This window comes from Pezoporus flaviventris, unplaced genomic scaffold (assembly GCF_033815535.1).
Source record: "Pezoporus flaviventris isolate CSIRO_AGI_PZ_B2104156 unplaced genomic scaffold, CSIRO_AGI_Pfla_v1 ptg000213l, whole genome shotgun sequence".
Classification (NCBI taxonomy): domain Eukaryota; kingdom Metazoa; phylum Chordata; class Aves; order Psittaciformes; family Psittacidae; genus Pezoporus; species Pezoporus flaviventris.
Genome location: NW_026892761.1, coordinates 5,229,834 through 5,299,487, shown reverse-complemented (window position 1 = coordinate 5,299,487; position 69,654 = coordinate 5,229,834). Strand labels below are relative to the sequence as shown.

General features: G+C 48.5%; 4 protein-coding genes across 7 annotated transcripts in view; 2 read left to right on the top strand and 2 right to left on the bottom strand.

Moving 5' to 3' along the window:
* TTPAL (alpha tocopherol transfer protein like) overlaps positions 1–3,919 on the top strand; it is an 8,744-nt gene extending 4,825 nt beyond the window's left edge. The window contains exon 5 of the mRNA XM_061441739.1: positions 129–3,919. Coding sequence (XP_061297723.1) covers positions 129–404 — 276 coding nt within the window. The 3' untranslated portion in view covers positions 405–3,919. The remainder of the gene's footprint in view (positions 1–128) is intronic.
* A 392-nt stretch (positions 3,920–4,311) lies between these two features.
* On the bottom strand, positions 4,312–12,355 carry SERINC3 (serine incorporator 3). Its single transcript, XM_061441738.1, has 10 exons — positions 12,198–12,355; positions 11,533–11,694; positions 10,956–11,149; positions 10,057–10,136; positions 9,215–9,352; positions 8,195–8,364; positions 7,369–7,459; positions 6,801–6,978; positions 6,189–6,416; positions 4,312–5,229 (listed from the first exon to the last, which is right to left on the bottom strand). Exons 1-10 carry the CDS (start codon positions 12,234–12,236, stop codon positions 5,091–5,093), a joined length of 1,419 nt encoding a protein of 472 aa, XP_061297722.1. The 5' UTR covers positions 12,237–12,355; the 3' UTR covers positions 4,312–5,090.
* A 14,170-nt stretch (positions 12,356–26,525) lies between these two features.
* Positions 26,526–43,899, top strand: PKIG (cAMP-dependent protein kinase inhibitor gamma). 4 transcript variants are annotated; one of them, XM_061442123.1, is made up of 4 exons: positions 26,526–26,544; positions 32,080–32,146; positions 41,717–41,874; positions 42,985–43,899. In XM_061442123.1, the coding sequence occupies exons 3-4, from the start codon at positions 41,724–41,726 to the stop codon at positions 43,062–43,064; spliced, it is 231 nt and encodes a 76-aa protein (XP_061298107.1). In that variant the 5' UTR covers positions 26,526–26,544; positions 32,080–32,146; positions 41,717–41,723; the 3' UTR covers positions 43,065–43,899. The 4 variants fall into 4 exon arrangements, with proteins under 4 accessions (XP_061298107.1, XP_061298106.1, XP_061298102.1 ...); XM_061442122.1 differs by lacking the exon at positions 26,526–26,544 and adding an exon at positions 26,638–26,841; XM_061442118.1 differs by lacking the exons at positions 26,526–26,544; positions 32,080–32,146 and adding an exon at positions 37,908–38,168.
* Positions 43,900–45,662: 1,763 nt separating this feature from the next.
* Positions 45,663–65,371, bottom strand: ADA (adenosine deaminase). Its single transcript, XM_061442117.1, has 11 exons — positions 65,294–65,371; positions 57,841–57,902; positions 54,704–54,826; positions 54,406–54,549; positions 53,500–53,615; positions 51,926–52,050; positions 50,180–50,251; positions 49,804–49,905; positions 49,049–49,116; positions 48,462–48,591; positions 45,663–47,443 (listed from the first exon to the last, which is right to left on the bottom strand). Exons 1-11 carry the CDS (start codon positions 65,327–65,329, stop codon positions 47,342–47,344), a joined length of 1,080 nt encoding a protein of 359 aa, XP_061298101.1. The 5' UTR covers positions 65,330–65,371; the 3' UTR covers positions 45,663–47,341.
* Between the last annotated feature and the right edge of the window lie 4,283 nt (positions 65,372–69,654).

Genomic DNA, 69,654 nt, shown 5'->3' with positions numbered 1-69,654 from the left:
TGCTTATGAGGACATCACTTCTAAAACTTGCTCTTTTAACTCAAAATAAGCTTGTTAGTTGTCTGTTTCAGTAATTTGCTGGAAAAAGTTTCATACGCACTATTACAGCTATCTTCTGCTTTCTTCAGTTTTTTCTTCATGGCTGTGATCTGAATTCCCTTCATCAAAATATTCCACCAGTGATCCTTCCTGAAGAGTATGGTGGTACTTCAGGGAAGCTGGACACCTCTGCATGGAATGAGCTGCTGCTGGCCTCTGAAGAGGACTTTCAGCACGATTTCTCAGAGCTGGTTCTCCCGTGTGACAGCTCTCCCCATGACATGCTAGGGAGTGGGGATGCTGATGAAAAGCAATGTGATGATTCTCTGCGAGGCATGAAGCCTCAGCTCTATTACTGTTACTAAAAAACCAGTAAGGGAAGGTTTCCAGCACAGTTAAGATCTGTTCTGATAGGTGATGCTGTGAACTCTGCCTTACCCCTAAACCTGCAGTTTAGTGACAGATCACAAAGGCACTTTACACTGTAGAACCAAAGGAAGCTGAAGAGTGCACAGTGGGGGCAGGGCAAAGTTCAGGGAGGACAAAGGCAAAGAGCACCAGTTCCGTAGAATATTAAGGCTCATCAACCTCCATGTGAATGATGCAAACTGGCCTATTCTTTCTATTGATAAAGGAAAAAAAAAACTAATATTACAGGATGGTAAGCTTGACAGCTTCTTGTCCCCTCCCCACACAGGTGAAAAGTGGCAATGATTTACTAGCTGTGACCATCTGTTCCCTTCCCCTTTCGCAAACACCAGTAATCCAAGACAAAAAAACTGCTTTTGAACCCTGCAAAATGTAGTTCTGTCAGTGAAGATTGCTTAAAACCATAAAAGTCTAATTTGACCTGTCCTTTATCACTTGGTTCAGACTGTGAGCTGGTATTTCTGAAATATCTCAATGGATATTTATCTTAAATTAATACAGAGCAAAACTTTCCTACCCAGGAATATCAGCCTGGAGATCATCTCTGAAACTCCCTCACAGTAGGAAAAACTATACCTGGAGGATCAAATAGTACAACATCTATACCAAAGCCTGTTATAAACAGAAGCAGTCTTCATTTTCAGAAAACGGGAAGCTTTTCAGATCAAGTACTATGGCTTTTGATTAGGTAACAGCTTCAAATAATGAGGTTCAATACCAGATAAGAAACAGCTATGTCACCCACCTTCCCACACTGTCAGTTGTTCTTTTCTTCAGCTGGTTGTGATGAGTTGGGTAAGTAACTCGTACATGGAATTTTAAGGATGCTTTGTAGCAGTTGGTATATGATGTATAGAAGGCAATACTTTATGTATGACAGCAAGGTGCTTCTTTAGCTTGTTACCTTGGGCAGGATTTAAGTCTGCAAAACCAAATGCAGACAGGCTGTTTGAAAGCACATTCTTAAATTTCCTGGTACTGTAGCATTTTGTTCACTGTGCTTGTTGGCTCTTCTGTGGACTGTTACAACTTTGTTTTCAACTTTGTTGATCTCTTTTGTCTTTGGTTGTCCCATTCCTGTACGAAGTTAAACTTTAATCATCTCTACAGTATTTACCTGTAGCGTGTATGCCTGCGCCTCTAGGTCTTTGTCTAGAGACAGAACTAAGACTCCGCTCTCAAATCAGGGTAAGATACCTATGTCTAAATAAGCTGTTCCCACTCCTCAAGTTCAGTCTGTTTAATGGTCTTGAATTAGAACTTAACTCTTAGCACACTCTTTGCACACATTTTTCTGCACTGTAATAGTGTGGATGGAAAACCTCACTAGGGCCAGGAAAGCACAGCTTGTTACGTCAAGGTAAAGTAGTTCAATATCTGGCGAAAAAAGAACATCCCTTCTAACTGGAGACTTACTTTGAGACCACTTTCTCTGGCTGAAATCCTTATGTAGTGCCAAGTGTCATTACAGGTACCAGTTGTTTCTGTAAACAGAAAACTAAAGCATCAGACATTCATTTTTCAAAGTGCCAATCTCTGTTTTGAATGTCTGTCTTCCTCTCAGTCTCCCTGCAGCACAATTGCACTGCCAAAAAGAGACTCCTCTACCACTGTAATGACTTCCTGATCTGGCAGCAGACCTGATTCTGGAACTAGGGACAAGCAAATGCCATACTTTTCATCCAAGCATTGTAAAAGGAGATTGGGTTTTGAAAAGGGGTAGACCATGAAGCTTTTTTTCTGTATGGCGGTCAGAATTTGTGGGATCAGGGAACTCTTAACCTGAAACAGTTCAAGTGACGAGTGGGAAGAGATGAAAAACATCTGATTTTTGCTAGCTTTATAAGCCAATTCTACTCCTCTTTTGATAACTATTACCTTTAGTATGGGGAAAACCAAACAAAACCCAATATCACCGTTCAAAGTAAGGTCAGAGTACTGCTAGCCATTTCCTCATCTCTGACCAGAACACGCTGCATGTTTTGCAGAGATTAATTCAGTTCTTTGTGCCACCCTAGCAAGACAGTAGCACATAGCACCAGGACTTAAGACAGGCAAGTGACTGCCCACATTGTTTAACTGCCAGAACATAGAGAGAGTGGTGTTTAGTGCCTCTTAATTCCAGCCACTATGTACAATTAAGAACAAAAACAGGAAGAACCATCTTCCCTAGAGGTGAAGGCTTGACTGGTATTTGATACACTTTCCTTAATTGTGCTGCAGGGTTTGAAGCGGTGGCATTTTGACTAATAGCTAACCTATAGGAACAGCTACTCTGATCCCCTCATAGAACTACCAGAGAGGGAGGCTGACTATTCAAATTTCATTTTAACGTCCTTCAAAAAGAAAACAACCTAGCTGTGGTCAGCAGAACGCTAAGGAACTTCTACACCCTTTTTCAGTCTTTTATATTCTCTTGCATGCCTTAAATAGTAGGCGAATTAGATCCATCTCTCCCTGCCCTTTTCTCCTCTGCTCACAGAGAAACTAATAATACAGCATATTATTTAAACATAATAGATAAGGCTACATTATCAATGCTGAAAATAGCTGGTCTTGTGCCTCCAGAACTTTTGTTAAAGCCGTCTGCTGAACTGCTGATGTCAGGATGCTTAAACTAGGCCAGGCTTATCTTTATCAAGCATCTAACTGTTACTTCTAATTTGCTCTTTCTTGGCTTTAAAACTCAGATGCTGAGTTGCAGTCTCATTGAGCTCTATCACTAACCCATTTTTAGGTTCCTAACCAGTGCTTGGCTTGTCTTGCAGAAAGCACAGCTCTGTCTTACATGCGCCTGACTACTGAGCTGAGAATGTTCTTTGAGCTTGAGCACTTACTAGCAAAGAAATCAGTTTGTTCCCAAAATGACTCATATCAGCATTTGGAAAATAAAACAATTTAAGAGAATAGATAGGAGAAGCTTACAGGCTGGGGGACTTTGGTTTCTTTTTGTTTACAGCACTAAACCAGATCCGTTCTTTTTCCCACTTGAACTAACTTTGTTCCCAGAGGTTATATGCCTTGCGCAGTCCATAAGCCATGCCTGCCAAATCCAACACATAAGGTAAGATACCTGAACTGCACTGGGCAGCCATGGCTTTTGGCATTGAGTAGGACAAAAGGTAGCTGCATTCTGTACATAAAAGTACTTGAATTTATACTCTTGCAAATGGGTGTTACAAACCCTGAGGTGCAGGAACTTGGTGAAGTATTGTTTTTGTTAAATCTCATTTTGGCATGAGTTAATCATAGTGTTATTCAAACTAATACTTTTGCCTTCTGTTGTATGTAGGCCTAGAGGTGTTGGGTGGTTTAAGTGTACATCTTATTTTGACAAAATTTATTTTTATATTGCATTTTATAAAATGGAGTGGTCAAACCCATGTACTTTTCTGATGCATGACTGGGTGATTAAACACGTTGTTAACAGCTGCTAATTTGATATTTTAAATGTGTTTGTCTTGTGTCATGTTGGGGTATTTTATCATAGAAGCCAATAGCAACAAATACTTGGTTCCACGCTAAACACACAGTTGCAATCAACTGTAATTGCTACGGTTTTATACAGAAAGGTGTTCCTTTCTACTGCAGAACTAAATTTAACTTGTAAACTATACCTGAGCAAAGTCTAAGTGACAGGATTTGATATTGAGAATCACATGGAAGATACTATTTGTTTCAAAAGAAATAAATTATGACTTACTATTTGCTGCATGGTGAAAACATCCAGTCACATTGAAGTGGCTACTGCAGCAGCTATTAGCATTTTAATCACTGTATATAGTATTTTGCATTGGAGATAACTGCTGCTTCGTAATGCTGCTCAACAGAGCTGGGACAGTATCAGTAGTTAGTCCACTTTATTCAAAGAAGTTTACAGTGCAAATGCTGTAGTGCCCATAATAATCATTTCACATACATTATTTTTATAAGCATATTAGACAAATAAAATCAATTTGAAGCTCTATTTTTCCACCATAATCAAAGTTGTTTAAACTAGTCATACACTTACCACTCAATATTTGGCAAAGATACTGAAAAAGAACTTACCATAGAAGTTGCCTCTTACAAAAGGAAAGTTTGGTCTTAAAAGAAATTAGAGTTAACATTTTTTTAACCTCAAAGTTCTGTTCTTTTGGTGAGGAATAAGGGGTTGTTTTTGCCACAACACAGGAAGGCAAGTATAATTTCAGTCAACTTTTACAGTGGAATGTAGAAATCAAGCAGCATAGCTTACACTTCCAGGAACTGAAGCGCTGGTGTATTAGTGCATTATGCTGAGTATAATTGTTCTTTAAAATATATTACTTTGTATTTTACCTAAATGTTACTTCAATAGAAAGGTTGTGGCTATTGGACAGAACAGATACTTTTTATGCTTTGACAGGAGAGCTATAGTGAATTTTAAAAAAGCTGTAATAAGATAACCATGACTGAAGGTTAAAATAGATAACTGATACTAATTTTGATCCTGCATCAAGCATTAGGCAATATATAACTTTCTATCCACCTGCATATTAATACCAACATAAGCAACAGTAACGTAGACCATATAACTAAAGCAGTACATGAACATTTTGGCCTTCAGCATAAAAATCCCCACTTTAATAAGCTTCAACCATTTAACTGAAGTCCCTATTAGTGAGGACAAGAGGAGCCACTAGAGTCCAGAGATAGAGGACGAGACAAACCCAGCTGGAGGTTATCTTCATCCACACGGCTGGCCACTTACTTGTCATTGTTTTAAAATCTGCATCGGGGCTAAAAAGTAAAGTCAATTAATAGATAGATAAGGCACCTGCCATTATTCCTTACTACCTCTCATAAGAATCTGAAGTTAGGACAGTCAGTCAAGACACTCCAATGCAAGAACCTTTGTGGGAGAGTGGTGAGACAACTAAACCAGCAATTTCTTTCTTCCTTCCTTCCTAGGCCTGTTGTTCTTGGTACCCAGTTTTCAAAATTAACCTGCTTGTGTATATTGATGTGCTACTCTTAAAAGAAATTGATACTGGCATGGGTTGCCCAGAGAAGCTGTGGCTGCCCAATCCCTGGCAGTATTCAAGGCCACACTGGGCAAGGCTTGGAACAACCTGGGCTAGTGGAAGGTGTCCCCTGGGGGTAGCTGGGAGGTGGAACTGAGTGAGCTTTAATGTCCCTTCCAACCCAAACCAGTCTGTGATTCTACGAAATATGGGAGAGCTATGCAACAGACTCCTGGTGGTTGCAAGTGCATTTGTTAATTTGAGTAATAAGACAGTCCTGGGGAAAGTAGTTTGAAGCTGCAGCAGCAGCTTAAAATTGGATGTTGGTGCAGTTGGGTATGTCCAAGTGCTCCAAACAAATGTAGGAAACCGTATCTCTAAGTAGCACGTATGGCTGTCCCTGCACATCTTTCCCAGAGTGATGAGCCAGTAACATTACACTGGACTCTGATAAGCTTCCTGGAAGGCTACTTTAAACCAATGTCACAAGTCTCTTTTCTGCTGCTTGCCTATCTGAAGGACAGTAACCACACTTTCTGCCCTTGCAGCTGTGAAACAGTCCACTAGGTCCGCAGCTGCTGATTTTGCCTTTTTATATCTTAAATCAGCAACAAAACAATTGAGAAGACACAAGTCCGATGCAGACAGCACTTTAACCTGCTTGGTGGGAGTCTCCTATCCAACTAGAAATAGTGCCTGGTACATTCAGCCCATTGCTTTCTGTCTTGCTCTTACCTGTACCAGTTGGTGAGTGTCATCATAATGTAAAGAGAGGCAAGAAACAGCATCAGGTGGAAGAAGCTGTAGCTGTACTGAACACCATCCTTCTCATTATCCATGACACGGCGCACTTCTCCTTCCTCTGCAGCCCCGCTGCCTGTTCCCACAGTCTCCTCCAGAATGGCACTGTCACTCCCAGACAGTGTCAGCTTGTTCACCTGGCTGTTACTGGAGGTACGAATGCTGCAATGTACCCAAAGGCAGACATGGTTAAAAACTCCTTTTCCAGTTGGCATGTTTGCTAATAAAACAAGCAACAGATCACAATGAGTGTCTGGGACAAGCAAATTAACGTTTTTTAAATCCATCTGCAAACACAGGAAGCTCCTCAAAGAGACCTGTTTTCATCCAAGCTTTTGTTAACCTAATTAAACAGTGTTCCTAGTCCAGGTCTTGTAGCACATCCACAGAACAGAACACAGCTTTAGCAGCCGTATTTGGGCTCAAGCCTGAGACAGCAGCTGGATATGAATAAACACAGGTACATTTTTCACTAGACCCTGATTCAAACTGAAAAAGTCAGACAAATCCCAATGGCTTATCATTTGATAGCAGTGCAGAACCCACCTGGAATATAAGAGGCAAAGGACAAAGATAATCAATCCAACAATGCTCTGGGCATCCCACCACTGTAGGGACTTGGGCGGAGCTGGAGTAGCAGGTACAACAGTGGTATTTGCTGGACCAATGGTGGGTGTAGCTATCTGGGTAATGATGTTCAGCAAACTTGGGTTACAGCTTCGTTCTGAAAAGGTTTTCAAGGCAGATTAGAGAGAGATGAGCTCTGCCAGCATTTAGCTGAGAAAAGATGACAGGTAAGCCTGCATTTTGTCATTCGCTTTAGCTGCTGATCTCTTTAATTCCGCAGAGGCAGCAATGGCATGGAATATTTTTCCTTCCTGTGAGCTAGGCAAGGGTGTAATAAATAAAATGAGAATGCCCTGACACTGGTTTTGTTACCATCACATGCCCCAGTTTAGTTCTGGAAAGAGGCAATCTGATGCTTTACTTCCTCACTAGATGTTATCCAGACAGATCAGCAATCCCCACACAGTGATCTGAACTAACTATGAGCCACTTCAACAGCTTCTGCTTTCACACTAAAGCGTGTTATTCAGCTCAGTCCGTTGCTTACCAGGCTCATTGGACATGGCTGACCAAGTGAGATACATGGTGTAGAGTGTGATAACAGAGGACTGGAGGAGGCCAGAGTGAGGCTGATGTTCCTGTTCAAAGACAAAATAGCAAGCCAAGGTCAAAAGGGCAAGTTTTACCTATAGTTGAACAGTTTTACCCTACTGCCAACAGTTACTAGCATGAGAACCTTTATTTTTTAGATATGCACTGGGCTTTGTTTCATGTTCAAAAGATTGGGGGAAAAAAAACCAATACCTTACAAGTAATACAATTTATGCAGTGAGCAACCCAACCATGGAAGGAATAGCAAACCAAACCCAGTTCTGTGCCCAAGCCTCAGTTACGGCTTCTCACTGACTTAATCCCAACTTGCCCCATAGTTTTGTAGATAGGAATCTAGCACGTGTTTTGTTTAAGCACTGCCAGTTCAGAATCAAGTATCATGCAAACTTCCTCTCATTAATCACACCTACCCATAATTTCAAAGCCACAATATTAAGCCAATAAATTCCCAATTTGTTTTGCTTTTCCCTAACAGGTTTCTCTGTTCTGCCAGAACCTTCACCACTAAAACCATGCTAGCAGTCCCCCACATGGAAACGAAGCTCAAAACAATGTTAGCCCAAACAGCCTATCTTCAGGAAACACATCACTTCATAATGCCTTGGTCTTGGAGCTACATTTTTTTTCCCCAAATGTTCCTAGCTAGCATAGCTATGATGATAACCAAATTTTAAAGTTCTTAAATCTGACTGAATTGGTATTACATCCTTCTTGCTTCCCTGCCTTCTATGTCAGAAGAAAGTAACAGAGAAAAATAATACCTGTACTTTTGGAAGGACAGAAACAATGGAGACAGCTATGCACAGGATCATATTAATGCTTATGAAGAACTTGTTCTCAGTGCAGCCATCTGGCTTTGTGTAGAAAATATAGAAGAGAACAATAAAAACCAGAGACAAGGCGTAGAACAAGCTTGTACAGGACAGCAGAGCTGGAAGGGGAAAAAAAAAAACAACTGTTACAATACCCACATAATTTAACAGTACATCTAAGGTGATTTAATGACCAGCTGCCACTGTAATGAGACAGTCCCTACTCCTCATGTGGAAGTCTGGTTCAAAAAACTATACTAGCAGAATGCATTTTTGTTGGGTACTGCTAGATTTCTGTGTTGGCTCACGAAGCAGTGCAGCTCAGAGGAAAGCCAACACTGCCACCAGGAGAATAAGACCTGCCTTTCAGTGGCAGTTTAATTGGTTTAACTGATGTCAAGCCATGGTGTCAAATAAGAGTGCTTTTTACACACTTCTCACAGTCTGTTTAGAAGCCCTGAATTCCCTGCTTTATGCTAGAGGTTACCCATTTTCATTTCCATTCTGCTATTTCTTTACAAGAAGCTACAAAATACTGTCGCTATGAGCAAAGAGTAACAACAATCAGTACTTTCAGTCATTTAGCAGTCAGCTTGGGAGTGTGCACTGAGGCACGCTCTGTCTTGTACTGCAGCCAGTCATGGATATAACTGGGCTCCTGAGGACCTTAGGAGGGGAGGTAGCAAAGCAAAATTAGAGTTGAAGAGATCCAGGCTACCAGCTCTGCACTCACATTGCAAACTAGGCAAGTGTTGTTTGACTGTTGGATCTGCTAATCACAAGCCTAAAACATTTTGCATCTTATTTAATGAGAAAAAGGCAGTGCTGCAGCTATTCATTCCAAATGTTTAGAAGAGTGATTCAAGAAGACTGCAAAGTGTAATGCTAGGTATGTCTGCAAACTAGTAAGCGATACTCTGCAGAATAGTGGCCAGCAGAAACAAGTCTTTTACAGGTTAAGAGTCCTACCTGCATACCAACATTTAGGATTTCCCTCATCCATTCTTGCAACCCAGCTCTCATTCCAGGAGTGAGCAAAGTCCACGAGAAGCACCAACTGGATAAGAATGAAGGCAGCGGCTCCACAGATACCAATAACAAACCAAGCTAGTAAAGGGAACATGAAAAACAGGGTTAGCTTTCATCACTTGCATGCTACCCCAATTAAAAAATATAATAAAATTTAAAAAGCTCCTAATTATATTGCAGACAAATACAGAAAAAATCTGAAACTATGTTTAGAAATGCAGATGCTGTTAATCACTCTGGCCTCCATGCTGCCACAGCACATAAGGAGTCCCAGCTATTCAAGAATGCAGCCTGTGCTTGTCAGGCTGAGCATGGGGATGTTCAGCCCAACATGTTTTCAGAATGAACACAAGATCTACACAAGACATCTTTGTGTATATAGTGCCATCATGCTGCATTTCTTTGTGGGTCAACAACCCCTTCAGGTTCCTGTGATGTGGCCAGACAGTAAAAGTTTCTTGCACAGATATTTCAAAGACTCTAGGGAAGTATTTAGCACTGCTCAGTGTTCTGAGCTGCCTTTAATCTAACTAACACCAGAAGGCTCAGCCCAGTAGTGATTGTGTCATGGATTAAATTGTCAATACCCAACACCTATGCACTTGAAAACAGATTCCTTGTAGCCATAACTTCAGTTGGTCACCGTAATACTGGATGAACCAAGAAGTAGGTCACAATGTGTCTTCTCCAAGGTAACTTTAATTATTGCAAGTATAAATTGTAAGTCGGTGAAACAGTTTGAGTTTATTAAACAGAATTCTGTGAAGATGTATTAACTGTACCTCTTGTGAATGGCCCTTCAGGAATGTAAAATGCTCCAACCATGATAGCCACAATGGCAGCTATTTTGAAGAACCAGAACCTTTAAAAGAAGATACAAACTGAAAATACTGGTCTTGCTCTGCATACAATAGTAGTGTTTTGCATGATCTGCAAGCAGCTTGCTGTACATAGGTGGGCGTCTAACAGAAACGTAGAGAAAAAAAGTTGTGTTCAGTGGGATTACAGATAAAGTTGTTCACCAGTCAGGGGGAGAGGGTGAAGCAACTGTCAATACATTGGAGACACAGACTGACAGACACCTCAGAGTTCAGCACAGGCAAATACAGAGACAAACACCTAAATACAAACACCTGCACAGGAAAGCCCCGTGCAACAGGACAGGCTGGGAAATGACTGGCTGGAAAGCTTTGCTGAAAGAGGTTCCCCTGCCCCAGCAAACACCGAGTTATCAGCTCACCCTCACAAGCAGGAAGGCTAACTCTGCACTGTTCTGCTTGGAGAAGGGAAAAGGGAGATCTAAGAGAGAAGATCATGAGGAGAAAGAAGGGCCATCCAATCAGAATCCAGTTTCTGGTAGCCTGCTGAGTTGCACTGACCCAATGAGCACTAGATTCAGCACAAAGATGGCAACAGAAACTAGCTGAAATGCAACATCTCTGTGTAAATACAGAGGAGTGTCCAGAGCATTTCGCTTTTGGTGATCCAACCTTAGAGGATTATCAGTACATTGAATATGTTATATAAATAGGAAGCTTTTTAAGGAGACTAGAGTGTTACTCTCTATTCAGCTCAAAAGAAACAAGGCTGTCAATGTACACATAAACATTTGACTCTGTGTTCAGCAACAAAACTTGAGAGAAGAAACAAGCCAGACCAAGCGACTGGCTCACACACATACCCATTGTGTATCGAGGCTCTTGGATCATTACTTGTTTTCACTTCTATCATGAGCAGAGAGAGGAGAAAGAAGAACACTGCCATGGCAAAGCTGATTCGATAGACAGCTCTGTAGCCAACAAACACATCACAGCTGACAAAGCCATCCAGGTGCGGTATGTGCGTGTGAAGTCCCTCATCACAAAATCCAGGTATCTGAGCAAAGACACATTCAGTTGTGAATTTACATCTGCATTTGCAATTACATCCTTTAAGCACTCTAAGAGCTAAGTCTTTCAGTCAGCTGTCTTCTGGGAGACTTGATAACAAGAGACCTTGTGCTCAGCTGGCCTGCACAGACCCTGTTATTGTGTTTCTTTCCCCATATCACCACTAAAAGCATCCAGGAAGATTAAGAAACCAAAGCACCAGGCCCCTGATAAATGACTGTCAATCTCCAAATCTGGTCATATTTCAGAGACCAGGCATGTTCTTAAAAATGTACATTCACCAAATTTACTACTTCAGGCAGAAGCCATTCAGTACACAGTCTCTTATCTCAAGAGATAAGGCACATTTGGGTGTTTTCCCCTCCATACCTTTTTCAGTTGCTCTTCCATCCCTGGTGCCAGCATAATGCAGGCAAGAGTAGTGCTCAGGAGCAAGAGAAAGGCATAGATAAGCCGCGTCACTGTTGAATTCTTGCTGTTGGGACAACATCTGCACAGCAAACACGAGGCACCGCTGCACAGGCAGGGAATCTGCAGGGCACAGACAGGCACAGTGAGGGCGCTCCCCCCGCACGGGCCGTTCCACGGCACGGAGGCAGGAAAACACCCCAACTCCACGTAGAAACACCACTCCCTGCGCACATAAACCGTTTAATCCACGTTTCTGACTGACGTTCGGCCTGAGAACACCCATGAACTGATCACCCGCGCTCGGTTCCCCACCCGCCGCCTGGCTGCAAGGGGCGGTAGCGTCCCGCAGCACCCACACGGCCTCGCAAGGGCAAGCCCCGGCCGCCCGCCTCCCGGTCAAGCGGGCCCCGCGCCCCTAGGGCAGGAGCGGGACAAACAGAGCCTCCGCCGCTCCGCTCCCAGGGGCTCCCGGCGCCGGCGGGACGAGCCTCTACCCACAGCCCGCGGGCGGGTAGAGAGATCCCGGTCTCGAGCCGGCCCCCCTGCGGGGGCTCCGGGCAGCTCCCGGGAAGGCGGGGGATGCGCCGGGGAAGCGATGCGGCAGCCCCCGCTGCCCTACTCACCCAGCTGGCCAGCGAGCACACCCCGAGCACGGCACCCATGGTGGCAATGACGGTACCGACACCGAGCCCCCTCCACCCACTTCCTGCTTCCGCCTCACCCCGCGGTGTCAGGAGGCCACCATCCAAGAGCCGCCGCTTCTCATTGGCTGTCAGCCCTCGAGGTGGGGGGCTACCCGCCAATGAGAAGGCAGGATGGAGCCGAGCTCCAGCGGGAGGCCAAGGAGGGACGGCGGAGGCCGCGGGACGGGGGGTTGTTGTTTACGAACACTTCTTCCGCCTTGGGGAGGAGGAGGGACGCTGATTGGTCTAAAGCGTCAGCGAGTGGGCGGTTCCTCCAGCAGGACAGCCAATGACTGGGGCTGATCGGCAGGCCCGGCAGCCAGTCGATACCCTGAGGCGGCTGGGGATACCTCGGCCAGCGGCGGTTGCCATGGCAGCAGCGCGGCGCCAAGGGCGGGCAGCATGGCGGAGCGCCGCCACCGGGCACCGCGGGGCTGTCACCGGCCGCACATGCGATTGCACAGTCACAGAGTGGTGTGGGTTGGGGCCTTAAAGCTCATCCAGCTCCAACCCCTGCCACGGGCAGGGACACCTTCCACTAGAGCAGCTTGCTCCAAGCCCCTGTGTCCAACCTGGCCTTGAACACTGCCAGTGATGGGGCAGCCACAGCTTCTCTGGGCACCCTGTGCCAGCGCCTCAGCACCCTCACAGGGAAGAGCTTCCGCCTAATGTCTACTAATGAGGCTGAATGCGTTGTGTCTCCCTGCCCCTGAGTGCCTATAGCCTGCAGGGCACCCTGGTGCACCCTGTGCCCTGTCTGCATGGGTAAAACTGATCCCCGCGTGTTCCCGAGGGGACAAGGTGTCACCAGGAGTGGTGACAAGTGTCATGTCCGTGCCAAGGTTGCGTTGGAGCTGTATGAGTTGCACCTGAGTCACCGCAGAAGCACTGGGATTCCTGAGGAAGCGGATGGGCGGCCTCCTGCTACCCTGGTGCTGCCCTGTATGGATCACAAAGGGTCTGTTTGACTGTGGTCATCTGTAACTCATTCCTACCCTTGTCCCATCAGGATAGGGACACGTCACGTTGCTGCCTCTTTTTTTTTTTTTCTGGATGTTTTGCTGAGCACTAAGGCATGGATAAGCCATGTCACTGTCGTCCATGAGTTTTAGCCTGTAAAGTGTTGTAACGGGACTGTGGGTGGAAGTGGGAAGGCTCATGAGCCTTTCAGAGGTGGGGTTTCTCAAGGAGACACTTCTGCCTCAGTTCACACCAGGCTATGCATATTTTGGAGGTGCACGGCTGTAAAAGACAGAGATGTACTCCTTTAAGAAGGAAGAGGAGGTAGAGGATTGAGCCATGTGAAAAGAGACATTGTTCTCCTGCTGCCCAGAGTGTGGGGGCCTCTCTGGTTTTGGATTACCGACATAATGCACGACTTGCAGTTTGGAGGGAGACAGCTGAGTGACTGCACTCCTCCTTGCTAAAGCCTGGGAGCAAATGGAATAGCTGAGATGGAGCTGTGAGGAAATGACAACAGTGAGAAGGTGACAAAAGCTTACACATAAGTTTAGAAAAGCACTCTGGAGCTATTTAATTGGCATTAGAGTTGCAAAGTATCACAGGGCAGAGTCAGAACTGGCTGGTTTGGGTTACAGGATATATTGCGGCTGTTAGCAATCCCAGCTATTGCATGTCACTTACCACTGCGTCAGAGCCTTCTTTCCTTCACACAGTCCCTTTCCAAGAAACTTGCTTCCATCACAGAAAGGGACAAATAATCAGGATGACAGATAATAATCATGACAAGTAATCAGAATGCCTTTACTGCCATCTAAAATTGCCAAGAAATGACAAAAAGTGTTCAGTAAACTAGCCACTTATTACCCACAGCAGCTTTAACATTCAGAATGTATGATCATAATGTTAACATTATCATCCCTCTTGTAATCAGCCTCATTCATGAGGACATACAGACTTCTTTTGGAAAAAGATCACACCATAAATTATTGAAACTGTTCCTTCAGATAATATATGAGCCTTTATTATTAACATATTTATATTACTCTCTTGGCTGCATCAGCTGGATCTGTAAGAAGGCTTTGTCACATCCCTGCTGTTTGTTCACATGAATATGTGCAGAATAAAGGCAGGATCCAAAAGTCTGTGCTCCCTTCCCGGTAATCCTGGGTAAATAACTTCATAGGTGTATTAATAATAGGGTGATGAAACTCAGCTAAATCCCGAGTCTGTTTTCTTCACAGGAAACTTATGAGACTAACAGTTTTGTTAAGTACTGTGGGATCCTCCACTGGATTATGCAGAGAAAGACAAAGGGTACAGATAAAAAGCTTTTTCCTTCCACTGTCCACGTAACAAGAGATTTCCAAGGGCTCATTTTAACCCCCCTCTGATTCTGCCTAACATCACCTCAAACCACACGTATTTAACAGGAGATAAGGATGAAGTCAGCCTAGTGACTGTCAGCTATGGGAATGAGACAGGATATGGCAGGAGGTTATCCTAGTTTGTACAAAAATACCCTGCTCTGGTATGTGACTCACTTCTGACAGTAGAATGAAATGGTGCATCCCGTATGTGTCTATATGTTACATTGCATTCATATCTATATGCTACTTGACATGCCTAGAATAAACCCTTGAAATTCGCTAATAGTTAAAGGAAATGTGTCAGATACAGTCATTTGAAAGTCGTTCTCTGCAGTCCTTTGTGCAACTGAGCTCATATGAAAATGTCACTCAAGCTTGTGCGTTAGTGCTATTCTTGTTAATCTCAAGGGTCTCCCGTTCATAATAATGAAAATGCAGAACTTTTCCTAATGTTCCCCAGAGTATTTGAGGGTCCCTACTCTGCATGGGCTGTATTTTTTAGATAACAGATCCCACACATTATGATTGAAAAATCCTTTGACCACCCAGAATCTTTCAGGCAAGTGAAGGGAACTGCAAATTGGAATGACTGCGTCAAACCACCTGTAAAAATTAAATCATACACAGTCTGTGTTTCTCCAGTAGAGGTGCCTTGACCCATCTACAGGTCTAAACATCTTACTGTGCTCTGGCCTGCATAAACATCCACATTTTGAGGTATCTGCATCAGTTTTCTAATATAATCCTCCTAATTATTGGACTTCTTAAAAGTGTTTGGCTTTAAACAGTATTTATAACTGTGCTTCGATTGGATCTCCAAAGCATAAAGAATTACAAAGTCTTCTTTAGGGACAACTGCTTCTCCAGCTGTATAGTTCAGGATTTGGGCTGAGTTCTATTCTATCATCTCTGTTTTAAACTGTGCTTAGCCATCAAAGTCCTTCTTCCATGAGGCAGTTATCAAATAATGGGCAAAATACTTCTACAGCTGAAACCACCAGTGGGTTTAATTGTCTTTAAGTGGTCAGTGTTAATAGCTTCAACAAAAGCATGTTCCAGCAGGGTAGGAAGTCCTCCCAAATACAAATACTGTCAAGTTTATGGAGCTCCCAGATGACTTTTGCTGGGGTCTAATCTAATCATGTACTGTAGATACAGGGTCTCACTCACCACTAACATGCAAAGGCTATCTTGTGCTGCCTGGTGTGATTCCCCAGGGAAGTGCACGGGACTGCTGCCAGCAGTGTGGCTCTTCTCCCACTGGCTTTACACTCACCAGCCCCTGCAATCTGAGATCAAGAAAAACCAACTTCATCCACACTCTCGAGTCTTCCAACATGAAAGCTACTTTTCTCTGCAGTCCTTTGCTCACGATTTTATAATTCTCCTCTTCCCTTGACTGTGTGCTCTGTGACTGCATTAGCACCTGCCTCTGCACTTCTTAGACTATTTTCCTACCATGTCATGGATACATGAGTCATCTTATTTGCAGTGTGCTGAGCTGAGTGAGAGTCATAGTAAGTTGTGCGCTTCAAGGCCATTAGTAACGCTGCTAAAACTTGCATAATATATTCTCCAGTGTCTAAATCCCTGAGAGATTGAGTAACTGTTTTCTTTTTCACCCCAAGTGACTATGGAACTGGATGATTCACTGCTGTTATGACAGAGAAATTGCAATCTTTGTGTCTTTCCAGTTTTGTTTGGCCAGAAATTTATTTTATAGGACACCTTTGTCCAATCTCTTCTAAGTCCTTAAAATGACACCGCAGACCTTTTTTGCTGACTTCAGTTCACTTCAGATCATGTGCTCTGGCCTGGCAACTGTGTTAGTTTGGGTTATTGGTAAATGAGGTGGAGATGAATATTCACCTTTATCCAATACTCTGGAATGAAAAGTGTTTAAATAACATTAAATAAAAGCTTATATATATAAAAACCCCAACCAAACAAATCCTCTAACCAAACACAAACAGAGATATGCTGGAGGGAATATTTTGTACAAAAGATCTGCAGTGACATCTGTGAATGAACCATGAAAGGGACTAGCAACAGATGGCTGATAAAAAGGAGGAGGGAGTAAAAGGTGTCCTTTTGTGAGAGGTGAACATGGTATCCCTGCAAACAGCATGAGGTGCTCAGACAGAACCCTTTGCGGGGCAGGATCTGACCCAGAGGGGCTGGCACTGTTGCAGTAGCCTTAGCCCTGCACCAACTGAGCTGGTAGTAATCGTCCCAGAAGGAGCCCTGCAGCCAGAGGTGTTGCTGGAGCTTGGCACCTTCCCCATCCAGCCCCGTAGGCGGGAGAGTGTTAGCGCAGAGCCAGGCATCAGCCTCTGCTTTGCCTGGGAATGCTGATCTAGCCCTGGGTTTGATGCTAGAGCACTTCAGGCTGTTCAGGGCATTGAGGTTCCTCCTGCTTTTAAGTAGCCACTTCAAGATTGGGTAGCCACAAAGCAAGCCAGTCTTCTACTTGGGCGTCATCTAAGCACGCTTACAGATGTTGCCGAGTTTATTGTGTCAAATGTTTTTTCCTTGTCTGATATATTTATTTTTTAATTATTAGGCCAGGATTTATTTCCCCTGTGTCTGTGACCCCATCTCTCCCACGAGAGCCTGCACTACAATCCAGCTGGCCAGCCTTCTTGCATCAGCGATCACTGCAGCAGAACAGCTTCTAGTGAAACAATAGTAGGAGGAAAAGTCAGGAATTTCCGGATTTAATCCTGCCTCGAGTAGTGTGTGGCTTTAGGTGAGCCACAGGACTATGTGAGTCAATTTGTAATGTGAGAAACCAAGTGTATCCCGGAGCCATGGCAGGCTCCATTTGTTCTTCTTTCCTCACAGCTCAAAATCAGACGAGTGCCTGACCCAATTTTTTCACATACTAAAAAGAGCCATCCAGGATCATACTCTCCATAGTCATTTCTTTTAGCTGGAGATTTCTCTGCCCCTCTTTTCCTATTGTTCCCCACACTGGTTCCATTGCTTTCCAGGAAGTTCTGAAGCTAGGGAAATTGTTTTTACTCATAAATCTTTTAAGTCATGTAAATCCTCCCAGCGTACCAGCTGACATTTTAGATGTTGCATTTTTGCACTCATGCCAGGAAGCATTTAGCATGTTACAGTTGCTTATGTTGTTGTATTTTTTTAAGAAGGGAAAACAGTTCTTTTCCCCTGTGTCTCCAGCAGACCGACTGTTTGACTGTTTCTCCTTGTGGAAGGAGTTCACATGATCATATACATGCATCAGATAAATCTTCCCACGTTTGATATTTGCTAAGTTGAATGATTGTTATTCCAAAGCCAATAGCTGGAATGGTTCTATGATTTAACAGCTCCAGAGCAATTTTTTCTTCTGTTCTCAAGCTTTAAAGAAATGAAGTCTAAAAATGAAATCCTTCAACTTCGAAAGACTCATTAACCAAACACTCTCAACCACGTTATCATCACAAATATTTCTCCCTGTTTGTTTAAAGCTGTCCAAGAGTTCCAGAAATACTTCTAAGATAACAAAATGGGCATCAAGTTTGGAAAGGAACTCTGTATTTAGAAATCCTGAACTACTACTGGGGGGGTGGCTGTGCTGTTAACTCCTCTGGTTGCTCTGAACCTCCACTGCGTTGGAGAGTGAGTCATGGCACTCTTCATAGAAATGTTTTTCTCATCTTAGATGAGTTGGGGAAAAAAAAGTACCCTGGGGGAGTCTAATAACACAATACTATCTGTAGTCACATCATTGAGTTCAATAGGATTGCTGCTTGAGAGTCTAAATCTCACTGCCCTAGGCAGTGTAGGGCAGGAGCTGACAAGGCTCAGTATTCACCCTGTCCGTGTGCATTGGAGACAGAAACAGTCATAAGCTTAACTTTGGAAGGGAAGGAACAGGAAGAACTGAGAGCTGAGTGTTGGTTTATCAGCAGATTTTATAAACTGGCTTCCTGCTGCCAAACACACTCAAGCACTGAGCCTGTACTATGAATTCACACAGGGTTTTAAAAGTATGCTGAGGGTGTCATGATACTACAAAATTGAATGTTCATGGGAAGCCAAAGCAGGGCATCTTGCTAAGGTTGACCTCCACAATGTTTCACTGGCAGAAGCAGAGTGATTTCCCCCAGTAAAAGTAATAGTTCAGTGCTGCATTTGTTGTCTTTGTAAGATAATGGCAGAAGGTTGGTTGTTTTTTTTCAGGCTCTAAAGAATGGCTTAACGATTTTTAATTAGTATATTAGTATAACTGTATTTGTTGCTGTGTTTTTAGGGGCCTTTGCAGAACCCAGTGCCTTGACATCATTACAGTTTTCAACCAACTTCATGCAAGAGCCATCAAAGCCAAGCATGCACTGGTGCCCATACGCACGTCAGAAAATTGCACTTCACTAGCAGTGGTTTCTGGACAGAGAAATAGTCCTTGCAAGAACGCAGAGACTTTGGTGAGATACAGCAGTGTAAACAAGGTTTATACTCTTTTCCTTCCCTACTTGGATGGGTGTCATCTCACTGCCTTGAAGCTGGCTATAAGGTAAGTATCTAATCCAAGCTTTCCCTCTAGCCAGTGAAGATGACAGATGGGATGAATTTGTTCTCTGATACCTGATCTACCACCACTCCTTTAATCCTGTCTCTATTTACTGTCACAGCAACTTTGATGTCTTATTTTTAGATAAGGTTCTGTGCTTTTAGAATTAAAGTCCCATTGTAGCCAGATACTAATTTCAGTGAAAAAAATAATGTGCAAAACCTGACACATGCTGGTCAATGAGGAATATGCTGAACACCGGTTATCTTGACTCTGTCTGTAGGGGTTAAAATTTAGTTAGCATTATGTGGTTAGGCACCAGCTGGTGTTAAGATGTTGCTTAACTGAAGAGCCATTATTTACAGTTAATAAAGTGGATACCGTGACACATTCCTTATGGCGTAGATGTGCTATCATATCTTGGCAACGGTAGCAGGAGGAATTATTCTGCCTGGCTTGCAGTCTTGTCTTCATTGTAAAAGGAAAAATAATGAGGGTGTAATTACCCAGCTTGGAACTAAATGAACTCAACCGAAAATGCTGAATGTTTAAAGATGACTTCTAACAGCTTCCCAAACTTCGCTTGTTTGGATGGCATCACTGATGGTGCCATTGTCAGCTCCTGGCTCTCTCTGGGCTGGATCCATAGCCAGCAGGCACAGCTCAATTGTTTGGTCTGTGTGGTGTCCCAGTTTGAAGTACTGGTGAGCCTTGCCAAAATAACCTGTTCACATGAGGAAGTCGGCATGCAGCAAATTAGGATGAAATTCATAGCATAAAAGCCCCCTGTATTAATTCTTGGGCTAAACAACCCCCTCCTGTAGGGGTTTACTCCATATCAGTAATGACTTTGTAGGTAAGATCACACATTCCTCCCTCCAACATTTCAATATCAAATCTATGAGGTTTCTCTAATTTTGCAACTTAAATTTATCCAATAAACCAGTAGATTCATCAAGTTGTCTTTTTTTATGCTTTGTGCAAATACATATGGGAAAAGGGGAGTCTGTCATTTCATTAATTCTAGTTCTTAGTTTCACACAATTCCTTGTTAGCCAACAATGCAATACCTAGCAGACTTACTCCTCAAATTGGTTTAGATACTGAAAAGCTGGTGACCTTCTGCCTTCAGCACAGAAGTGGTGTGTCTGGTGGAGAGATGAGGATGAACTTCCCATAGCAATGAAGAGGCAAAAGGAATGCTTCTAGATGCTTAACTGGCTAGATTCTTGTTCAACTCATCCTTGACCACTGCTGAAATTTAATTGCATTATTAACGATATGCTGCAGTGCCTGGATACTTGGATATATAATAACTAAAACAGCCTTTTAGTCACAATAAAGAAGATTTTTCCTCCTGGTTGCTTAGTTTAAGTCCCATTTCTGCCAGAAAGCAGGGAGTACTGCTGGGTAGCACACACCTCTTGTCCAGCAGTGAGATCTGCTGGTTGCCACAGTCATGAAGAGAGCTGAGGCTGTTTGGGGTAGCAGTTCTACAGTGCAAGTGCCCATTTGGTGCTGCATGCATCCCCTTGCTTAGAACCTCAGTCAGTTAGTCAGGTCCCAGCAGCTACAGCTAACTTGAGGAGGCAGATGTCTATTTAAAAGCCATTGCTAGATTATTCTTGCAATGGATAATGTGAATAAAGATACTTGAAGCTTTACAATGCTGAAGAGAATTACTTGAGAGATACTTTAAATTATTTAATCCATAAAAGTGTGTGGCAACTGAGATCTGTGTGAAAACATTAAACTCGGGGACCAAAAAGCTGTAACCCTGCATAAAAGCAAACATTTTACACCAGTCTAAAAGCCCCCAGCCCAGCTCTGGGTGCTAGGAGCAGAGGGCTGTATGCAGTGCTTGGTGAAATGCTCCCAGGTCATGCTGATTGTAATGTCATGCACACTGTCAGCAAAACCAGAATATGTTGTTCCCTGCCCAGAACATGGAGCTCTTCCCATGGAGAGCCCTGAACTCCTGCTGCTCTCAGACAAATCACAGGGATGCTGCCCCTCCTCAGTCAGTCTTTGCTGCCTCAGAAACAGCTAGAATAGATAACGGGCTTCATGCCTAAGGGAATGGGATGGCACAGGACACAGCAACAGCCTTGGTGAGCTTATCCTGGCTGTCACAGTGGCCAGCTGCTTCATGAGAAGGTGTTTAGTTACATGTATCCCCTTAATGAACCAGCATGGAAAGCAGGGAATGATGCCAGGAGGTCAGGCTGAGTTTTTTCCTGACCTTAGGTAGAGAGTGAGTGTACATGGTGCAACCTGAAGATTGCAGTCGTTTGAGCCACAACAGAGGACTCATAACCCGCGTTTGAACCCTCACCATTCCAAAGCAGGAGTACTCTGTTCAGAGTACATGGAATAAAAGCACATGAAAGGCCAATTAGCTGAGAGCACAAGTCAGGATCAAAATATTTACACAGCTTCAGCACATCTGCATCAGGAAACCTTGTCTGGTTGCCAAACACTGGGGAAAACTCATAACCATTGGCTGCGTGGCTCTGGCACACATTATACAGCTTCTCATTTATTATTGTACCCTTTTGCTTCCCAAAAGGGAGAAGCACAACTGCCAGCTCAGCCTGATACTTGTTTTCTTCCTGCTACTCCCTCTAGCAGAAACAGAGGGATGAAGGGCAGCGGTCTTTGAGTGGGGGCCTCAGATCATCTCCTGCTTCCCTGTCAGCAAGACCCAAGCAGTCAGTTGTGATCAATTTAAGTAATACTGCTCCTGCTGCTCCTTCTCATGCTACAATCATGTTTAGCTCTTTCTGTATATGACCCTTCTTCACAAGTGAAATGAACCTGTTTACTTAATACTTGCATATTCTCCCCCTGAATATGTCCCTGACCTGACAGAGATGTTGCTATTCACCCTGCCTCCCAAACAAGAAAGCTTTTACCAGTGGGATGACTTTCTGATGAAGCATGTGCTGGATGCATGACCTTTGCGGGTTTATACAGAAGAAGCTTCTGGATTCCTTTAGACAAACAAATCCCTTACCCAGCAGGGTTTATGCTTGGTTTGTAGCCTTTGTATTGCTAGCCAGCTGCCGCGCTTTCTCCTATCAGCAGCAGGTAAAGTGCTTCTTATACAGAGTGTGTAAGGGAGTTTGTAACGGGCTTTGGGACCCTTTGGGTAAAAGGCGGCATAAGGCAGAGCTGTCACTGACAGACAACTCTGGCTTGCCATGAGATCCAAGTTTGAGACCTGCTTGTATTTGTGGCAGCAGCAAAGAGGTAACTGTTCAGTGGCTTGTTTTGCAAGAGCCCTTGGACAGAAGGATTTCTGCAGAAATGAAGGATTAGAGGGTGTGTGTCCATGCTGGTCCTTCAGCAAAGGCTTTGAACTGGCCTTTGGAGACAATTAAAAATATTTTCACTTTTCCAAACTGAATTCCTTAAGGAAAAAAACCTATGTTTGCGCTGAGACTCCATCCTATCTAGCCCAGGCTGGATAAAACCTTTTGGAGGTGTTTGGCTCAGCAGAGAGAGGAGATAAGTTCTGTGGGAAACAGTGGCTGCGAAGTGGGAAGGGATGAGCTCGTGGAGTGAAATTGCCCAGAAGCCAAGCACCGCCAGTTGCTTTGCAATGAAAAGCTTTATCATCTCTGCACAGATTACTGCAGCTAAAAATAGCCCCAGCTCAATGTAAACAGTTTTTGAGCGTGCTCTGCCCTGCTGGCATGTCAGCCCCACACCAAGGACCGTGCCAACAGCCACAGTGCCTGTCCCAGTGCTGAGATGGGCTCCCCACTACCAGGCCAGACCCTCCGACCCTGCCCGCTGAGAGAGGTGACCTGGAGGGGCTTGCTAATGAGTTTAGCCTCATTACAAGCTTTGATTTGTGTTTCACTTGTTGAGGAACCTTTCTGCATGAACAACTTCGATAAAAACAAAATGGGTGTGAACACCAAGGCAGTCACCCAGTCACCCCGGCACCCACTGTCTCCTCACTAATCAAGAGCAAACCATGTCCTTCCTCTGACAGCAAAGAGTGGCTAGTCACTAAAGCTGCTTTTACCCATTTCTCTTCTTCTCATAAATCTCCAAGTACAAGCTGGTACTTGATGGCTTAAGACATCCACGCTTCCCTTCGGAAGACCAGCAGACCACAGAAATACGTTGTGTAGGGTTTTCGATCAAAGGTTTATTTTAAGTGTTTGTTTTGGGGGAGGAAGTCTGGAAAAAAATCAGGTTGTCACATTTTTTCCATGCGTATCTTGTGCCACTCCACATTTCCTTGCAATCTTGATGACATCAAATGACACGGAGAGCTCAATGCCTGGGAAATGCAGCGGGAAGCTGCTTTTACGTGAGGAGGCTTCATGTGAAATCAGCGGGCGATTGCAGCGTGCTGGCAGCACTAGCCTCTAAGGGAAGCGAGTCGCAGGCTGCAACAACATTCAGGTCAGAGGCAGGTCAGATCCTTCTGAAGTGACAGCCTGTCTCCTTGGGCTTTGGAGCTTCCCAAGAGCATCCTTTGTGTTGGTGGGCTCTGTTGCACTGCAGCACTGTTCCAGGGGTCAGTTTCTTTACATTAGCATCCTCAGGGATGCTCTCACCTCATTTTGAGACTTGCCCTGCGAGACTGCTCTGACTGTGTCCCTCCTCCAGCTAAAGGCTGACACTCACCCTATGGGACAGCTTCTTGTTCTTCCTCGTGCCGTGCTCTTTTGCCCTGTGCTGCCCCAGAGCAGCAAAAGTGGCACCCGCAGCACAGGCTGCAGGACCGTCTCTTCCCTTGGGTGTTGCTCTCTGCAGCCCACTCTGTGATGCAGAGCTAAGAGAAAAAGCCACAATTCTCTGCAGACTGACTGCCTCGTCAACAGCAGCAGCCACCAACAGAGCAGTCAAACCTCCTGTTGTCCAGAGTGGCAAATGTTGTTACCACCAGTCCCAGACCACACAGGACAGCCCAGTATAATGCAGATGGATGCAACAGGCAGCAAAATCCTCACCAAAGACAAATGTGTTCGTGAAATAAATGCCGATTGTGAATTCAGCTGAATCAGATGGCTCAAGGCTGTAACACTATCTGTCACATGCAGCATGCCATCCCAGGCAGCTGTAACATCTTCTTGCTATAGCAAGATAAGGGCTGCATTGATTTCTAACCCACACCTCTGGGTGAACATCTTGTAGCTTTTGAAGCAATAGGATATGAGATAGTGAACCTGAGAATGAGCTAGAAGTTCAGATGGATTTCTGGAGAATAACATCAACTTTCATTTAATATTAATGCGTTAAGATTTCAGGCAAGCTTTTTGTCATCTTAGGATTTATTTTTTTTCTCCCCTGGGAAAGAAGAAAACAAGAAAAGCTCTGAAGAAAATCTCAAACTGCATTTTTCTACTTAAAAGAGTTCCAATGTAAAACATTTAACCACTCCTTGTAAGGGATGGTACTGGATGAGGAGGTCACTGGAAGGACATGAGAGGAGGATGGACACTTTGATGGATGCTTGGGGTGCTTGTTCCCAGGACCAGACACACAGGATTGAGAGGTTTGAATAAGACAAGACATCTTATTTTAAAAGCACATATACTGCGCTCCCAGCTTTCCAAAGTGCTCTGTTGTTGCCATTGCTATATATTGCCTGCTTTGGAATGGTGCTGGCTACACGCTGCCAAGAAAATGACTGGGCTGCTAGTGTACCATTTGCATCCTTACCAGATTTGGCCTTCAAACCCCACAGTCGTGGCTTTAGTGTAAAGCTGTAGCCTGGATCCCTTTCAAATACAAGCTGGAGTAAAGAGAAAACTGCAGTTGTGGCCGAGCCAGCATAGCACTCTCCTGGAGCTGTACTGGTCCCTTGGCACAGCATGGCAGAGCCCTCCTCCCTCATGGCATCTCACGAACACAGGCAGGATAAAAGCAAGTTACTACTTACTTTCGGGTAAGTAGTAACGTGACTCAAAAGTACTGGAAAGGATGACTTTCTGCCAAATGATACATCTCAGAATATCAAACTGGCTTCCCAGGGTTGGCTTTGAAATAAAAATCGAGCTGAACCAGGAGGCAGAGCTACATGAGGTCAGTTTGGGGATGCACTGAGCACAGGTAGGTTTTGCTCCATTGAGGTCTGTTCCCCTTCCTCCATGCCTCGGTATTGTTATCAGAGTATTTCCTGCACTGCCTGCTGCTTTTGTTGGTGTTTTTATCTCTTCCTGCGTGCGACGGCAGGGGTGTGGGTATCTATCATGGCAAACAGCATGCTGTCAGGCACACAGAGATCCTGGCTGGAGGCAGTGAGGCCACCAGAGATGGAGTAGGTCCAGCTGCACATCCAGTGCCAGGGCAGAGGACAGGCTGGTGCTCCTCACCAGCAGTGAATGGAGCCCATCTGTCATGGGAGAGCTGCAGGATGGCAGAGATGCCGCTTCTGTGTGTCTGGTGCTCAGCAAGACAGGGGTTGGGATAGCCAAATCCTCCTGGCTCACACTGCTCACTTTGAACACAACCTAAAATAAAAGCACATCTATCTGAAGCAGGGACTGGAGCACGTCCTTGGCAAACACTCTTTGTGCTCTCCACTTGAATGATGCCACTTCTCCCTCTATACAAGGCTGAGGATCCCAGTGTCCTTACAGCAGAGACAGAGCAAGTCTTTCACTCCCTTAAGTAAAGCAATCAGCACTACCGAGCTCTGTTCCAGCGCGTGTGCTCGGACAGCAGTACACACACCCTGCATGCTTATACACCTTCTCACCACACTGGTGGGGTTGGGTTGGGACAACAGAGACCTGGCACTGCAACCAGCTTGTTCTTTTGCGTACCGCCACCTTTTGGGGTGTCCAAGGCTGATGCGACACAGGGGGGTGACACCACCATTCCTGAGCCCCTGTGATGCCAAGAACAGCCAAAACTTCCTCTTCTGCATTGGCCCTGAGCTCGCCGAGAGCTCCCATGCTGTGAGAAGGGCAGACACAAAGGCATATGCTCGATATGCAGTACTGACTGCCCTAAACACCTTCCTGGGACCTGTCACCAGCTCAGCATTTCACCCCCAAATAAGGGTGACAGCCAGGGAAAGATGAGCTCGGCTTTTACCCCATGGGAGTCAGTGTAGAGCAAAAGGAGCTCTAAAAAGACACAGATCTACTTTTTTCTTGGGAGGCACCTTTCCAGTGCTATACCTGATAAAATAGCCCAGGGCTGCATGGGGTGGGATGGTGGTGTCTTTGGCCAGGCCCTGATGGGAATGATGAACGGTGGGATGTAGTGGGGACACATATCCGAGTGATGCACCAAAGAAGGCTGTGGAAGCACGGGGCGGGAGGAAGCACCCTGCAGCAAAAGCCTCAGCACCCAGCATCGAAGGAAGGATGTTTGGGCACACGCAGCTGCCAGGAGATGGGGTTACAAGGCGAAGCTAAACAAAGATAGCTGCGAAGAGGAAACAGATCCCTCCTGCCGGTGTAAGGTAGGAGCCGAGCGGTAGCTGCTTGACATCATCAGAACGAGCATTGGATTACAGCAGGCAGGGACTGACTCGGGAGCGGTGAAATACACGCCCCTTGGCCCCAGAAGTGCAACTTCATTTAGCAGCTCCCAGTAGAAGGAAACTGCAAGTCTGAAACTGGCTGTGACTCCCCCGGCCAGCTTGGCTGCTCGCCTCGCTGGGCAGGGACACTGGGAGGGTGAGATCCAGCCTCCGGCTCTTCCTCAGCAGCGGGGCCACGTAACTTGGGATTCGAGAAGCAGCGGGAGCCGGGTGGCTGTAAGTAGGGCTGTGTGTGCTGCTGCGGGTGCGCGGGGCTGGCGATGGGCTGGGGCGGTTGGTGGCCAGCAGACCTGTTGGGCAGCACAGCAAGGGGCTGCTCCTCTGCCGCCCGAACGTGGGAGCTGGAGCCCCGTTACAATGGGGGAATTTGTTTAGTTAACTTTCACTGTGCCGGCTGGGAACAGCGAGATTTTTTGCTGCCCACAGACCATGGGCTGAAAAACTAAGCTGCATCCTGGTTCCTCTGTGGCTGGGAGAAGCGGTTTGTAGGCTGATGGCAGGGAGGTGGCTGCTGTTTCACTTGGAAAATCGTGCAGTTCAGGACTTGCTGCGAAGGGGTAGCAGGGAGAGCAGGCTTGGCAGTTGGAAAGCACAAAGGACCGCGTGGATCAGTGACACCCGTGGGGATTTCTGGCCTCATTTCTGACTTGCGTCCATTTATTCTGAGCAACTCCTGGAGGGAATCCCTTAGAGCACCGGGGTGGCTCTGTGCTTGCCGGGGAGTAGATGCCAGCCTGTGGGACAGGCGCCCAGCATGCTGTCGGCATGGGGCAGTGGTGTGAGTCCATCCGTATGGCTTCGGGAGCTGCAGGGCTCCCCGTCGAACTGCAGGCACAAGTGAGAGTGGCAGCAGGAGCAGGCTCGGAGACTCGCTGGCATCCAGCTTTCCAAGCAACTGTTTTAAAAGGCAAAGACTTGGGATAAAAAAAGAACTGCTGTGTGGTGGTATTCTCAGGAGGCTTTGCAAATTCTTCCACCTTGGAGCTGGTGCCTTTCTCTCCTTTAGCTAGATTCCCCTAAGCAGCTGGTAGCGAGCCGTAGTGGTGAGCTTTCACATGCATGTAATGCCTTGGCCCCAAAGGGGTGTTTGGGAAACGTTTCCTTTTGCCTGGATGGGGTAAATGGTTCTGTAGAACAGGAGCCAAGTGTAGCTGTGAACCCAGAAGCAATGCCCTGGGTGGCTGGGCTGGTGGCTCAGACAGGGGGGTGGCACACTGGGTCAAATGCAGCAGGGATGCTGCAGCAGCACAAGGGTGAGAGGAGACTCGTGGAGCAGGGATGGCTTGACCGGGTGGCAGAGACCCTCAGACCTGGGCTGCCTTTTGGCAGTGAGGCCAATGTGCTTGGCTTGGGAGCAGAACTTGGCTTCGGAGACTTTTGGCTGGAAAGGGCCACAGTGCCAATGCATAGCCACCCAACTGAGAAACTGTCAGGTTTCTGATCTCGTGGGGGATAGTATTTGCCAAAGAAGGATGCATGGAGAGATCTTCAATGGTTGCATTCATCTATGGCATAGATGCAGGTTAAATGGCCAGTCACACACATGGATGCACCAGTAGTGCTTAGCATACCTCAAGGACAGGACAGGGTGTTGAGTCCTGCAGACATTGTTCCACGTGGATGTACAAGTGCCCCATGCTATCATTTTTAGGGATGCTTTCCAGAGGGTGCAGACCGATTCCTCAGAGAATAGGAGACCATTAAATATAGCGCATAGGCTCCCAGTGTAGGCAGCTTGGTCATGAAGAGGTGAAAACCCAAGAGTGTTCATAGCCATGCATCTTCCAGCCACTGGCATTTCTGTACCCAAGGGCTGATTCTGAGGCACTGCACAGGCACAGAGCAATCTACAATGTGGAGTTTTGCTTTTTACCTTTATCCTCTTTTTCTTAAAGAAAAGTAAATCTACTTTTGAGCCCACTCAGAGGAATACCCACAGGCACACACAACCCTGCCGCTCAAAATAACTATGGAAAACATTTTCCAAGGTGCCAACAAGTCCTGATCTCCCACATTTCAGAGCCTGCAGCATACTGCTGTGCATTAAACCCTCCAGCCCGTCTGGGCAACCAAATACCAGCATTGTTCCTACTTTACGTGGGCCACACACAGAGCAGATGATTTTCCTGGGCTCATACAGGTCTGTGGCAGAATCAGAGAGGAATCTACAATTCCAAAAGGAGCAGCAGAAGCTTCAACAGAGCTTTCTGTTTGCTGTTTTATGCCACCACATTTGGGTCTCTCCCATTTCCAGTTGTTTCTCCATACTCTCAAGGTTTCCCTTAACATCACCAGAGCTGTATGCATGAACTGATGCAGAAAACGCCTTTTCCATTTCAGTACCTATTTTAGAGATAATGAAAGGGGGAAAACCCCCATACTTCTAGTTGTCTCTAGCCCACCAGTAGGAAAACCCAAGCCATAAAGGGAGCTGCTCCCAGAGCTTCCCAGCACCAGCCAGGGAGAAGGGAGCTCTCAGCTCTTGGATGGACTTTGTCACAACAGCAGTTGGAGAAGCCAAGACATCGCACCAGGACAGAGCTGGCACGCATAGCATGATCAGGAAAACCAGCAGTTGGCCTATGAACCACCTGTTCCCCTGTCAGAACCCTCATTCCCTTCAAGCCTGCGGTGATACCTACTTTACACACCCCTTTCTGGTTCACATGGCGAGGTCCCAAATGCTTCCTTCCCAGCACAGCCCCCGTGCTCTCTGCACAGCATCTCCACCCCAGCTTTCATGCAGGCACGTTGCCAGTCAAGCCGCTGCCTCAAGAGCTCCCCAGTGAGCACCACAATGGCAACTTCCGTTGATACTTGGGATGATGTAATGAGCCAAACATATCCCCACCGGAGCGTCATTGACTTCATTGGAATTACCGCTTCCTCTAAGTGCGATTCATCTGCAGTGCTCCTTGCCCCAGGATACTGAAACTAAGAGCTCAGAAGGCAGTTTGATGGATATCAAGTAGTTATCTTGGTAACAAAACAATCCTGGGTATGATTAAGAGGTTATTGCATTTTAAGGATTGTAAAACCTCCTGGTTCAGAGTAACTAGTGACTTATGAAAAACATTCCACTATAATTATAAGGTTTTTTGTACCTCTGAGGCCAAGGATGCTGGGGACAAGGCACCAAATGAGGCAGCCTTAGTCTGCTGTGGGAGAACAGGGCTCCTGTTCTGGTCAGTGATGGGTCCAGCCTCTTGTTTACCCAGGAGTCAAGAGATGAGAACAGCCTTATCCCTTCTGCCATCACCTTGCTTGAAAACAGAAAGGATTTCCTCTGGATCAAAAGCAGCACCAGAGCAGCTGTTGTGTAGAATAATGCTGAATTCTGCCAAGAAGTATTCTTGAGGGTTTTTTTGTGAACATATATTCATTTTGAAGTCATGCTAAATTAATTTTGAAGCCATGCTGAGAGCATTGAGTTTGCTTTGGGTGTTTGTCCCTTTTAGGTAACTCTGTGATACCATGGGGTAGGGATGCATAGCAATCCAATGAACATTTCCACAGGGATCTCAAAGTGATCCATGCTACCTTGATGGATTACAGGACTAGATAAAGAACACTTCACAAAATCTCCTTAACAAGTTGCTTTAGCCCATCCTTAGTCACACAGCATGGGTTAATCTACCACCCTTAAATCCCTGAATTCTATGTGGGCTATTGCCTGGCCTTTGCACAGTGGGGCCTTCAGAGCTCTGCCCATTGCCCCAGGACTGCACAAGCCAGAAGAGGTTGAACTTTTAAGGATAGAGCAAGGGGCACAGCTTCAGATTTGAAGATTCCAAATCCCCAAGCAAAGGCTGTGGAAGAAACATCTGGTCAGAGCCAGGACTGTAGGGCTGGAAAGCCAAAACCAGCTCCTGAAGAATTTCTGTCTCCAAAGATCAGCTCTTCTTTTGAAAGACAGAGAAAATGGGGGTTTCCTCCCACATCCCATCAGGAACAGGGCTGCTCAGTGATAACTTCTACTTTAGAGCATCATTGCTCCAATTTGCCTCAAGCCTCTCTTGGCAGAGGGCCACGTATTTGGAGATATTTTGCAACACATCTGAAGCGCTGGAGGTTTAACTGTTTGGGCTGCAGAACACAGGAGCCAGAGCAAGGAAGGAAGGGAAAGGAGGAAAATAAAGACTCATGGATTTCCAAAGTTGCCTTGCTTTCTTCCTTCCTGCTTTTGTTTGCTTGCTGGGTGCCCCAAGGGGGTGATGTATATGCCCAGTGTTGTGAGAATACCGTTTCTTTTCCGGTCCAGTGTTTTCCAGTAAGCACCTCACTGTAAATGGGGTAAACACTAACAAAAGTGTATTGTTAAATCCCTGTGCCTTTGTTCGGCTCCTATCAGGATCATTAGTATTTTCCACTTCTGTAAACCTGTCATCTGCAGCTCTGAAAGTGCTTTACAAATATTTGAGGCATCTAGCAAGGGGAGCAAGTATTAATAGCTCCATTTAACAGATGGGCAAACAGAAAGCAGCAAGTGCCCTGTCCTTGAAGCAGGGCCAGAGCCAGCAAGTAGTCAGCTCCATAACTTGGGAGTTTAAAAAGTGGGTTATAAAAACAAAGGCTGTAGATCTGTCGTGCATCAGAAAATGATGGGGAATAGTTCCAGTCAGAGCAGTGCTCAACCCAGATGGACCAGCCATGAATTGCTGGGTGAGCTACTGCTTACATGGTTAAATGGTTTATCTCTTGCTTTCTGTTCTGCTAATATTTGTCCCTGGGATGAAGTGAAAAGAGCACAGTCCATGATGTTCCAAAAAGCCTGAAAGCTGAAACAGCTGCTAAAATAAGCAAGTGTCTTGTTGGCTGGGCTCTGCAGGTCAGGAGATTGCAATGCACCCGCAGATGTTAAGGCCACAGAGGAAATGGCTTTGAGTGGGGCTTGGGGACAAGAGGAGAAGGCACAGCTGTGCACAAACAGCAGAGAAACCCAAGGACCCAGCAAGGCAACCAAAAGCACCAGATCAAACTTCCCCTTTTGCCTCAGAGCCTGATCTGGAAGTTTCACTTCTTTAAAGGGCAGTGGAGCTGCAAACCAACATTCATGTGTTCATATATGCCCTATGGTCCCTCCATGGTGCAGGTCAGGAGACACAAGTTGCTGCAGTTCTCCCCAGTGCACCTACAGGAGGTCAACAAAAGCGGAAGCAAAACCAAGGAGAACTCTGAAGCCAGTCCTGGCTGCGCTTCTCTTGCTTTCAGATGCAAGAGGCCACATCTTTAATAGCACAAACCCTCCTGAGAAGGGACCATACAACCACCACCATCTGTAGCCCTTCAGTCGGTGTCTCCATGCTCACCAAGACAGGCTCAGACTGAGCTCTGTCAAACCCCACATCCCTTTTGCTGTCCTAGTCACAGGCAGTGGGAAAAGCAGCTGAGCTTTATGCTTCCCAACAAAAGCACAGATAGTTCTCTTATGCTTATTTTCTGTTCCTTCTCCAGAAGTTGCTGCATCCTGCGTATGAAACTCATTTGAAGTCATGTCCAGAAGGAAAGTCAACTAAATCAGGTAGGAATTCACACTATGGGCTGATATAACATATTCAAAGGGAGATATTACATAAACAGGAACGGGGCCATTTTCCTTCTTGTTTCATAGGGTCACTTGACCTCCTTCTGTACTCTCAATTCCTAGATGCCAGAAAGCTGTTACAAGGTGGGGGGGAATAACAATTCTGCCATAATGACTTTCCTGCAGTCTATTCCACACTTACAGCAGCGTACTTGTCCCAAGCCCTGTTCCAACACTGACTACAGGCAGTCCCTGGTGCAAGCAGTGCTGCAGAGCCTCTCCCCTGCCAGTGATGGGGATGTGGTGTGCAAATCCTGCCTGCATGTTTCACATGGGAATGGCTTTTTCTCCTGTGAATGACCATGTAAGTGAGGTTTTCCTGTGCATGTAGAGTCAGCCCAGGCAGATCCAGGGAACCCCCAGAGCTTGACCTTCTGTGGCGCTTGTGTAAGTGGGAGATCCACCAGCTCATGGTCCTTTCCATTGTCTCACTGCCATGGCCCCTGCACTGAGAGCATCTCCTCAGCCCTCAGATCGTTTCACTGCTTTCTCTTATTCCTGCACCAAGTATTCCCTTATTTGGAGCTGTCTCAGTCATATTGTTTGCAGATGAGGCCATACAGGATCTCGGGACTCTTTGGTGCATGTAGACATTCCTCCTACAGGTCTCTCAGGGCAATTCATCCCTTGTATCCAGCACCTTTCCCATGCATGCTAGAAAGCCCATGTTCTTCTACACCTAGGCTGCATTTCAGTGGACCATAAAATAGCTGGCAGTTCACTTCCTTAGGACCCTTTTCTGACAGTATAACTTGCAATGATCACTGAGCATCCCCAGTGTAATCTTACTGTCATGTCTCGAGCACCTCTTCAATTCGTGTCTAAATGTCACATCCCTGGTAACATCTGTAGACAGATTTACCCTGCCTGCAGAAAGGATCAGAAGTTGCTGTCACCTGAACTAGATGTACAAAAATTCTCCATCCATCACAGAAATACTCAGAGAAGGGGGTGTGCAGGCCAGCACTGCTTTCTCTGCCCAGGTAGGGCTCCCAGCCAGGTAGCACAGCCAAAGAGACTCCAGATTTCAGTAGGTAACAACCAAAAGGGCTTAGCTCAGCCACCTCTCACTGCCAGCTGTTTTTAACTCCTACACTTTCCTTTTCTATCATACATAAAGCACTAATAGCACTATTCCCCCCATCCAATCCTTCTCACAGCTCCCAAAGACAGAGTTTACCCCTATTCCCCCCTTCCCAGCCCCTGGGGTGGGAGTCCTGCTGGTGGCTTTCTTCTGTGCAGTGGGATATGTGAACAGGGCAGGCAGCTACAGGGAGCGGAGCTGAGCCTGGTTTTGCTAATCAGCCTCATTCCACACTGATGCTCTTAAGAGTTGCCCTGGTTATTTATAGGCACTGCTGGGAGCTGCCAGGGCTCTCACACCTTCTCACTCAGCCCCTTACATCACACAGAGGCAGAGGGACCCTTTGGATGCTGGATGCAAGTTCCTATGAGATTGTGCAAGCCTGAATGAGGAAGAGCTAAGGCAGGTGGCTCTCAGCTTCACACACTCTGTGCTGAGCAGAGCCCCCTCAACTAGCAGCAGCCAAAACTGCATAGTTACAGCCTGCACAACACCTCCTCCAAGCTAAGCTCCCTCCGCAGCTATGTGAGCACTGCTTTCACACAGCAGCAGAGCTCCACACCTCCAATTACAAACAGAAGCTGGACAAAACTGCTCTTTTTCCTGCTAGACACAAAAATAAAGACCCAGCCTTTCTTACCTCTGTCCTAGTAGAAAGTTCTTTCTCCACCCAGAAAGAGTGACTCCATGAAGACCTGCTATCATTTCACCTCCCTTTTATACTGACAGGGGCAGCTCTGCTAGAAAATACCCCCAGCTGCATCTCCTCTGCAATTACTTGATTTCTTCTTGCCCAGGGAAGCCTGGAAGGTGCTAAGGATAAGCATCCCTGGCCAGGAGTTAAAGTAGGGTTTGAGTAGGTGATGTTCAGTGTGTTGGTGTGATCAGAAAAGCTATGGGACCACCAGGGAGTTTCAAGGCTTGAAATGAAATCCAGCAGGGCCTTTTCTTCCTGAATTATTCTGGGGAAGGCAGGGAACCCAATGTGAAGGGGATCCTCTTTGCAAAGGAATCCATCCCGTGGCCTGGCTGTGATGAGGTGTCTGCAGATCACAAGCAGGGACAATACATGAGTCTTCCTGGAACATGCCTGCAACAGCAGCTGTGGGGCTTTTGCAGCTGAAGGGTTTAAAGTGACTGCTCTGTGGTTTGTCTGCTTTGTAAGTTCAGGCATCAGCAGATCCTCCCTCCGCACAGTTGTTGGGTTTGTTCATGTAAAAAGAAACTGACAAATAAAAGCAGTTAAATAATAAGTTGGGACAAAATAAAACTAATGGAGAAGGGACTCATAGCCTCATACTCCTTAAAGCTTTGAAAGGGACTCTGCAGGGGACCAGAGGGTGCTGGCTCATAGTGACGGGTGCTTGTGGCCCTGCTGGGTGACCACAAGGGATCTGGCTGGCTGCTCTCTGCTGGACGCAGAACACCGTGTCCAGCCAGTGCGAGCCTGAGGGCGTGCTAAACAGGGAGCAGAAAGGTGCCAGTTTTCTGTGTCCTGAGCGTGCCTTATCCCACTGTGCCACCCCATGCCTTGGAGGGATGTGTGTCCTTCGGAAGGGGGGGTGTAATGGAGTGCCCTGATTTATTAGCACCTCAGAGCTGTGGGATGTGAAAAACAAGCTCGACCTGGGAGCAAAACAAAAATACAACTGCTGTCACGGCAACTGTCTGCAGATGCATGAAGAGACCAATTATATCCATTAATCAACTTACTGAGAAGCTGCAGAAGAGGCTTAAGCTGCAGCTGAGGCTCGGTGCTGAGGGGAGGGAGGAGCAGAGAGCTCCATCACACCCTGGTTGCCAAGGCAAACCATGATTCCTCCTGTGGCAGAGGATTATCGGAGCAGATGCTCAGCACCCATGCGCCACGGGGACTGGAAGAGGGGTCCTGCCTGCTCCAGGCATGGGGATGCATGCAGGCATGGCTGCATGGCACTGAGCTGCCATCCTGGTGGACAGACGAATGGATGGACAGACAGCTCCCTCCTACACATCCTGACGCTAACAGGATGCTGGTGGTGCTGAGCAATCCCCTCCACCTCCCCCATTCCTTCCCCTCTCCCCTGGGGACCGCAGCAGCACACACAAGGACTCGCCCTACCCCAGTGCCAAGGGTCAGCCGTGATTTTGAAATCCGGCTGGAGCATCTTACATCAGCCTGCAGCCAGGCGCTGCTGGGAGGATGTGGGGCAGCAGAAACACTGCAGTGAGGGTCCCTGGGGATGTGCTGAAGGCCAGCAGGGAGGGGAGGATGTTTGGGGTGCTTGGTAAAGCTAAATGCAAGGTTTGTGACATTGTAGAGGGATCAGTCTAAGCTTAATCTTGAACCTGAGGCTAAGCAATTAGCTACCAGTTGTACAGGCATTAAGTGATCTTTATACTGTAAAAGCAGGGATCTGTTTACGGATACAGAGCCTCAGTCCCACTGTTGTATCTGCTCTCCCCCTCTGAATTACAATTTTCCACTAAGTCTTAGAGAGCCCTGGAAGCTCTGAACCTCCCAGAGCACTGCTGTGGCTGGAGATGCTGTGATGTCTGCACTGGCTGAATTAACTATTTAGCAGAAGAGCCAGAGGGTGCAGAGTTGTTACAAGGAATCCCACAGCAAAAACCTTCCAAAAATGCCACATGCCTTACCCAGCCTTGACATCTCTTCACCACTGAAGTGTGGTGAGGCTTTTCCATGCTGTTCTCACTTGGAAAGAAGTTGCTCAGCATGCGAGATGGACACACATGTCCTGGTAGGAGATCAGGCTGCTGCTGTGGTCCTGCCTGTTTCCTCACCAAGCCGGGAAGCTGGGGCTCAGCAGTTTGTGGCACAGTAATTCCAGCCAACAAGACCCATTCCCACCACATTTTGGGGAGCACAGACCCAGCAGGGAAGCTCCATGCCTGGTGCAGACCCTGTCACCAACATTAACAATACTTGTTGTGTATGTAGCCACTACCAGACCGAGCTCCCAACAGAGCAATTCCAGCTTCTGATGCGGATCTAAGCTCTAGTGCATGGGGGTCACGAGCAATAGAGAGGCCTTTAAGGCATGAGCACAGGTCTAAAAATACGCTGTAACCCTGATAACACCATTTCAGAGCCCTCCTCCTTTGATGTGCGACCGCTCGTGCATGTTCCCAGACAAGACCCAGTGGAAAATCTGCTGAAATTCCAGCTGGAAGTTGTCAGAGAGTTGGTGGAAACCCCCCTGACCTCAAGTGCTGGCTTCAGCCCTGTGGGATTTTTTTCCCCTCCTCACTGGATGTGACTCTCCCAGCAGGAAACCTCGCGGCAGAGCCACAGGGAGCACAGAAATCCCGGTGCTCCCGGCTCTGTGCTCTACCAGGCCCCCCTCTGCAGTAAACCAGCTTACACTGTAAATATTTCAAAAGCCCAGCAGGGCTGCTGAGTGTGTTTTGCTGTTGTTATGGATCCGGCCCCAGCAGGAGAGGGCTAATAATAGTCACTGTACCCTGGAATGAAAGGGCAAGGGGCAGTGCACAATGCGGAGAGCTTGAAGGCAGACTGTAGGGCTTCATGCGTCGGTCCTTGCAGGCTGGCAGTGAACAGGAGAGAAGTGGGATGTGATGCATGAGCAAAAGAGGGGGTCAGAGCCCTGTTCAATGGCAGAACTTTGACATTTTACCCCAGAAACCCAGCAAGGTTTAGCTTGGATTCATGTCTTTATGACTGCAGAAGCTGGGGGGGCAAAGAACAGCATTAGAGCCTGTGGTGTGACACGAAAATGGGAAAGCATGTCCCTGACTAGGCGGTGGGAGAGAGGGGCCAAGAAGGACAATAACATCCTGGCCTGTATCAGCACCAGTGTGGCAGCAGGACTGGGGCAGTGATTGTTCCCCTGCACTGGGCACTGGTGGGGCTGCAGCTCGAATCCTGTGTTCGTTCTGGGCCCCTCATTACAAGAGAGACATTGAGGTGCTGGAGCGGGGCTGGATAAGGGCAGCGGAACTGGTGCAGGGCCTGGAGCACAAGTGTGATGGGGAAGGGCTGAGGGACCTGGGGGGTTCAGTCTGGAGAAGAGAAGGCTCGGGGGTGACCTTATTGCTCCCTACAACTGCCTGACGGGAGGATGGAGCCAGGAGGGGCTGGGCTCTGCTCCCAAGGAACAAGGGATGGGACAAGGGGAAACGGCCTCAAGCTGCCCCAGGGCAGGTTTAGATGGAGCTGAGGAACAATTCCTGCCCCAGAGGGTGCTCAGGCATTGGAACAGGCTGCCCAGGGCAGGGCTGCACTCACTGGCCACGGAGGGGTTCAAAAGCCGTGTAGACGAGCCCCTCAGTGCCGTGGGTAGTGGTGGCCTTGGCAGTGCTGGGGCAGAGGTTGGAGTGGATGAGCTTAAAGCTCTGCTCCATCCCTGCTGATCCTGTGGGTCGGTACTTACGGCATTCTATGACTCCATGACCTCCAGCAGACCCCGCAGCGGTTGGTCCCAACGGCCGCTGGCACCGGGCAGGCGCAGGGCTGCAGCCGGCAGCAGCACCCAGGACGTGTCTGTGGGGCTCCTGCCCCGCGACGAGGGTGCCCTCGGGATCTGCTGTGGTCACAGCAGGGGCCGAGGGGCAGGTCCCCTCCTTGGGCAGGTGTCCCAGCGGAGCAGCAGCCCCCAGAGGCAGGGAGGCCTCTAAAGGATGGCAGGGAGGTGACTCAGGCTTGGTTAAGCCGGGAGCCATTGCTGTGTTTAACCTTGGCACCCTCCTCACAGCAGCCCAGGTTGCTGTGCCACAAATGTCTGAGCAGGGGATTAACCTGCCCTATGCCCAAACGTGTGACAGATGCCACGTGCAGACGGACAAAGCTTCCTCTCACGTAGAGACCCCTTGCAGTGACTGCAAAGGCGAGTTAGGTAAAGAGGAAAGCAAGAGGTAAGAGAGGCAGAGCAGAAAGCAGCAAAGGAGGCAGTGGAGGGGGAGCTGGCTGGATTCAGCGCAGCCTGCAGATAGCCACCATCGATACAGAGTCCAAAAATAGCCCTTCCTAGCCAGAAAAAGCTTACAGTTTAACCTAGACAAGGGACAGATGTAGCATCGTGCAAAGGGTTTCCTTGAAACTGGAATCTGGGGCTGGGTGTGACTGTAACATCCATCCGATCCCCTGGCTGCTGGCTTGGGTCACAGGGCTTGTGTTTGCTCTGCAGGCGCTCAGCCCTGCGCTGAGTTTAACCTGCCCGTGGTGTTTCCAGGTCATTTGTATTGTTCCAGGCCACTCTTGTATCATTTGCAGTAACTTTGCTTGTGCCCGGGATGCGTGCTGTGGAGAAGCAGGCAAGGTGGGAAACGGGAATTAAATGCAGGCTTGTCAGTGGGACTGAGAGGGGCACAGGTTGTTTTGGGGGGGAGCACAGGAGCAGAGGCAGCTCTGGGGATGTCTGGTGGCTGTGGCAGCTTGTAAGGGGCTTCCTTGCTTGTGGCCAGCTGCCCTTGACAGGCAGCCCCGTGCTCCCGTGGCGGAGGGGCACAGCCTCCAACCAAGCAGCACAGAAAAGCTTCCTGAGGAATGTGCAGCAGGTCCAAGCCCCGTGCCAATGGCCTTTGTCACCATACCATGCATCCCCTGCCCCGTCCCCGCCGGCTGGCACGCCGCACCAAGGGCACAGGGACTGTTTCTGATGCCGTCAACAGCAAGGAGGAAAGGGAGGCAGGAAATGACCCTCTGGGGACAAGTTGAATCATCTCTTTCAAGTGCCCTGGAAACCTTTGTGCAATGTGTTTGTGTGCTTGCCGGCTTATTCTCACAATGCCTGGCAAGAGCGGGCGCATCATTCCCTCCTGCTGGCCCTAAGGAGCATGAAAATCAAAGGTGGGGAGCCACTGCGTGATGCACCCCCCTTTGCACCCCCTGCCACCACTAAATGACGGCCCATGGTGACGCACTTTCAGGTCCACGTGGGAAAGAGGGAAGGTGGTTCCTTTCTTGTCCCTGGCCGATGTTAAAGGATGTTTCCACTGACTAAAACCCCACTGAACTGTTCTTCACTTGCCTGGAAATGTGGAAATGCTCTGTGCAAAATGAGGTTTCTCTATCAAAAACTGAGGCCTCCGCTCCCATCACCTCCTCAGTCCAACAGCTTCCGGGAAACAGAGGCGGGAGCGTCTCTGCCAGCAGAAGGGGATCTGCCTTAAAGGCTTTGGAGAGCCGCCACCTTGAAAATCCTGAAGGGACTGCACACGTTTGTGAGCTTTGCTCATACATCCGCCCCTCTCCAGCTCTTTCCATGGGGAACCAAAGGCAGGAACCTTCCCAGCCATGGAAATAAATAAATCACACACGCCATCTCCTGGCCACCGAGTTTGGAACCCGAACCTGCCCGAGTAGGACCCGCTTCTGCACGCTTGGGTCCTATTTTTAATCACGATCCCAAACTTCTTCCATGTGATGGGGCATTTAGTCACTTGGCACAATGCTCCTGCAGCTGAGCACATCTGCTGTTGGCAGCTGCATTAAGGGACAGTGGGAAAATGCTGTATCCCGGGGGCTGGTCAGCTCCTGTGTTCCAGTTTGTGGTGTCTATCCTATGAAGTAGGTGGTCCAGCCTTCAGAACAGAGCACATCGGCTCTGGATTGACCTTACGGATTTGGAGATGGATCCAGGCTTTTGTGGACAGCTCTTAGGGAAGCCTTCCAAGTCCATATGACACCTCTCTAGCAGCTACAGAAGGTCTGGGCTCCAATGAGCCCAAGGAGGACTTGTCTGGGAACAATGGAAAAGGTGCTTTGCTCACTGAGATCAGCGAGCTTGCTGCGTCCCGAGCAGACACCTCATCCTGGGAAGGGCGCATCTGGAAAGGAAGGAGGGAAGATGAAGAACAACAGCTGGGATCTCTTCCTGGGGCAAAGGATGTGGGTTTTACCCATTTAACAGGGGCTAGATGGACGCCAAGCCCTGGGAGGAGATTTGCTGGATTTGGAGAAGCGAGTTCCCCTGCGAGGTCTGGGGGGACCAAGCCCCATGTCTCACCAGTGAGCTGCTGCCAAAAGAGGAGTTTCTCAGGCTATGGAAATATCACACTGGGTTTATGCAGGTTTGACGTTACTGCACCCTGCTCAGTCTCAGGAATGGGGGGAATTGAACCTCTTTTTTCCTGGCTATTGCATCTTCACCAGCATCTTCTTTCTACTGCCACAACATTGGAGATTATAGAGTGAGGAGTGGGATTCTTGCCCAGGCTCATGGTCTGCCAGCAGATTTCCCTGGTAGGAAGATCAGTATTAAGCAGGATTTGTACAGGAGGCTGAGCAAGTTTCTCAGTGGGTCATTAACCCCAAGACGCAAAAGCAAGTCAATGACAAGAAGTTGAGGTTTTTTCATTACACACAAGCATTTCTAACTGGGACCTCCTTCAAGTATTGACAACATCAGCAGGGCTAAAGGCATTTTTTACAGTGAGCAGATAAGACTAAGATTAATCTCTTACTTCCATGTAGAAAAACAAGCTGAGTAAACAGGAGCAGGAACCAAGAGCCTCAGGTCTCCGGTGCAGAGGCAGTGTGTGCTCAGTAGCTCTGTGCCTGGAGCCAGGCAGCCTGCGACACATTCCCAAGCTGTTGAGGTCCCTGGGCTCTGCGTGCTGGCAAGTTAAACCACCAGCTAAAGTGAAAACCCAACAACTTAAGGACTGAACTAAGAGCTGGCTCGCGTGTGACAAGTGGCCGCTCCGAGCCTTTCTTTGTGCTCTGTGCTTGGCACAGACACAAGGTTGGAGGGAAGGGACGCAAACATCTCACAGAAGGGCTGATTTTCACATGTTAAAGTGCTTATCTGAAAGCACTACAGCCCAGCACTTTCTCAGTGACATCCAACAACCAGTGGAGGCCAGTACTGATCCAAAGCCCTGTACTGAGAAAACACTCCCCTGCTCTCCAAGCTTTCCACTGAGTAGTCATCAGAGCCCTGACCATTTCCCATTACAAATTCAGGCTGGATCCTCACCCCATCCCCCGATGCAGTAAGCCAAATCTGGCCTCTGCTCAAAGGTCCCGTGGCATTTTGAGGAGAAAGGAGGGCTTTTTCTGTAATGGTTTTGCTGTAGGAAAAAGCTGCTAGCCAGTGACCTTGCAGCTCTTAAAGAAGGCCAGGAACTCAAAAGCAGAGGCAAATGCCTTGTCTGACTTGCTTTGCAATGGGAAGGTAGAACAAGGGCCAGTAAAGGCAGCTTGGACAGATCCTTGTTGCCTATCTGCCCTCACCTGACACGGTGTGTCACCCAGCACCATGGGTCACCCCACACACTGCCCCACGTGATGGGTTTGATATCTGAGATTTTGGTAGCTGCTGTTAGAGGAACCGGAGCAGAGTTACAGGGACTATTTTTTCATGCAGTAACTTAACTCCACAGAGTAACCTAACCTGGAGGGAGCCCTGAGTTGAGGCTTGCTGAGCATCCTTGACCTCACAGCTGTGTTTTCTCCTCAGCAATGCAATGGAGGTAGAGTCCAGCATGTACACTGACTTCATTTCCTGCGATCGGGCCGGTCGGAGGAACGCTGTCCACGACATCCACCAAGATGCAACCACCGTCAGCGTGCGCAAGCTGACCGAGGACCTTGGTGACCTCGCCGTTGAAGGAGCAGGTGAGTTGCTGCAGACACCAGTAAGCCCGGATCCCAGCACACAGGCTGGAAGGGCAAGGCATGAAATGGCAGAGCAGCTGAACAGTGCTGTCACTGAGAGCACCAAACAGATGCTCAAGAGGAACATCCCATTCCTCGCTGCATCAGTGCCTTCATGCTTGCTGGGAGACTCACTGGGCTGAGGGGTTCTTAGAGTAAATGGGATGGTCCCAGGGTTCCTGGCACATGGGCACTGCACACTCCAGCCAAGGCCCTTTGCTGGGTTGGTTTGTAGAGGCACTGATGCAAGAGCCTTCCCAGGGCAAATTACACAACAGGTATATAAAAAGGCTTTATAAAAATCAAGTGTGGGGCAAGTTGTGGTTTGCTTTCTCTTTGCTGGTTGGGTTTGGTTTGTTTTGAGTCAGCCTTCAAATAGTTCCACAGTATTTTAAATAACAAGAGAAATAATTTTAACCACCACCAGCCATCTCCAGATCTTCCCCTGTAGCCCAAACACAGCAGCGGTAGCAGCCTGCTCAGTCTATGCCAGCCAGCTGACCACAAGAAGCATGAGTCCTCTGCTCAGAGCACAAGCAAACCAGCCACTCTGATTCCACTAATAAGCAGCAAAACGTACAGCACCACTGCAAAGACCAGACTCAGGATTTGCTCTTGCTCTTTTACTCCTCCAGCCTACATCTATAACTGTAAAACCACCATAAAACACATTTTCCCAACTGTACCTCTTTCAACATGCCCATACTAGCATTTGTCCATCCACCCATCTGCAGTAAGCACAAATTGGAGCTCTTCTAACAGTGAGCAACTGAGGTAGCTGCCAGGCTGTCTGGCAGACTTTCCTGAAGCACTTGCAAGTTGCCCTCACAGGTTAGACAAGGAGAACATATCCCTGCCCCAAAGCTCCCTCCTAGCATCACCAGATGGGTTGAGAAGTGTTTGTACTCCAGCAACATGAAGGGAGAACCAATATTCTAAGCATCTGGCCACAGATGGGTAGTGATAGGTTTTCAGGTGGCAGTTAGAATAAGATCAGCTATAGCAATTACTGATCACTTGTGTCCTCAGCAGAGTGTAACAGTGCTTTCTTCCCAATGCTCCCTTCTGCAGAAAGCCAAAGTGATGCCACTTCTTCTGAGAACGACCCAGGAGCAAGACCAGAGGGGCAAGAAAACAGCCCTTCCCCATGACAGTGTACAGGGGGTGGGATGGGCAGGAGGAGGGCCATCTTAAACAAGTGTTTGCTATTGAATCTGCGGGCAAAAGCCGACCTGGAACAGCAAGTTGTCAAATGCCTCTGCTGCAACTGTTTTTGTTTAGAGAGCTACATGATGCTGTACAAGGACTGGCACCTCCAAAAGACTTCTGCTCCTATCCCTAATGACTTAGAGCAACACTGCCGTGGTTGTAGTGCTATGAGCCATTCTCAAGATGCCTTAGCTGCAATTTTCCCCTAGGGGAAAAAATGATTTCAGTAATAATAAACACATCAGACTTTCCTGTCCAAGGTACCTTCCTCCTTTGCAAATTTAGATTACTATTTATTCTGTTTCCATAGATTAGAAATGTAGACTATTGGTTTTTCTAAGCCTCATCTGTAACTTAGACCTGACCTGGCCAATGGACTGTCCATGTGGCCTCTCGTCAGGGTGGGCAGTGGGGAAGGGACTTGGCCAGTCCCTCTGCCTTCAAGTCAAGCACCATTCACCTGTGCTGCTGCCGCTTAGCATCAGGAAAGGACCAAAGCACAGCTCTGTGTGGATGAGCTCCACCTACAGACGCAGCAGCACCAGCCACAGGCATCTTTTCCTTTGGGTTTTAGCATTTGAGATATTGTTAAGGGGAGGGGAGAAACATTTTGCTGGTTTGACTGTTGAAATTCAGGCTTAACTTTGCAAACTGTTAGCTGAGATGATCTCTGGTAGGATCTCACACCATTTTCTCTTTTAGGAGACATGTTTTGTGTTAAAGATGGTTTGATAAAACTATATAAGTCGTTGGAATAAATAACACAGCCTTCAAGTACTGAAGGTGGGGTTTTTTTCTGCCTGGATGTTTCCTCTTCCTTTATTTTGCCTTGTAGCTGATTGAGCTGCAGCTCAGGGTGGTTACACCAGCTTCCCCTCGTAAGGAGATACGGAGCTGTGTTACAAGCCTCTTCCCTTTGGGTCTGCGAAACCCCATGGGTGTGCAGCACCCAGATGGAAGCAGATGCCATTGGGCACAGAAAATCCTAAAAGTCTGCCCCCCCATTCCCAACTTTGCTGCCAGGCAGCACCTTTCCCATGGGTGTCTCCACATTACTACCGCAGATAGCCAAGCAAAGGCTGGCTGAGCACTTGGCCAACTGGTCCAGACACCAGCAGAAGAAGTGCTGCTGGGAAGAGGTGTCCTCACCCAGTGTTTCACCCAGCTGGGATACAGCTATAGCCCGGCTGGGGTCTATGGCCAAACACAGGCACACAGCAAAGCTGGCCTGAGAAATACTTTCCACTGGTGACACAAGGACAAGCATCACCCTGACAGCCTCGGGCAGAACTGAATGTTACGAGTTTGGGATTTATCAGAGAAAACAAGGCCATAAATAAGCAGAGAAGCAGTTGCCAGACAGAAGACTTGTCTGTGGGCCTCCAGGAAGTGATGGCCACAGGGCCAGCACAGAGCTGTCCACGGCTCCAGCCCCCACAGGAAACAAGGATTTGGCAGCCAGGTAGCAGCTGCAGCTGCTGCTTTGGCAGCTGCAAACCAGCTCAGCTGCCGGAGCTGCCTGGATGCTATTGCAGCTCTGTGCCCGGACGGCGGCCAAGAGCCTGCTCCCATTTCCCCACACTCAGAGGCAAAACAGCAGGCAGCTCCTGCGCTTGGCTGACCACACAGTCGGGTCTTTAAGCCCCATTTCCAGCTCTCCTCACTGCCACTGAACAGTATTTCTGGCTCATGCTGACACACACAGAGAAAGCTAAAAGGCGGTGCAGGAGGACTGTGCACCAGGCAAGACCTCCAGCAGTCAAATGTGGGCTAATCTTAGCTCTCCTGGTCAGAAAATATCTGTCCCAGAATTATATTAGGCAGGTGATTAGCCTGTTGGCCAGCTACCCTCAAAGGACAGGCGAGAGGCATCAGGTTCCCCTTGCAAGTGAAAGAGCCAGCCCTGCCGCCGCAGCCGATTGTGCTCCAAGACCAAGAGCACTGGCTTAATCCAGCCACATCCTGACTTGCAATGTTGTTGAGCACACAGATGCTCCCAGCCTTTCATTTCATTGAACACAGGGGCATGCCAGACCCCCCAGAACTGTTACTGAGCACCAAACGATCATAAAGTCTTTCAGCAAACACACTCCCCTGCCTGTGGGACAGTGCAGTCTGACAGCCAGGCAGCCCAGGCTGCACCACTTCTGGCTCTTGGCATCAACTGACACTGTAAAACTTGGGTGACAGGGAATAGAGATTGTAAAGTACTTTCAATACATGCCAGAAAAAGTGAGAGCACCCAGTGATGGCACTGGGGCCACAAAGTGACACGTATCCCTTTGATCACCAAAAGGAAAAAGGATCCGTGAGGTTGGAACAACCTGCATCCATAAATCCAACTCGTCCATGGTGAGGGAGCAGACGCACCTTTCCTCTGGCTGTCAAAGTGCTCTGACCTGCCAACAGGAGATCAAGGATCAGGCTGCCAAAGCCCTATCACACCTACCAATTGGCTCTCATGTTCTAGCAGGGGTAAGCTGGCTCATGCTGTGGACCACAGATCCTAACAGCCACCCTTGAACAGAAAGGCAAGAGAGTTTATCTTTTAATATAAATCTGTTATTTTATTAAGCAGGATTAACAACCAACTGTCCAGCATCCACACAAGCAACTCATCTTCAGAAACAATTTTTGGAGAAAAATTACCTAAAAAGCTTGGTTCTTACTGCAATCATACTCTTAAAAGTGATGCTTTATCATTTGCTTTATAAAAGTAAGAAATTCACTCTCATATCCATCTATCTACTATATATGTGTATATATATGCACCATGTACTTCAGAGATGAGCATTTTACTCGAAGGACAAATACGGAAGCCCAGAAAGATGGGAAATACTCCCAGGACGTGGTCGCTGCTGGCTGAGACTGGACCAGTCTCACACACTGTCCATGGTAATGGTGACCACGGCCCCTTGTCAAAGGCAACTTTTTGGTACAGTATCTTTGGAGTAAGCATCTTGGCAGATACCTGGGATGCTAAAGCACACCACACGCTCATGTAAGAAAAGGATGGTCTCTTCTCTGGGTGCACAGCTCTATTGCATGGTAAGTAAAACCACTGTAATGCACCAAAATAACTTCGGAATTTTGGTGAATGTCTCTGTATAAATTCTCCACCAAACAGAAGAACTGACTTCTAGTCAGTGTTGTGGTTGAATGAGAAGCGTTTCAGGTGGGACCCAAGTCAACACGTAACAGTGGGCCCTAGCTTATTAATTTACTTACTCAGTTTTAATAGTGCCTAAAGATTGTCAAGTCAGGAAGAGGGCAGAGTGGTTAAAACAAGCAATCAAGCAATCAATCAATCATGGTTTTCCCAAGTCCTAAACAAAGATCAAGGAAGAGCAAACTGCAGTTCATAGGAATCCTCCAGGATGAGTACAAAACTGGGAAAAATCCCAGAAGGCAGATTTTGGCCCAAAATGCTAAAAATCTGTTCCAACTTCCTATGCATGTGAGCCCATGGTCATGGCCAGCTGTGAGCACACAGCCCAAGGTGTGTGCTTCTACAGCAGTGACAACGGAAGGCATGAGACACGAGTCCTTTACCAAGAAAGATGCCAAAACCCTGTGGGGTTTTTTAATGCCCTTCAGACCTGTGCACGGGCAGCAGCACCAGCGCCCAGCCTGTTCCTGTTCCAGTCTTGTTAGTACAAGACTAACCCTGGGTAAATATAGCTGTGGCCAAACCCTCCTGCCCACGCGGATGGGAATAAAACCTCTGTTTCTGAAGTGCCTGCGCACTCCCTGTCAGCTCTAACACAGCTTTTCCCTAGAAAGGTGAAGCTTAACTTAGGTCACAGGCACAGTTAAAGTGGTTATTTCTGCACTGCAGACAAGGGCTAGGCAGGTCAGTGGGGCAGGACAGATAAAGCAGGGGGAGAGGAGGAAAAAAAAAGCATGGGACATTCTTCTGTTTGCATTTGCAGTAGAGAAACACTGGCAGATGAGGAAGGGTGTCAGGCCAGGAGGCAGTTTCAGTCTGCTTGACCACCAGCAAGATAGGAAACTGGATATCCACTGGGGAGAGGGTTTATGGGGTATAGGTAGGGGTATGTGATAATCTCATTCTGTTTATCACTGTAGGGGTTAACACAGGGCTGCCAGGAATAGAGACCAACCCTGGGCACCTTCTCCAGGTGCTCCCACTAGCACTGAGGAGAGTCAAGCACGCATGAGGAAGGGCCACCGCTCCATGCTGGCTCGCGGGGATGGGTCACGATGCATTGGGGACCATCCCATAGGCTTCGTACAGCTTGTTGAGCAGCTCCTGCTTCTCCTTCTCAGGTAAGAAGCTGGACTGAGCTGCGTTGATGTTCTGGGGAGGCAGAGGGGCAACATAAGGGAGACGTTAAGATACATCAGATATGAACACATGGTTGTGCACATCCCAACATCTGGCTCTGAGCACCAACAGGTGAAGGAGAGTGTAAAGTTTCCGCTCCAAGATTCATTTCCACAGCCTCATTTTACAAAGCAACTGCTCTGGCCCATCACTTGCAGCAAATCCCAGAGGAACAAGGCAGGTGCAAAGCAAAGGCCTTTAAATACTTGGGAGTGTTTAGGATATGCACTTTAGACCTTCTCCTACACTCCCAGCTCCCGTTTGGACAAGAGCCTCTGCTGGTGGCTGATGTGCTGCCCCTGGGACACAGCCTGGCTGTGCAATTTAACCTGCTCATCTGACCTGTGCAGGGATAACCTGGCTTTTGCAAGAGCAGGAGGACACCAGCAGCAGAACAGCTGTGGATCCAGCATCCCAGAGCTGTCCTGGTTCCTCCTTCCAGACCCAGAGAGTGATGTCTGTAGGAGAAAGGGACTCATTTCTCCAGCCAGAGCTGAAAGCAGGACTGATGCTCTCTTGTAAAGCGCATCCTGCACTTCCCAATCTGATAAAGTATCTTGGGAGTCATGCAGGTGGAAGTGCTGAGCATGACTCTGAATGCAAACCGGGAAAGGTTCACTTGGTAACCAGGTCTTTCTGTTTTGGGTGAATAGAAAACAGAGGATGTAATCAAGAATTTGTTTCTAGCTCAGTTTTGTATGTTACGCATACAAAAACTGCAAACACTTCCATACCTGCTGAATCTCTCTAATTTCAGAGCCAGGCCTTGAAATAAGCTACCTGCAATTCAAAATCCAGAGGAAAAAAAAAGCAACAGGCACCTTCCTTCCTTACTGAAGAGACCTGCTGTGAGGACATCAGTGGACAGTTTCCACTGTGACCTGTTCCCCATGAAGCCCAAAACTTAACCCCTTATCATATAAGGAAACATAGTGGGTGGTGCTGGGCTGCACTGGGACATCAGCAGAGCATCCAGACAAGGCTGACGTACCACTCTCTTGAACTCCTCTTCAGTGAAGCCCATGTAGTCCTTCACTATGCTGTAATCCTTGTAAATATTGGAGTTAAATATGAGGGGGTCATCCGTGTTTATGGAATAATTAGCACGATCCTTCCTAAACCTGCAATGAAAATGAGTTGAACCGGTGGGTAAAACACTGGACACAGCACTGCCCATACATTTCTCAGGGTAAAATGCAGTAACAGAGACCTCACGGCTCTCCCTGTAGCTTGCACTGCTGGACACAAACACAGGGCTCGGCTGGTCTCACCACCCCTCTTGAACCAACCTGCTTCTCTGGTGTAGCAAGGAGCAGGGCATCTCTTACCTAAAGGTTCAGCAACCTCAGCCCTCACCCACCAACCAGGGCTAGTGGCCAGCATGCAGCATCTCGTGCCCCACAGCTCTGAGCAGGGGCAGGAGGGACAAGACAGAGCCCCACATCCCCTCCAACTGCACCGGATCCCTCTATGCCAAAGGATGCAGTTAGATGTGTGTTACCTTTGTAAAGCAATAAAACAGCTATAACCAACCCCACTCCTGGTTATTTAAGATTGCACATAATTGAGAAGTCTTACTGTGCTACTGGGTGTTTCCCAAAGTCCGGAAGACATGCACCAGTGAGATAACTGGACCAAGGACAGACCTGTTTGGGGAAGTTAAACATGAAAACTAGAATCAGCCACGCAGATCTGAACCCCACCTGTGTACACAGATAGCTATGCATGCTGGTAAAGCCAGATACAGGTTTAGAGCTTTGTTCATAGCTACCCCTCAGCACTACTCCAATGGACCAGTGCACATCCCAGGACATGGATGCAAAGAGCCCACAGCCCGTGGGACAGCACAGAAGCTGGTGGGGTATTTCCCATGACGAATCAGCCATCAGCTGTGTGCCAACCACAAAGAAACCACAGACAAGTATAGAGATATATTCCATATATTAGCTGGATACACCCATTCTGGAGAAAAGCCAAGGAAATCTGTCCATTCACAGTAACTCCCAGGAACTTCCACCCTCCAGCCAGACAGACTCCAGTAACAGCAGCCTGATTTGTGGGAGGAGGAGCCTGCAGGCTCGAGATACATAAATTAGTGAATAAACCCTCCAAAACATAACCTCATCCAGACCAGGTTCCATTTCTCCCTGCTACGTGCCTCCTGCAGGCTGCTGGGGCACCAGTGCAAAGATCCCAGCCAGCCGTCCCCACCATTTTTGCTGAGGAGCTTTGGACATCTGGATTCAATGGCAATGTCACCATACACGTGGTCAGCACTCGGGTGTCAGGTCGTGTCCCTGGCTGTAGCCCACATTCCCAACAGACATCCTTACCTCAAAATGCATCTTTGCTCTCAAGAGCTCCTTGTAGAGCTCAGGATCATCCAGGACACGGTAGCCATGGCCAATGCGCTCAGCCTTCAGGAGATAAACTGCCTGGGGAGCACAGGAAAAGCACGCACAGCCTCCGAGCACCAGCTCTGCTCCTCCCTGCCTGGAGGTCCCTGCCCACCACAGGTACAGCCCGTACCACTGAGCCAGCATCAGGAGGTTCTGCTCCGAGCTGTCGGGGCCAGATCTCTGCCTGTCCCTGAAGTTTGCTCTGCTATGAATATGGAGGGGAGCTGAGCTCCTCTATCCCCGGTGCTTCGGATGCCAGGGCATTTCCCACCTCTGCCCTTCTCTGCCCCATACCAGCAGCAACTTGTACCTCTTTGATCATGGCAGGCGGGCCGGCCTCCCCAGCGTGGACAGTACGGTGAATCCCACATCTTTCAGCTTCCTGCAAAGCAAAGGAGGACGCGCTCCTGTCCCATCACCTGCAGCAAGGTCAGCAAGTCCCTGGGCTGGCACCACTCACAGGGCATAGCAAGCAATAGGGGTCTGTGCAAAGAGCCCCCACATCACAAGCCCTGTGCCCTGAGAAGCGCACATGCTCTGCTATAGCACAGGCTGTGAGAGAAGAGCTCAGCAATACCACACACAGAGAAACTTAGAAAGCCTGGTTACCTTCCCCTGGAGCCCAGCCAGAGCCCTTAGGGTCTTTTATTACCAGATGAGCTCACCACTGCCTCCTCTCCAGACAGCAGCAAGCTCGAAGCTCTCCTTCCTCCACCCACTTGCCCTTCTGCATGAACCTCACAGCAGTTCCTGTCTTTGGAACTTCCACCTCTCTGGCTGGCTGCAGCCAAGTGTGAGAACTGAAAAGCCCCCATGGCAGGGATGAAGGGATGCTCAGACACCAGCACCTCCCTCTTGCAAGGGGCTGGGGATAGAGGCAGCCCAGCCAGGAGGGGAGGCTGCAAGCTCCATCTTGCAGCAGACACCTAGGTTCAGTGAAGGACAGGCCAGACTCTGCCTGGGGCATCTACAGAAGAGCTCCATGTACAATGACCTGAAAGGCGCTCTGTGCTCTCTGCATTTAAGAGAGTGTTGATTTTCCCCAAAAAGCTAATTTTTGACACTTTTAAATGAGGAAGTCCCTCTGGCTGAAGTACCAGACCGAGAAGAGAGACAGACTCGCACCAGCCCAGAGATCTTCCACTTGTTTCTACACAGGATGAAGGAAAACCAGAAACTCTCACCCCTGCACTCCCAAGAGATCCCTAACTATTCCAATAGGAGCCAAGGATACAAGCAGAGGGGTCAGGAAGAGCACATGCTTCGGTACCCTTCCCACTAACCCTCCTGTCTGCCGAAGCCTAAGCTCCTCCACTTAGGAGAGAGCTCTAACATCCATCCATCATATCCTCCCTGGAGTGCTTTAATCCCTTTTTCAACCCATTTGTCCAAGGACACAGTGCTTCCGTTGGCTTCTTCTCCAAGGATCTCTATTTCCTTGTACATGGTGGTCCTAGAATCCTTGGCTCTATGCTTCCCCAAGAAAGCCCGGTGTCATTTCAGACCTGAGTGCTGCTTGCAAACTGCCTTTTTGGCAGCAACGGTGCACAACCTCCTCTTCCACTGATGCAGGGGTCCAACAACCCCAAAATCCCACTGGCAAAAGAAGCAAGGCAGGAAGCTTTCCCTTCCAGCCACTGCAAAGCACTGAGGTCCAGTGAGAGTCTCAGACCAGGCTCCTGAAGCCGTTCCAGCACTTGCATTTGAGATCACCAGATAAAAGCACTTCAAACACGCAGCTTCTCTGCTTTGGGTGATTTCTGCCAGACTGGAAAGGCCAGTCTCTTCCAGCCTTGGCTGTGGCCCCAGGAGCAGACCCCAGCATGCCTATCTCCAGCCCTAAGGCCATGTTTAAGCAATGATGCCTGTCATTAATCATTCAGGAAATGCAAACAAATACTTCTGCTATTTAATGTTTTCAATAGCTGCAATGAAGTTTTAAGCTGTCCCAGCTGTGTGCAGTTGCAATAACGCACTGTGTCCCCCCTCACACGCATTCATTCCCTCAATAGCTAGTTTTTCATACAATTTCTTTTCAGCAGCTTATTCAACAAACCTCATAAGCCTTCTTATGCTCGGAGGAATCCTCCACTTTTAGAGACTCATCTCCAGCCAGGTCAATGGCCACCACAGAGTTGTTTTGATACTTCTTGCAGAGCTCCACCACCTCTGGAGACCAGCCTGGAAGAGACAGCACCAGGGTTCAGCAGAAAGCATTCATCAGGGTCACACCTCCAGCATTCTCCTCAACAGATCTTAGACCTATAGCTATAAGGGTAGGAGAGCTATTTTCTTTTTGGTGCTCATAAAGAATGCTAAAAACTCTTAGAAAGTTCTGTCATCTTCAGTCAAATAAAAGCTGCCAACTCAGTCCATTACCAATGAAAGGGAAGTAAAAATCATTTACTAGACATAAAACTGCTCCCAGCTCTAAAACTGTTCTCATCATGGTTTGCTGCTCACTTTGAGCAGGTGAAAAGATAAAATAGAAACAACCTCCAACCATGGTGGTGACTGCTGCAAGCCCAAGCTGAACTGCACAGCCCAGGTGCTATAACATGGTGCATGGAAGAAATCCTTTAACTCGCTCCCAAGCTTTCATGCCATCCCAGGCTGGGCAAAGGAAGAACCAGCCTTTCGGATGTGTTGTGTCACTGAGGAGTTCAGGCTGGGAGGGATCTCTGGAGTCCCTGTAAGAGTCAGCCCTGTCCTGATGCAGAGCATCTTCAACTCCCCCAGACAAGAGGATGGATACTACTCCTGGTGGGAAAGAGCTGGTCAGCATCCTGTAAGACTGACTTTTAACACTCACAGAGGTTTATCTTATGGCATCAGTGACAAAGAGTAACACGTGGCCAGCGACTACTTTCAGAGCTATCTCTGATCAGGATAGATAACCTCTGAGAAAGGACATGCATTTACCAGCTCATATAGCACTTACCTACCCTTTGCAAAAAGGCCAAGAAACAGATAAAGAGCAGTGTTAATTATTAATGGGCACCTGCTGTGTACCTATAATCCCAAAATCATACCAACACATAAGAAAACATGTGCAATTTCATCTTCATTTTTCATCAGTTTCCAACTCACTGGGTTAGAGCTATTATTCTATTAACAAGTTTAATATGAGCTAGTCCTTGCTGGCATCTCTGCCATTCTCTCAGCAGTTCATAAATTACAGGTGGCTTCTCACTGTGCAGCACATCCTGAATGAGGCACCAAAGACTTGTATTGAGCACATCACTTGCTCTGGGTAAGAGCTTGATGCAACCACTCACTGTGGCAATGGCTTCAACTGGCCCAAGGAGAGCTGCAACCTTTGGGCAGGGAGCAAGGTATGGGCAGAAATCACACCTTCCCCAGGAGAGGAAAGAAGAACCCATCTTTCAGATACTGGTTGTACCCAGAGACCCCCACTCTCACATCCAGCATTCCCCATAGTGAAGGGAGCAGAGGACCTCCACCAAGACAAAAACTACTCCTCAGCGCTGTCTGGTCCCACCCTGGACTCAGGGCCACAGGACTGGGGCTTTCCCTGCATTTCTGTGGGGACCTGAACCCAGGGGACGTCACCCCCCGCCACGCATCAGGGAAGGGGAGCAGAGCAGCAGGGGAGCTGCAATACATTACTTGGCATATGGCGCATGCAGCATAGAATAGACCTGGCTTTGATGCGGAAATCCCTTTCTCCATCCTGGAGCCCCTGATTTACGAGGTTAACAACTTCATCTGGAGTGAGGTCTCCCCTGCGGAGAAGAAAAGCCATCAGCGTGAGGCCACATACACACCAGGGAGGCAGGCAGGAGCCACAGGTCCAGTCCAGCATCCCTATGGGACACCCCATGCAAAACCCAGCCTGCCTGGGGTCCCACTCACCTTAGCGTCCAGAGGAGCCCAATGAGACTGCCCAGAGCTGAACAGCACCTTTTACATACATGCCATGCCCAGATCTACCACGTCAGGCAAAGATGATAGAAAGATTTAGAAAAGCCTCAGGGAACCAGATGCCAATCCTGCCCAAACAGAGGAACCCACTCTGCCAAAGCATCCTATTAGGGTACACAAGGGCCTGCAGCTGGGCAGAGCAAGCACAGGGTATCAGTCCCCATTACAGAACATTTGCAAGGGCGACAAAGCCCAGCAGCAATTTAATCAGAGGCACATATCACAGAGAAGATGACATGCAAAGAAGGGATCAGATCACCAGCCCCCTCCAATATATCCATCATCTCTACCAGCTCAATTTCACATTCTGCAGGCAGGCAATCCATATCTGAGCGCTGCTTTCCCCCATAGAGAGAACAGCTTCAGCCAGAAGCTTAAGCACAGCTGCTCTGCACCTGCAGAATTTGGTGCACAAAGCAAGAGACATTAAATCATAGCAGCACATGGGATTTTCCATCTTGCAGTATCTCTATCGATGGGAAAGAGAGGTGGAAACATGCTGGCATAGGAGGAGAGACGAGGTTTGGTTACACCAGACTCTGGCTGGCCACCATGGGCCGTGCCTTCTCCATGCTTAGTGGGATCACTCACTCGGTCTGGCCCCAGGGGATGGGATCCACGCTGCAATTGGCCAGGAGGTGAGGGCTGTACCGGACCTCCACATAGATGACGCCTTCCTTTGCTTTCGTCTCCACGAGCTCGTAGGCGATCCTCCTCACTGCCTCACGGTCACCCCTGCAGGGACAGCAATGGCACCCATCACTGGGGCCCGTCACCACCCTCGGGACACACTGGGGATGCTTGGAGGTGACCTCCAAGGCTGAGCAATGTCAGCCAACGGGTCCTGCCATGGGATGAAGGCGAAGAAGCAAAAAAGCAGAGTACTTACGCAATGGCAGGCATGTAGTGATTAAACTTCTCTAGGAACTGGGTAAGCGTCAGTGGTGTTTTGTAGCTGACATGCTTCAGGAGGTCATCAACAGTGCTGCCAGGGAGAGGAACCCCTCTTTTCCTGGAAATGAAGCCACCTGTTACTGATGGGGAAGGCTATCACATTTTCAATCAGTCTATTCCATTCAGCAATCGCATCCCGAGCTGGCAGCTTTAACCTCCACTTCTTCACCGAAAAGATACAGCACATGTTGTCCTTCCAAGATCTCCCTGCAGATACAGCCCTGAATCTCAGCGGGGAGGACGGCAATCCAAAACACAGGCAAAGCACAAACAAATCGGATTACAAGCGCAGACTGAGCTGGCAGGAACACAGCCAGAGCACATTTTAAGCTTAAGGAGAAGTTCATCTAAAGGGGCTCTGGATTATTTATTTCTTGGCATCTCCCAGTCCCAGCAGCAGAATTACCAAGATTCTTTAGAAAAGTTAATTTCCACTTATGCAGACTCAAAGGCTTGAGAAGTCATGGAGATGCTCCCAGGCCCAGGATTGTGCATGGGTTTAATGCAAGTGAGCCTGTTCCCAATCCCAGTATCATGGTGGCATCGTCTCCGATGTGTCTACCTCCAACAGAGGAGCAAATGGCAGTGCCAACAACTGCTCTCACCAAAAGGATGGTGATGGTAAAGCCACCTAAACACTTCCAAGAGGGAAGAAGCCATCTTTCCCTGGAGCACCTGGAGTCCTGGTTGGGTGGAAGTGTCCCTGGTGGGGTGACAGCCAGCCAAGGATGCCTCACGCTTCCTGGGCAGGCTTTGCCACCTGCACCCTGTTATCCTGCACACACCAACCTAAAATGGTTGTAATAACTAGACATTTGTTTTTAATCCTCTTTCTTGCCATGCTGAATTACAGCAAATTGATGTGTCTTTGCTAATAAAGACACACTGACAGCTTTAGTGTCCTGATGCAGCAACCATCCCGATCAGCAGCTTGCAGGGAAGCAGCCCAAGGGCACTGGGCTTAGTAAACATGGCTCACTGCCTGCTTGAGTAGAAAGGAAACCAGCCCCATGCTCAGCCTTCACATACAACCTGCACAGATTAACCTGCTGGCACTCAGCAGGGGATGTTCATCACTGCTAAGTTTTCCTCCCCATATTGCTGTTTCCACAGTACCAACACATCTGCTCCAACCCACATCTTCCTCCATCTGCCCAGGGAAAGTTTCCTACAGCAAAGCCATTTCCTTGACCTCTTCCATGTGTTCCCCAAAGGATTGCCTCCACAAAGCCTGTACTGACAGTGCTTTGGGATGACCCACAGTGTACAGACATTGGAGTCAGGCTTTGGAAACTGCTGCTGCCCCATCCAACCTGCGGGTAGCTGGAAGCCTTCCTACAGCAAAGCTGCCCCAAGGGAACGTGCTCTTGCCCACTGGAACCTCAGTGTCCTGCCCAGAGCTACCTCCAGCCATGGCAGCACCATGCATATTGTCCCACTGCAGAGAGAGCACCTCTCCTGGGGACACCCAGTGCGAGGAGGGGTCTGGCACAGCTCTAAACCCCTTGGCTGGGCAGGGGGGATGCAAAGCCTGACCCAGACCTAACAGAATTGGAGCCACAGTTTCTAAAACCAGCCGAGTTCAGCCACTGCCCCTCAGGACTCGTGCATCCCAGCAGCTCCGTGGTCAGCCACCAGCTGGCAAATATATTTCCAGCTCTTTACCTTTAAAAATAGACCACAAGCAGCTTCCTGTGCCCAGGATGAGGTTACTGAGGCAGTGCCCTAGAGTCCTGCACTGCCCCACGGCTTTCAGATCTGTGTGAGCACTGGCTCTGGAGCCCATGAATAGCACAGCCTTGCTCCACCCGAGGGCTGGCAGCGCCAGGGGATGCCAAGGGCTGTTTAAAAATAAGAGGAGACTCAGCACACACTCAGGCAATGAAGGTTTCTGCCCTAAGCAGGGGAGAAGCACAGGATCCTCAGATGGCTTCTGCCTCCTGGGCTCCTACAACCCGCCTGGGGACTACACCAGCATTTCTCCTTTGCTGAGAGGACCCAGCAGAGCCCCAGGGAGCCAGCACCAACTCTTTCCATTGCACCCCACCAGAGACATGGGGAACCCTGACTCAGCTCATTGTGCCAAGCTCCTGCAACCAACAAGATGCACATCTCTGATCTAACCTGCCTACTCTGACTACACTCAAAATGTATGGCAGCTCCCTGCAGAAAGAGCTACTTTTATAGAGTATTCCCTTCCAGGACTGGAGTCTGCTGGGCTCATGGGATGCCAGAACCACTTCCTATCCTCCTCAGGACTGATTCCTCCTCAAAGTACCAGAGTTTTGGCCAAGAGCTGTCTCCTGAAATCATTAAGCTTGCCACTTTCTCCACCTGAGGGTATCTGTTAGTCTCCATTTAGCCTTTTGAACAGCTGGAAGAAGCCTTATGTTTACTTTGCTTACAACCATGAAGCCAGGCCCTCGCACCAGTTAATCATTACCCTGGTGCTTCTCCCACAAGCTACACTGAAGCAAGAAGATGCACGTGGGCTCTGTCAAGGAAATAACCTTTTAAGTCACTGCCAAGTGCTTTCCTGGGTCACACAAACATAACTCCTTGGCTGCTGGCACCAGGCAGACAGCGTGGGGTTCAAAGGCACACAGCAGTCGGGGGGGCAGGAACACCCAAGCTGGTTTCTCCTCGCAAGACTATGGTCCAGCACCACCACCAAGGAGATGCTCCCAGCCCCCTTTCATTACACTTGCTTTTGCAGTTAGGGATGTGAAAGGAGAAATAAGAATACACTGACTGCTGCCTCCTGGGCACACTTCAAAGGCTGACAGCTCAGTTTATGACACATCTTCTGCACTTTGCTCACAGCGGCACCTCTTAGCTTGCCCGGCTCACAGGACCAATGACCACCACACTTCTGCCACAGCACTGCCTTTTGAGATGTGGTCATAGCTCTCACACCAGGCAGCCAGAGGACCCAGCACCAGCCAGGTTTGCTCCTGCACAACCAGGGGGAGAGCTTCCCCAGCCTGCCTCTTCTGCTGGAGAACTGGACAAGCAGAAGGAATGATACTTTTGAACTGCAGTTCCCAGAGCTTTCTTCCCCCTACAACTCACCTGCCAAAGTGCAGGATTGTTTCTGGTCTAATGGCTCCATCCAAGTGGACATGAAGCTCTACCTGCAATAAGATAAAGAGAAATCGGTAAGGTACTCTTAGTGCTGCAGCAAAAGTTTAGAGATAAGCAGCTGGTGCTCAAATGGGTATAAATGCAGCCAATACAGGGACAAAGCCGTGACAAGGCAGCAAAAGAACCATTTAAAATATGCATGCATTATAAAGTTTATTTTCCAATAGCTAAGTATTGTCTAAATATCTTCTTATTGCTGCTGCAGCTCACACATTTAATGGATCCTTAAGATTTATTCTTTTTCCAGTCATTTTCAGGACCAGCCCTATCCCTATTTAGGTTGCATGGCTTAAGAAAAAAGCAAACCCCAAACACCTTTGCTTTCCAGCTTGCAGCTCCTTGAATTCACAGACACCCGAGCACCAATTCATTTGTTCAGAATAAGAATGCAAAACCTCTGCCTTCACTTCCAAGAACCAGCTTCTCACACATGGTTAATTGCTTGGCATTATCAGAGATTACAGGGTTTCTAATCCCATACGTGGTCACCATGGTACAAGGTGCTGCAAAAAGTAAAAAGAACAAGCGTTGCCCCATCCAGCTAAGAAGTTGGTTTCAAAATACTTCAATTTTGGCTCACTAAAAACAAGCCAGTAACAGATCTCTTCACTCTGAAACCCCATTATAGCTGAAACAATGGATTTTGGAGAAAGAGCTCCAGAAAAACAAAAGCAAGCTTTTCTTATTAGGCAGCTAGGAGGAACATGACAAAAGTAATTTGGAAGTCCAACTGAGAAGGAAAATATTAGCTGTAAAACGCTTCAGCTCAATCTTCATATTTCCAGACCTGTTTTCAGTTTAAGCAATGGAATAGCCTACAAAATACATATTTTGAAAGAACAGAGCAGCAACTTAATACACAAAGTTCTTGTTAGCTATAACATTGTGCCCATTTTCCTGTATAGGTGTCTGCTGCAGGATGCTGAGGATTCAGAATGGGGCTGGATATTTGCACGGATAACTAAACCACTCAGGATTACTAACTAAACCCACAAACACTCTAGTGTCAGGTTATGTATCAAGCAGTAACAAATGAGGAGCTGGAAGGAAAATAAGCAGTCCTTACAAGCAGGGTAATGGATAATGTCAGCCTCTAGATCTTTTCTCTCTCCTCTGAAGCATCCACAAACAGCTGACACCAGCTCGACACTACTGGCTCAGCTCCCGCTGCAGGGCTGGCAGTGCCCATCTCTGCAGTGTGCAGTGATGCTCATGAGCTTGCTCCATCTCCACCTCCTCCCGCAGCCCTAGATGCTTGCTGTGAAGTTGGAAACACCCATCTCCTGACTCTTGGCCAGCGTTTGCATTGACTGCTCCTGCTGCAGGTCACCGTTGCTGGGGTGGGACAGTGCTTGGGTTCAGGCCACCTCCATGGGGTGGACATGAAACTACCATTGAAATGTGCACCAGCAAGATTCAAAGTGCAGGTGCCAGGCTCAGGACAGCTCAAGCTGCTGATCCTGCTGGCTCAGGGGTCATGAATACTGCCACAGACACCACTGCTGGCAGGTTGTAAAAATATATCTCTGTCACTTCTCCTTAAGACTTGATCTGAATCAACAGGGATGAAGATTTTTTAAAGGGCAAAACCTGATCTTTCCCCCCAACTCGAGTTACACAATCCTGCTTATGAGGACTAAATGTCCTGAGAAGCAGCAGGTAAAACAACAGTCTATGGGCATGATCTGCATCGCCAGATGTGGACGCCTGGCACGTTTTCCACTCTTGAGCTCTGATTCCTGTTTCCAAATCATGCAAGCTCCATTCCTTGAGGTTTTCAACAGCCCTTGTGACCCTCTGATGGAATTACAGGCTTGAAACTTGCTTGGGCTGGATACAAAACCCAAGCAACCCACACACAGAGCTCATCTCACTCCAAGCATTTCTCAAGTGCTTCCTGCAGAACACCCCAGTGTGACACTTCCATCAATGCAAAAGCAAATCCAACAGTGTCCTTCATCCCTGCACCTCCTTCCGCCACTACTGCTGGTGAGATGCTTGTAAAGCAGCAAGATTCCTCTCCAACACCACGAACAGCTTTTCATCCCCTGCTATGCATTTATTTGTGTCTTGAAGACCTACACTAAGTGCTAAGAAACTCTTGCGCAACACTGCTTAATCCAAACAAATCGTGGGGTTCCTCAAGATCAGTGCTTGCTTGCAGATGAGAACGAACTTATGCTATTGAGATTACCAAAGGACATTCAAGAGAAGTAAAGGTTTGCCTACAAGGGTCTCCACCAAGAGCCGGACACAGATAAGGATGCAATCAGCAGAGGCACAACGCAGCAGCTCAGCTCCCCCGGGCGCCTCGCTCCCAAACCCTGCAGGCTTTGGTCAGTGGGAGGCTGCTTGCTGCAGATTACATTTCAGCTCTCTTCCTGCGTGTTTGTTTTGGGTAAACAAGGCACAAGACTTTTCCAGCTACAAGTGGGTGACATGACCTTGCTTTGAGCCAAGGGAAGTGGCCAGATAAAGATGAAAGAGTTTTCTCTGAGCTGCGGCTCCAGGCGACAATGCCTCAGCAAGCAGAAATGAGGCAAAGGCAGGAGCCCGGTGCCTCTTGCAGGGCTCTGCTCTTGGGCACATACGGAGGTCCATGCGTATATGGTCTCCCACCCAAACCCCTCCGGTTTATTGGGAGAAGACGCCTGCACACATAGATTAAATGGGAACTCAACACTTGGCCCAGGACCCAAACAGCACCACAGCACCCGAGAGGAGCCTTCAACCATCCTGGGACCAGTGGTGCCTCCATTTCTGACAGCAAACCTGCAGGCAGTAATGTTTGCTCTGATGAGGAATGAGAAAGCAGAGCTCTCCAACGCTTTCCTAGGGCAGGAGCTCTGCTCTTTCTGCAGCTACAGTGAGGACCCTCAAGACCATCTTACTGTAGACACCCTTCAGCCCTTCTTCCACACCTCCTCAGCACTGTGAGCTCAACGACCATCAAATCACCACACTGCAATGCAATAGAATCTCCGAGTTTCACTGAAGAGCTGTTGAAAGGACAACTCTTGAGTTGAGGGATGAGGTCAAAAGATGTAACTGGCCACAAATTGTGCGCCCTCAGCACAGAGAGCCCCCAGCGAGGCGGTCACAGCAAACCCAGCGCTTTCCATTTTTATGCAAAGGAAGTTTTAGCTCAACCACAGCACGTGAGCCGCCAGGGCAGATAGCAGCAACCCAGGTCAGATTTAAAAAAGCAGAAGTTTGAAGGGCTCTGGGTTGACCTCTGTCTTCTGAAAACACCAAAATGTTTTCTTTGAGACTTCATAAGCCTCACAAAAAAAATCCAGCATAAAATGCGGGACTGCAAACGAGCACATGCCGGTCAAAGATCAACTCTGATTACTTTTAATATAGTGAAATTAAGGGGGAAAAGTTAACCAGAGTATTTGCAGCTACAGTCAACCCATCAGAATTTCTCTCTTACTCTACGGTTTGCTCAGCGGACCATGGCAGAGCTGGTAACTGCTCAGTTTGCCTACCATGCGGCATAAAAAGTACCATCCAAGCTAAGGGAACGTCTGTATTAGGCGGTTTTAGGGTCTTTCAGAAGCTATACACAATGAACAAAGCCCTAACACCGTGACAAATTAACACCAGCCTCACCTTTTATTTTGATGGTTTCCAGCAGATGTTAATAAATAATCCAGGCAGCTGCTAAAGTTGCATCATTTTAAAACCCTTAGCAGTGACTTTGCTCGGGATTATTTATGAGCACATTAAAAGGTGATAATTTAAAGTTCACTCTATTGATCTCTGTAATAACTGAAAAACAGAGTAATTACAGCTGTCATTTGTCAACTGTTAGGTACACCTGGCTGGAAAACATTAACAGAGAGCAAAATTCAACGAGAGGCAAGACGAATGCAAATCACTGCAAAAAGAATGAACTGTGTTCCCCAAATCTGGGTTTATGAAAGCATGCTGCTAGGAGCAATTATCCTCACCAGAAACTCACTCCAAACGCTCATTCAGAAGCAAGAGGCAAGCACGGATCAAGAGTGATGTGAAGTGGAAAAGCCACAGTATTATCCTTAAACCTGATGACATCCACGGATGCGTTTCGGAGCTGAATCTGCCCTAAGCTTTAAGGCTTGAGCCTTTAAAAGTGAAACGTGGGAGAATGCGATACCCACATGACACACTGCCTCACTGCAAGAAATATCTGTGCTTTCTAGACAAGCATTCACATGATACATGGGTTTGGTGACCTAGGGGGAGGAGGATGCTCCCATGTACCTTTAGTACAATCCCTCGTGGCACCAACTACTCAACCTCCATTGACCTCGATACGAGGCTCCTGGTACCATTAATAGATGATGGTGGTTGTGCCTCACCCTCCTGCAGGGGTGGCTCCCATAGGTGGTAGGGCCATGTCCCTCCCCAAGCCATCGCACACCTCACACGTGCATGTGGCTGGAACGAGGCAACACTTCAGAGCAATAAAGAGTCCTTGCACTTTGTGCAGCACCAAGCCAGCCTCTTGCTGCCATCACGTTTGGCAAGCAGCTCCAGGATGGCTATCTGAGAACACGCCCACACATTACTGAAGGGATGAGCATGCACACCACTGTGTAAGGTATAAGAATCCTCTTTCTTTAGTTATGACTCTTTTAAAGTTCTTTAGATTTTGTACCCAAGGCAAGTACCTGTTCCTGTCAGCTCGGCACAGGTCTGTCTTGAGCAGAGGAGGTAGCAGGGAGCAGAGCAGGCTGCCCACCCAAACACCACCAGGCATAGCAGAGCAGGCACCTTTGGTGCCATCCACATTCGGTCACCAGGTGCTCTCCCAACCACTAACAGGACACACAGAGCTACACCCAGTTTGGCCATCTCTCCCCATTCCCAGGTACGATGGGCATGTCAGAGGTAACTGCCTCCCTTTGGATAGGGACAGGCCCAGGCACGCTGTCACATACACAGGGTACCCCGGGAGGGCTTGTGGGAACCCCTGCCCCACATAGCCTGATGCTTATTTCGGAAACAAGCATCCAGTGGCAGAGCCACACCAGCTGCTGGGAGGGTGCATGTTGGTCCCGTCCTGCTCCCAGCACGGCTCAAGGCACACAGGAGAAGAGCATCGTGAGTCCTGAAGCCCCAGAGCTGGACTGCAGGGAGAGGAGTCAGCAGTGAGCAAGAACACGGACTCTGCTCTGGTTGTGGAACAGAGAGGGAAGAGCACGATGGTTGGCGCTGAAGGAACAGCAGTCTTTTCTGCTCTCGCATGGCCTATGGTAAGCAAGGCTCAAAGCAGCCCCAGCAGCTCCCTGTTCATCAGCTGCAGTCACTGGAAGTCAGCGAGTTCCCGAAAAACACGGACGCAGCCCCGGCCCCACATTCAGCCAGGGCTCGAAGCGGCTCCAGTTACCAGAAACATCTCTAAAACACAAAACTGAGCATTCCCAATGGCAGAGGGTCCAGAGGAATGAATAGGGCTCATTTACTGACTTCAGACCCATTTTTTTCCCCCCAAGCCTGACTTAGCAGGTTCACAGGACTGAAAGGGACTGCCTGACTCAGGAAAACCAGTCTCACAATTGCCGGCAACCAGACAACAGAAGCCTGATCTTAGCAGTCAAACCCTGCATGGCTTTTCCTAGGTCTCTCTCTTTGGCATCCCGCTCTCCCACATAGTGGGAAAGTAGGAAGAAGCACAAGTGAAAGAAAACTTGCTTCTTTCAGCCAAAAGCTTAAAATCACTGGGGCGAACCAACAGCTTTTGTTCTTAGTGGAGCTGATGAATCATCTCCCAAAATCTAAGTAGCTTTAGAAAGGGTTTAATCATTAGTAGATATCAATGTGCACAGGATGTTGGTATCAAGGTTTGCCTTCTATTGCATGGGTCACTTTCCCTGAGCTGGAAACCTTCCACAGTGATGGAATGAAACTTGAATCAGACCCACGCACACAAGCTTTTCCAGCTACGCTGGGCCTTCTGGGTGCGAGCTCAAACTGAGAGATGAATGGTTTGGGAGCAAGAGGGGATGCAAACAGCAACAAAATTAAAACCTTTTGGGTTTCTGGAGGCAATCTTCTCTGCCCTGGCCCCTCATGGCGCACTATGATCCCCAGCCTGCCTGGCAGTCTGAGCTGGAGCAAACCTGCTCCACACACCAGCTTACTCAGGCCACGACCCAGAGCTGCGCTGTCCGGCAGCACAGGCAGTGCTCTGCCATCAGACACAGGGTTACCGCCAAACAAATCGGTTTCATCTTCTTCCCTCTCAACTTTTTTATAATCTGATTAATGAACATGTTACCGTGCGATACTACTCGAGATGCACTTACACAGCGCACGGAAGGAGCGTGACTGGCGCGCCCTCTGCAAGCAGCCACCAAGATAAACATCTTGGGGCCCTGAAGAATAACCGAACTGAATGTTTTAAGAGAAAACAGCCACCACCACAACCCCCCCAAATCAAACCCACAAACCCAAACCCCAAACATAAAGGAAAAGAGAGAAAACGGCTGCTTTAGCAGACCCAGAGCACGGTTGCAGTGCTCAGGGCTTGCCTCTCCCACAGCCGTGCCCACCCCATCTCCGGCCGGGGGACCCTGGCTGGGGGGACAGCTCCTGCGGGGAGCCGCGGGCCGGCACCGCGGGGTGACTCCTCGGGCACAGCCTCCCGGGGCACGGCCCCGCACCGCCCGGCTCTTATCCCGGCTGCACGTGCGGCGGCTCGGCCCCGCGGCACGTCCCGGTTCAAACCCCGGGAGCATGACCCGGCCCCCAACCCCGGGGCACAGCACTCCAGTACCGGTGCTGGTCCCAGTTCTCATCCTCGGTACATGCATGCCCCTGCTCCCAGCTCCGCTGCACAGCACCTCAACCCCGGTACTTGTCCCGGCTCTAACTGCCAGCGCACGTCGCGGTGCTCAGCCCCGGTGCATGTCTCGGTTCTCAGCCCCGGTGCATGTCTCGGTGCTCAGCCCCGGTGCATGTCTCGGTGCTCAGCCCCGGTGCATGTCTCGGTGCTCAGCCCCGGTTCATGTCTCGGTGCTCAGCCCCGGTGCATGTCTCGGTTCTCAGCCCCGGTGCATGTCTCGGTTCTCAGCCCCGGAGCATGTCTCGGTTCTCAGCCCCGGAGCATGTCTCGGTTCTCAGCCCCGGAGCATGTCTCGGTGCTCAGCCCGGTTCACGTCTCGGTTCTCAGCCCCGGTGCACGTCGCTGTGCTCACCCCCGGTACATGCATGCCCCCCGGTGCCCAGCCCCCGTCCCGGTGCACGTCGTGACTCCCAGCTCCGGGGCACAGCACCCAACCTTAGCGCACGTCCCGGTTCTCACTCCCGAAGCATGCTCCCCTTCTCAGCCCCGGTGCAGAGCCCCTCAGCCCCAGCGCACGCCGCCGTTCGCGGCCCGCCGCCACCTCACCTTGGGGTCCTCGAAGACGCGCACACCCCGCTCCATGCTGCCGCCACCGCCGCTGCTCCGCTCCTCTCCGCCGCCGCCCCGCCCCGCTCCCCCGGCCGCGCTCTCCCGCCCCCTGCCGGGCCCCCCTTGCCCGCGCAGCACCCCCGGTAACGCGCGCTTCCCGCCCGCTCCCGTTTCCTCCGGGGGGAGCCCCCGCTCCGACGGCAGCACCGGAGGAGAAGGGAGCGCAGCTCGCAGGGCCGGCGCCGCGGGATCAAGCCGATGCAACAACATTTGTTTTAACCTAAAGAGCACTCAATTGTTCAGCTTAGGAGTGATCAGAGCTGCTGCTCGGTGACTCGCTCCTTTTGTCCGAGGGCTTTTCAGACTTGCTGCGTTCAATAGAATCATAGAATCAGAATCAAACAGGTTGGAAGACTTAAGATCATCAAGTCCAACCATTACCACTGCCAAGGCCACACTAACCCATGTCAATTAGGGCCTCGTCTACACAGTTTGTGAACACACAGGGATGGTGGCTCCACCACTGACCTGGACAGCCTGTTCCTCTTGGTGAAGAAATTACTCCTAACATACAGTCTAAACCTCTCCTGGCACAGCTTGAGGCCATTTCCTCTTGTGTCACTTGTTAATTGCAGAAAGAGACCAGGTGCCTCCTCTCTCCATTCTCAGGTCAGGCAGTTGTAAAGAGCAATAAGGTCCCCTGAGCCTTCTCTTCTCCAGACTAAACACCCCAGTTCCCTCAGCTGCTCCTCATAAGGTTTTTGCTACACCCGCTTTTAGCTCCTGCAACCTCACAGCATTTAATGTCTTATTTCTAGTGACCTGACCATGCTCCTCCATCTCCTGCCTTCTTCTCCCATAGGTGATGCACATGGCAGCCCACATCATCAACAGTGGGGTGGAAAGCCCTGCTCCCCCCACCGAGCACGGCTTCCCTGATGCTGAAGACAGCAGCACTTCCAGCCACTCCTGTCCTGGAGAACCATTTAGCTGAAGAAACCACTCACCAGTGAGCTGTGAGGAGCATTCCCAGGGTCCTTGTGCGGCCCTGGCTGAGATGAGACCTGAGCTGCCCAGAGGCGCTGAGCAGGAAGGTGATGCTTCCAAAATCACAGCAAAGCCAAGACCCACAGTTTAGTTCTGCAATGCTAGAGCTCACCTGCACGGATTGAGGCCACCCTCAGACCACAGGCGGGGTCTGTGGGGAGCATCAGAGGTGAAAATCACTGTTCAACATAAAACACTGTTATTACTCGCTCTGGCATGTAAGCACAGAAAGCGCTCAGGGCTGTAGGCGTGAACACTACCACAAATGGCTGGAAAATAAGGTTTTCTCTTCTCCTTCCCCAGCTGTGTTTACACCAGAGGGACACTGGAAACTGGCAGCAGGGGTTAGCTATGCTGGAGCCCTGCCCTTGGGGACACGGAGTGCTGGGCACTCCTCTGCTGTCACAGCCACACTGCCACCCCAGCCAGGTGACATGAACCCTGAAAGCAGGGCTGCACCCTGGTGCAGTGAAGGCAGAACAAGCTTCAGACTCATTGCTCTGCAGGGAAGTGCCACTTTGTCACTCCTCCCCAGCTTTGCCATGAGAGCAGTGATGGAATTCCTGCCCCAAAGCCAAGCAGGCATTGAGCAAACTGCAGTTTTTCAGTTCAAATCCCGAGGTCATTTGGGTATGTGCACTGCAAGCGAAGCCCGTGGGAAAAGCACAGGGCTTGGCTAGGGAGGAAGGCTCATCAACATGTTCTCTTTTAATAAGTACCACCCTTCAGAGGTGCTCTGACTGCGTCCATACTGGAGAGATGAAAGCCCATTAGCCACAGCTAACTGGCAAAGCTATTCCTTACAAAATAGTGACTGGCAAGGGAAAGTAACCTTTAACTGCCAAGCACGGTGCCAGCACCACTCCGGGCTTTCTGGAGCTCGTGGCATGGAGCAGCACTACACCCGGCATATGGGAAACCAGCGGGAATAAGCAGCAGGTAATTTCTGCATTAATACTTGTGATTTCCATAGTCACCGAGAGGTGACATTGTTCCAGGCTTCCAAAGCTTTGAGAGTGCTGAATTTAGGTAAAACACAGAGGGTCTGGGCAGAAATAAAACGCTTGAGTGTGCAGAGTACCAACTGAGTGTGAAAGTGTCCCTGGGCAAGGCATGCTGTGGCTCCCATGGACTGTTTCACTTCCACACCACAGGCTTCCTTAGCAGCCACTTGAAAAACATCTGTTTTGCCTGAAGAACATTCCACTGCATCACATAATTGAGGTCTTACTTGTGGTTCAAAGCATCTGTACCATAAATGGTCCCAGTATGAATACATGGTGCTTTCTTAATAGTCTTTTGTGGTTACAGCCTTGCTCCATGTGTCATCCACACTGGGAGGACAGTCATCACTTAAAGCCTTTATTTGAGATTTAAGGAAATTACAAGGTAAAAAAAAAAGCATGTGGGTAATTTTCTGCTGAGAGAAGGGTTAAGAAAGGTCAGAAAGACAAATGGAGCTGAACTGGCCCCACTGACTGGGAATGGTGCAGTAAGGGTTTTCATAGGGTTTTTTTTCTGCTTAGCAAATACATGTGTGCTGCAGACTCAGCTCTTTCCAGGAGTGTCAATACCAGGACCATATAGTGCAGTCATTGCACACAAGTGTTGCATAGCCTTATAAATAAGGGTTGGGCTTGGGCTGATTTTAATTGACCTGACCCTGATCCACTTTATCCATCTTTACCACTGGCTTAACTGGGAAGTTGTGGTAACTGCTGTGCTGTTGACACTTACTGAATGCTTTCCTATGGAGAACACCACATGTCCCTGCAACCAGAGGGCTCAAGAACAAGTCTGTTATTTAATGGTCAATAACAACTTCCTACCTGGGAAGCCAGAGGGGCAACAACAGGGATCTCTGTTCCACCCAAACCCTTGCTTGGATGTTTGTGTCAGCCCTACACTTCAGACCTCATTTGCTTTCCCTTCCAGCTTGGTCATACCTTGGAGTCACTTGTTAAGATAGACGGCCCTGTGTTGGCTTCAGCTTCAAAGAATGGTGCTTTCTGAAGTGCAGAAGAGACCAAACCCCTCTGTTCTTCAGCACAACAGATGCTCCCCAGAGCCTTGCTATGAGGAGTGAGAAGCAAACAACTCAGGAGGAAAATGCAAGTCATGAAGGGCCCCAGTGTGCTTTTGCTCACTTGGCTCACATCCCTGCCTGAGCTGGGAGCCTCTCCTGACCCCTGCACACAAGAGGACGCACATCTGGGCAGCTGCAGGAGCACCGGATCTGCTGGCATGAGGGTGAGGGATCAGTGCACACACTCGCAGGGCTGGGGGATGCAAGAGGCACCCTGGGCTGCGTTACCACATATAGAAGCCACCACAGGACAGCAGGGATAAGAGGGATGGGGACACATCTCGTGCTTGGAGTGGCCTGCGCTGGGGCCACTCCTGGGGAAAACAACTGCTCACCTGCACAGCCTGCCCATGGCTCCGGTCTCTGCTGTTTGTTCATCTTTGCATTTTTAGGAAAAGCCAAAGCTGCAATGTAGGGGTAAAACTGACGTTGGAGGCTCTCCCAGTGCTTATTTCGCAGGAGCTATATTTAAGCTGCCCCCTTTCTCTTGCCCCACAGGTTAATACCAGCTGTGTGTCAGGGTTGCTGACACCTGCAAAGAGCTTTCCAAACAAAGAACTGTGCTTATGCTGGGCTTAGATATTTAATTATTTTTTAAATGGTACCTTACTGTTTTGATTGGGGTTTTTGTTTGGTTTTTACCGGGTACCAAAGAGTGTCACAGTGCAGCTCATTCTAAGTGGCCAAGGGAAGAAAAAAGTGGTTACGTCAGTTAACTCTACCAGTAAGATACTACAAATGCTGCTGTCATGTATAGACATGACCTGCTGCTATACTGGTCATATTTGCAAGCACAGACACTCTCAGCCCAGACATCCATTGCTTCTGCAAAGGTTTTGTTTTGAGACAAAGCCTTAACTTATCTCAGCATTTCCCATTTAACTTCTGCAGCTTCCCCACAGCACAGGGAAAACCTCTGCCCCAGGCGAGCCCCACCAGGCCCCACACTGGAGTCACTGGTGGGAACTCAGCTGTGACCTGCTGGGGATCACAGCACCCTGTGGTCAATGGGAAAGGCAAAACCCCAGTGGAGGAGCCCGCTTCCCAAAGGGACCTCATTTCCCCTCTGCACTCAAGCAGATCCAACAACATTGGCTTCTAAAAGCAGAAGCAGGTCCTGCATCACACCATGGTCCCAGGCAGACTTTCCCCAGCTCTCCAGCAGCAGGGAGTAGGAGATGGGTTTTTCCCAAGGATGTTCATGCAGCTGCAGCATCAAGAGCAT

Coding starts and splice junctions, on each gene's coding strand:
- SERINC3 (XM_061441738.1), bottom strand. CDS start 12,236: ATGGGTGCCGTGCTCGGGGTGTGCTCGCTGGCCAGCTGG. Junction 11,695..12,197: donor TGTGCTCGCTGGCCAGCTGG/GTGAGTAGGGCA, acceptor TGTGCCCTGCAG/ATTCCCTGCCTGTGCAGCGG. Junction 9,353..10,056: donor TGAAGGGCCATTCACAAGAG/GTACAGTTAATA, acceptor TCCCTTTACTAG/CTTGGTTTGTTATTGGTATC.
- PKIG (XM_061442118.1), top strand. CDS start 38,032: ATGTCTGAGCAGGGGATTAACCTGCCCTATGCCCAAACGTGTGACAGA. Junction 38,169..41,716: donor GGTAAAGAGGAAAGCAAGAG/GTAAGAGAGGCA, acceptor TTTTCTCCTCAG/CAATGCAATGGAGGTAGAGT. Junction 41,875..42,984: donor CCTCGCCGTTGAAGGAGCAG/GTGAGTTGCTGC, acceptor TCCCTTCTGCAG/AAAGCCAAAGTGATGCCACT.
- ADA (XM_061442117.1), bottom strand. CDS start 65,329: ATGGAGCGGGGTGTGCGCGTCTTCGAGGACCCCAAG. Junction 54,827..57,840: donor ACAATCCTGCACTTTGGCAG/GTGAGTTGTAGG, acceptor CTTCATTTCCAG/GAAAAGAGGGGTTCCTCTCC. Junction 54,550..54,703: donor CACTACATGCCTGCCATTGC/GTAAGTACTCTG, acceptor CTGTCCCTGCAG/GGGTGACCGTGAGGCAGTGA.